This window comes from Eubalaena glacialis, chromosome 9 (genome assembly GCF_028564815.1).
Source record: "Eubalaena glacialis isolate mEubGla1 chromosome 9, mEubGla1.1.hap2.+ XY, whole genome shotgun sequence".
NCBI classification, from domain to species: Eukaryota; Metazoa; Chordata; class Mammalia; order Artiodactyla; family Balaenidae; genus Eubalaena; species Eubalaena glacialis.
Genome location: NC_083724.1, coordinates 15,289,709 through 15,361,797, shown reverse-complemented (window position 1 = coordinate 15,361,797; position 72,089 = coordinate 15,289,709).

The window sequence follows — 72,089 nt, the reverse complement described above, 5'->3', positions numbered from 1 at the left end:
AAGGACTAGTGATCAAATGAACACATTTTATCCAGATGTTATTCTAGTCTCTTGTAATCTTATAGGAAAGGAATATCATTTTTATCTACTGTTTGACTTAGGTGTTGTTTGACAGCAAAGGAACGGACCCCCTCCCTGAGATAGCTCAGGCAAGAATGTTTTCATAGGCTCAGAGTAGCTAAGCAGGAATGTACCAGGAACCAAAGGTACCAGTTGCTACAGGCCACGTGCTTCTGCTTTTCCCTGGGCTGTCTCGCAACCAGGCTCCTCTGCTTCCCTTTGCCCAACGTGGCTGGGAGCCACACATCTTATAAGACTTATCTACTGCCCACTCCTAGTTCTCTTTGTTCAAATTATAGGCCAGCCAATCAGTGGACCAGAAGACCATAATTATAGTCCAAACACCTGTGAGGTCTTGAGTAGGGATGGGGGAATGGAGGGAAAGATGCCTCATGTCTGCCTTTTAGTGGACTGTTATTTAATGTTTATGTTCAAGTGTGTTACTACCTGTTTCTGTCCCTGTAATAGTCATGAGTCTGCAACACTGACCTTGGATTTCATTTGTATATTTTGTCATCAATTATTTCACATTAGTTCAAGTTCTTACTGGCAATAAACACACGAAAAAAGGCACAAAAATAAAAAAGGGGGTACTGATTACCCTCAACCATCAATAAAGATCAACTGAGTCAACAGAAACTACCTCAAGAAATAGAAAACTGGATCTATTACTTAAAGTTTCATAGATAATGAACAGAAGAACCCGTTGCTTAGGGTCGCAAGATATGGGAGACAATTTAAATGTCCATAAAAGGAGAATGGTTAAATAAACTAACATCCATAGGATAAAAGGGCAACCAGCCATAAAAAAGAATATGGTAAATCCAAAGATACTGAGATGGACCACTGTCCGGGGTGTAATACGTGAAAAACTAAAAGTGCACAACAGTATGTTTTAGAGAAAAGAAAGACTTTATGAAAATGTGTTGCCTGAACAGAGAGTGCCTCTGAAGGGTGCAGAAGAAACAGGTAACAGTGGTGCTTCTGGAGACTTTACAAGTGGGGGTCAGGGATAGGAAGAAGGTGACTTATTTTTCACTGCTTCAATTTTTTTTTTTTAATTTTTATTGGAGTATAGTTGATTTACAACTATAATAGTGTTACTTTCAAGTGTACAGCAAAGTGAATCAGTTACGCATATACATATATCCACTCTTGTTTTTAGATTCTTTTCCCATGTAGTTCATTACAGAGTATTGAGTAGAGTGTCCTGTGCTATATATACAGTAGGTTCTTATTAGTTATCTATTTTATATATGGTAGTGTGTATATGTCAGTCCCAATCTCCCAATTTATCCCTCCCCCTTCCCTTATCCCCTGGTAACCATAAGTTTGTTTTCTACATCTGTGACTCTACTTCTGTTTCGTAAATAAGTTCATTTGTACCCTTTTTTTAGATTCCACACATAAGCAATATCATATGATATTTGTCTTTCTGTGACTGACTTACTTCACTCAGTATGACAATCTCTAGGGTTCAATTATTTTTATCATTAACATGCATTATCTCTTAAAAATGGATTTTCCTTGATAGATGATAGATAAGTAGGTAGATGATAGATAGATATTCATGTATGCCTAGATACATACATACATATATGTATGCTTTATACACATGCACAGATGGATATAGATATAGATATACATAGACATAGATATAGATATAGACATAGATATAGATATGTCCCAGGTGTTCCTGGAGTGTCCCTTTCCTTTGTAGATCCCTCAGGAAGGAGGAGCATCTCTAGGACCCCCCTCTCACCTCCAGTCTTCTGTTCAGAGCTTCTAGCTGGTTGTGGGAAACTTCTTGTGGTTTATAAGAAGCTTCCCCATCTATTTGATCCTCATAACAACCCTTTGAGAGGAGAAACTTGGGTATCATTCTCTCCATTTTGCAGGTGGGGAACCATATGGATTTTGATGCAGCCTCAAGCCTGGAGAGTCTAGGTCTTCCAAATCCCAGCCTTGCGCTCCTTCCACTGGACCAGTCTACCTGTTGAGAAGGATCTTCATTTTATTCACCCCTGGAGGCTCAGCCACCACCTACCTCCTCCTTAAAGCCTTTCCAGATCCCTCCCCGGCCCTCTCACAACCCCAAGTCCCGCCCCTGTGCTCTGGAGCCCCTACCCCAGCATTTAACTAGATGTGTGACAATTGTGTTGACTTACTCCTCTGATCTGCCCTCCCCTCCCACACCCCCCTCCAAAGTGAGCCCCTCAGGCAATCACTTCTTACCGCCCTCTCTACCCTGTGCCCAGCACCATGCCTGGCACCTAGAAAATACTCAGTAAATATTCGTCAAATAAATGATTCGGGGAATGACCATTCCAGAGCCTGGTGGCTTCGTGTGATTTGAGTTATGGCATATTTTTCCTTAACTAGAAAGAAAAGCTCCCAGATGACCACTCAGCTGTGTTCAGACATTGTAAATAATTGATCATAAAGATGAAACACACAAGCTGGACAGAGACCTGGGAACCTGTCAATATCAGGGGAATAAATCTCCATTCTCAGCGGCCCTGGTGCCTGAGCTGGCTTCCCAAGGCCATTAAACTATCCCTGTGGCTCAGGCATTAGTTGGAATAAAGTGTTTGTGTTTGTTTGTTATCATTTCTTAGTAAAACTAATTAAGGAACTAATTGATTGTTTTGTTGTTCTACTAATTAACTCCATATGGTGCCCATTTCCATGGAGATAGTCTGTGAGTTATGGGAAGGGCTCTGATTTAGCATGTCGTTTCTGGGTTTGGGGACAATTCTTGAGAATTAAGTATCCTTTCCAATCCCATTTCCCTTCATTGCCGCAGCCATGTTCTTGGCCTCCCTGGCTCCTGGAGGGTGGGCAGATGGGGACTGTCAAGACCAGCCAGGAAAGCCCTGGGAAAAATAAAAAGCTTCAGGGCTGGAGCAGGTAGCAGAAGCAGCCCTGGGCTTAGATAATTATTATTATTATTATTTCAGGAGCTTCCACTTCGAGCACCTACTATGTACCTAGAACCACGCTGAGCACTGTACATACATTACCCCCAAATCCTGTCAATTACCAATGCCTGCTGCAGTGGTCCCATTTCACAGAAAAAGAAACTGAGTTTACAGAGTCATTTGCACAAGGTTATCCAACTAATTCGTGCGTTCATTCATTCAACAAATATTTATTCAGCACCTTCTATGGATATTCTAGCCTCCGAAAACAGCTCTGAATCAGATTTGATCCTTCCCCTCATGGGATTTCTTTTCTAGAAGCAGACAGATAATAAATAAGAAAAATTTTATTTTGGATAAAGGCAAAAGCAATAAAGAAAATAAATCCAGGTGGTAAGAGAGAGCGACGGGGGTGCTATTTTCAATCAGTTGGTTAGGAAAGACTTCTGTGAACAGATGAAAATTGAGCTGGAATCTGGAGGGTAAGAAGGAACCAGCCATGTGAATATCTCAGGTGAGGACCTTCTGAGCAAAGAGAACAGCAAGTAGAAAGCTGAGGCAGGAAGGAGAGCTTGCTGTGTGCCAGAAACCAGAGAAAGTCCAGGCTGAGGGAGACAGGGGAGAAGATAAGGGGAGGTGAGTTCAGCCAGGGAGCAAAGCCAGGCATGAGGCCCTTAGATGAGAATCTAGATTCTCTGTTACGTGGAGGATTCAGTCTCCCTGACACTAGACTCATGTTCTTCTCCTAGCCCTGGGCTGCCCTTAGGTACAAGCCAGGAGATCCCATGGACACAGGCAGGGCACTCACCAAGCATGGTCCTGAGAAGGTCCTTTGAGACTGGCTTGCTAAGTGGCTCCTGACTTGTGATCCTCAGATTCTCAAGAATCACAGGCATTAGTCTCAGGGTGTCTGGCCCAGGAAGAAGAGTGCTCTTTACCTAAAGTCAGGCCCAAAAGCTTAGGTCAACCTTCATGAAGGTCTAGGTCGTAGTGCAGGTTAGCGTTCAGTAAATAGTCACTCTCTTCCCCCTCCCTGCCAGCTGATGTTGGGCTGGGCATGTGACTTGCATTGGCCAATGGAATGTCAGAAGGTGTGATGCAAGCAGAGCCTTACATATCTTGGTGGATTGGCTGGACCCTTGTGGTCTGGTGATCTGTCATGAGACAGTTTCTCAGATAGCTGTTGTCCTTCAGCTTAGCCCCCAAGGCAAACCCACCATCTGGAGCCAAGCCCAGCCGGCCATAGTTTAGAACAGAGTCACCCAGTGAAACCCAGCCTAGATCAGCTAAACCACAGTTGACCTTCATGAGACGAAGAAAAAATGCTTGTTGTTATAAGCTACTGACATTTAGGGATGTTCATTATACAACATTATCGTAGCAGTCACTCATTAGTAAACCTACTCTGTGCAAGCCCTTGTCTAGATGATGAGATGCAGAGATGGGTAGGGTTAAGGCATTGTGTCTGCCCTTAAGGAGCTGACAGTCTATTAAGACTCATTTTTTAAAGTCATAATTATATTAACTCAGTTCAGAAACACTGGTACTTTTACATTGATTGACATTCTGATTGGTAGTTGCGTAATTACAAAATTTAAAGGGACAAAATTAGAATAATTTAATTACTATAAAGGCTTGTGATATGCTAATAAAGGGAGTTACAGTGAGGTAGAAGAATGCAGCCTTGGAAGGCAGATGTACTGAGTTCAAATCCTGCTTTTGCCACTTAGTAGCTGGATGACTTTGGAAAAAAGAAAGAAAGAGAAAGAAGGAAAGAAAGAAAGAAAGAAAGGAAGGAAGGAGGAAGGAAGGAAGGGAGGAAGAAAGAAAAAGAGAGGAGAGAGGGAGGAGGGAGGGAGGTGGGAGGGAGGAGGGGAGGAGAGGGGAGAGAGAGTGGGAGGGAAGGAAGAAAAATTTCAGTTATTGATCCATGTTACAAAGATGATAGTGTCAGTTAATGTAACAAAGAATTCATGTGAGGCTGTTTCAGCCAGGGCGGTGGCAAAGGGCTCTCTAAAAAGTGCCATTTGAGTTGAAATCCGAAAGATGAGGTGGCAGCCAGGCAATGCAAAGGTTTTGAGACAGAAATGGAGTCAATGGACACATTCATGGACTCAAGTAGACACTTGAATATAAAGGTCCAAAGCTCATTATAGAAGCTCAAGCTTAAAATATAAAATCAGATGTAAAACTGGATATAAAATCAAGAGTCTTTCAGCATGTAATTGACAGCACTGATGAGATCATCTAGGGAGCAGGTGCAGGTAGAGAAGGGAAGAAGCTGAGGACAGGGCCTGCAGCACAGAAAAGAGTGAGGCGGTGACCAGGGAGGGCCAGGGAGGGCCAGGGAGGTAGACAGATGGCCGGCGGAAGTGGGTGCAAGAGAAGCACATGTTCCAAGAGTTTAGGGAGTGCCCATGTTGATTTCCACAGAGAACTCAGCACAGTGATGCCTGGAGTAGGCCTTGGCTTTGGCAAGCCATAGGTCATTTTTGACCTTGATATGACCAGGCCCAGGAGAAGGAGGTGGATGATAGCCTGACTGGAGTGGATTGAGGAGGGGACAAGAGCTGAGGGAGTGTCCAGCGCCAACAACTCTTTCCAAGAGCTTTGTTTATAGGGGAGCAGAGAAATGATGCAGAAAGCAGAGGGTGATAAAAAAGGCATGCTTGTATGTCACAGGAACTCCCCAGTACAGAGGAATTGGTGATAACAAGACGGGAAGGACGGAGCGGGCTCCTTTGTGGGCTCAGGAAGGGGTGGGACACCAGGCTTAGGTGATGGGGTTGACCTTCAGTGGGACAGCAGACAAACCTGAGACAGGATCCCGGCCCTGGGAGGACTTGGTCCTCACCTGAGAGCCATTGGTGCCTCCAGGTGAGAGGGGCTACATCTTCTCCTCTATTTGTGTACCTCCTTGGGCAGCCACCCCGTGCTGGACTCACTGCTCGTATGGTCCTGGCTTTGATCCTGTGGTAGGCACCCCCTTCTAAGGCACCTTCTCTGAGCCAAGCCCAGTTCGGTGTTGACCTATGCAATTTATAATCTTCTCAGCAACAGTGAGATATTTGTAAGTCTATTTTAGAGATGACAGGAGATCTGACTTCAATCTGTCTTTGCCATTCACTCTGCCAAGTCAACCCCTTCCCCGCCCCCCAGGCCTCAGTTTTTTTCTTCTATAAAACAATAAGGTGAGGTCAGAATATTCCAGAAGGTCCTAAGGAGACGTACTTGCTGCCTCTTGTGCCACTTCAGTTTCCAATAGTCGCTGAGATTTTCTGAGAATCGGAGGTAGTTCTCCCATCCATCTTCCTCTCCCCAATTCTCAGGTCAGCCTCCGGCTCACCTCAAACGCAGCTGCTCGCCCAGGTTTTCCTGAATCCCCTCCCTGCCTTCTCCCCTCCAGCCGCTGTCTCTAACCTTTCCAATTGTTTATTTCCTCTGATGCTGTCTGAAGCTCCAGGATAATCGTTGCAGGAGAAGCAATCAGCTCAGCCTTCTACAAGGCATTGAGACAGACAGGCAAACTGGGATATGAGGCTGTCAATTTCCAGGCCCTTCCAAATGTTAGAACAATTTTGGTGAATTACAAGCAATAGAGAATCACTTTGGGTGCTCATTAAGTGCAAGGCAGGAACGATGATGCAGGCTTGGAAGCGGAGGCAGAAGCAGGCTTTCCTGGAGCCAACAGCCCACCTTCCAGCATCTTCCAGGGATGGCTTCCTTAACGCTCACACTTCTGGAGAAAGCCCAAGGAGCCCCCAGGGTTTGGAGAATGGAGATGATTTCTCCAGGTCCTGGACAATTCACTGTGCATTTACAGAGCACCCACTGTCTACATCGGGTCCCAAGGGTGAGCAAAACACACTAGGCCATTGAGAGAGATGCCCACAGAAATACTGTAAAAGAGAACAGACGGGGGGGAAGGAGGAGAGAGACTGATTCTGACCAGGGCTCTGGGGTGAGGGCAGCTTTATAAAAGAGGCAGCATTTGAATAGGGTCTTAAAGAATGAGTACCACATTAAAATACACTCTTATTCCACCATTAACAATAAAAATAATAACAATGGCTAACACATATAATGCTTATATAATACTATTATGTTCAAGCCTTGTAGCTAAGTGTGTTGCACATGTATTAAATTACCTAATAATTCACAATAACCCTTAGATAGATACTGTCATTATCCTCATTTCATAGATGGGGAAATAGAAGTACAGAGAGGTTAAGTAATAACCTAAAGAATTACAACTAAGCATCCAAGTAGGAATTTTTAAAAAAAAAGTGTTTAAATGGGATAGTTCTCATAGCTTTTTTAGGGAAAATGAGAGATGACTGATGAACAGAAGAAGCGTCAGCTATAAAGACCAGAGTTCACTTCCAGGCCCACCAGTCTTGACTCAGGTGGCTACTCATGTGACTTGAGAGGGTTCCTTAGACTTTCTGAGCTATGCTTCCTTAGAAGAGTTAGCACGGCCCCAGATTCCTAGGAGCAACATCCGGAAAAAGTGGCAGGTGGAAGTCAGAGCCAGAAAACTAGATCTGCATTCATTCCATCACTCACAGCATTCACTGAGCACCTGTTGTGAGCCCAGCACCAGGTTAAGTGCTGTGGGAAGAAAGATAAATGAGACCAAATCCTTGCTCTTATGGGAAATGCAGTGTGGTAGGGAATGCTTGTACATATTAATCTCTGTGCTTTCTCCCAGACTCTGAGGCTCCCAAATTCTTTCAATTGGACCCCGAGGGTTTCTCCACTGCCCCCATCCCCTGGCTGCACAAGTAGGTATAAATCATCCTTTGTGGAATGTAAAACAAAAATTTCTGTGAACATTACCAAAGGCGAAAAGAGTCAGACGTACACCAGCAGAACTAGATTTTCTGATGGCGGCAACCATGTAAAAGACAGAAGAATGAAGAAAGGGAGAGAAGGGGCCATGAGGACCAGAGAGGGTGGTGTGGAGATTGCTCAGAGGAAGAAAAGGACCTTGTACCTAAGGTGACAGAGGCCACAGGAACACCAACCAACTCAGGAGCACCCGAGGGAACCCCACTGGCCAGGGATCAGCCCCATCAGCCACTGGTCATCTAGCTCACAGTCACATTAGTCTGTGCCCTGCAGACTATGCCTCTAAGTGGTCCATCTCTTGAAAACCTTCCATGGTCCCAAGTATTTGACAGTTACAAGGTCCCCAGAGCAGAGGATGGAGGCCTTGGGCATCTCATGGAATGATCATGAACTGAAAGAAAATTATCAAGCTTGGATGAAGGTGGGACTCGAAGAAGCCAGCTTGAAATTGTCTCATTTCACTGTTTGTAGGGGGAGTCAGAGAAATGAAGGCGTGGAGATGTGAGTGCTATGATGGAAACTGTTCAGTGTTCCAGGTCACAAAGGAGAATGGGGCCAGTTCTACCACTGGGGCCAGGAAAACCTTCATAGATGAGGTGACCTTCCGTCTAAGTCCTGGCCTCAACCACCAAGTCTTGGGATGAAGAGGGACAGTCATGAAGCCTAGCAGTAGCAAGACCTGGGATTCAACTGAAGGGCTTGGGTAAGCAGAAGGTACCAAATAGAATTATGACTTGGGATGTAAAACAGGGCCCCTCAGATCTGGGCCAGAATGGAAGTGGAGGGAGTGGGGCTCAATCCCGGAGCGTGAGGATGGGGCCTCTCTTACCTCATGTCAGGGACAGTCCTAGCCCTTGTGGCAGGACGAAGTCATAGGTGGGGCTCAGGTGGCTCCAGTTTGGGAGTAAGACAGGGTCCAGAAGGTAGGCAGCGCTTGATACATAAAGATGGATGTAAAATTTTTGCACTTTGATCCCAAAGCCAATGGCCTAAGCCCAAGATGGAAGAAATACAGGAGAAGAGAAGTTTATATGAAAAAGATTTAGAAGTAAGAGATAACTGCAAGTTCTGTAGAAGCCAACTCTAAATTAAACCTAGATTTGTTACAGTTGTCTGGAATGCATGACAGTCAGATGTATAGTCAGGATTTCATAGAGGCATCTTTTTAAGCTGGTAGAAGGAATAGGAAACTGAAGGTGCATGGACCAGGGGCTGGATAAAAAGCACCTGGGCTATGAAGTCACCCAAACATGGGTTCAAATCCAGACTGGGACATTTTAGTTGCTATGCAAACTTGGGTGAGCTATTTTGCTTCGCTAAGCCTTAGTTTCCTCAACTGGAAAGGTCATTCGGAAGATTAGAGAAAACATATAAAGCAACCGATAGAATGCCTCATATAAAATAGGTGGCTTGAAATATAGTAGCCTTTAATGATGATGAAGGTGATAAAGGTGGTGATGATGGTGGTGGTGGTGGTGATGGTGGTGGTGGTGGCAGTGATGATATTGACAATGATGGTGGTGGTAGTGATGATGGTGATGATGATGGAGGTGGTAGTGTTTGTGATGATGTTGACAGCAATAATGGTGGTAATGATGATGGTAGTGATGATGACAATGATGGTGGTGGTGGTGATGCTAATGGTGATAATGATGATGGTGACGATGGAGGTGGTGTTGATGTTGACAATGATAATGTTAGCAATGGTGGTGATGATGGTGATGGTGGCATTGATGATAAAGGTGTTGATGATGACGATGGTGATGATGGAGTTGGTGGTGGTGGTGATAATGTTGACAATGATGAGGTTGATGGTAGTGATGATGGTGATGATGGTGATGGTGGTGGTGGTAGTGGTGTTGACAATGGATGATCATGTTGCCCTTTAATTAACAGGATGTGATGACACTTTCTTACCACACCCATAGATCTTGGATACTCTTAAAACCTTGAGAGATGGAGAATAAGCATCCAGGTGGATAGTGAAAGAAATGTTACAACTCTGAACCTCTGAGAAAAAAATACTTTATTTCATAGTCAGCTGAAGCTGGTACTTGGTGAGGACAATAAAAATGCTGTCATTTGCTGGGCCCTCACTGTGGACAGCGAGGTACTAGGTGCTTTCACGTTCATCATCCCGTTTCACCCGACAACACTCTGTGAGGGAGGTAGAGAGGTGCTCCTGTGCTAACGAAAAGTCTGTGCTAAGGCCCTGAAGGGGAGGAGTTAGATGGCTGGAGAGTGAGAGCAAAGAGGAAAGTAGGGCAAGCTGAACAGAGTAAATGAATCAGTTCCTACAAAACTCCTGGAGTGGAGCCTGCACATAGTAAGTGCACAGTAAACTCAGACTCTGTGTCATCAATGTCATCATAAAGAACCCTGTAGAAGTCAGGGTTACACCAAGGTGGGAGAGGGGCTGCTGCAGGAGGGAAAGATCTCCCTGTCATGGGAGGCAATGTAAGCAGTGGTCGTCAGACCTTTTAGGTGACGGCAGAAGAGCCGACTGAAGCATTGGACTGGGGCAAAGCTTGGATCGACAAGGTTGGGAAATCACTGCAACCACTGCTCCCTACAAGCTGGTGAACTGAGAAGAAAGGGGCTCAGTAGTCATGAAGATATTTGGGGTCCTCCTGAAAGCCTTCCATGTAGGTGCATCCCAGATCCACCTGGCATCTAGCCCTTACCATCTACCTGGGCCAGAAGTCAATTCTGCCAGAAGCACCCAGGCCAACCCCGGGCATAAATGCCCCAGAAAGGCAGCATTTTTCTCTGTGCCTTAATCCCTTTTGAGCTCATCCCGCCCCCTTTGTTCTCCCATTTTAATGATTCCATTCTCTCCTCTGGCCCCCCTCGACAGCCACTGTGGATCAGCCCCCATGGCAGGGAACCCTTTAATTGGCAGCCACGTTGCCAACACTCAGCTGTGCGGTTGGAGAGGCACTTAGTGGTGTTTGCTCTGTGTGGGGGGAACAGGGAGCTTCCTTAAAACCAAGTAGCTCCGGTCTCTCGTTCAACACAATTTGAAGGTGATAAACTGGACCTGATTTTTTTGGTCATTTTTCCCCCCTGCTGGTTCTTCGGACAAGTGGTCACTGCTGAGGTGGCTGGAGGAGACAGAATGGTTTTCACCAGCAGCTCCCGCCTTCCGCCTACCTCCCTCCATCCCTCCCTTCCTCCCACCACCTCCCTCCATCCTTCCCTGCCCTCCCCTACAAGGCCAACTCCGGGACGGTGCCTGATGGACCCAGGGCAGCATCTCTGAGGATCCAGGCACCAGGGCTGCTGAGTTTTGCAAAGGAAGATCTAGAAGGAAGGGGGCTGGGTGCATCCATTCCCTGGAGCATGGCTGTGGGGACTGAGGAAGGGACCCAGAAGCTCGGGCTCTGGAAATTCTCTCCCCCATGCCCTCACTCTCTTCTCATGAAATTAATTCATTCCACAAGCATTTATTGAGCACCTACTATGTGCCAGGGCACTGTACCAAAGACACAAAAGTGAACAAAACTGGTAAAAAAAAATTCCTGCCCTGAACACTCTATGACCTAAATCACAGCAAGATCCTTTTTGTCCCAGCTCCTAGAGAAATGGAAATAAAAACAAAAATAAACAAATGGGACCTAATGAAACTTAAAAGCTTTTGCACAGCAAAGGAAATCATAAACAAGATGAAAAGACAACCCTCAGTATGGGAGAAAATATTTGCAAATGAAGCAACTGACAAAGGATTAATCTCCAAAATATACAAGCAGCTTATGCAGCTCAATAACAAAAAAACAAACAACCCAATCCAAAAATGGGCAGAAGACCTAAATTGACATTTCTCCAAAGAAGAGATACAGATTGCCAACAGACACATGAAAGAATGCTCAACATCACTAATCATTAGAGAAATGCAAATCAAAACTATAATGAGGTATCACCTCACACCAGTCAGCATGGCCATCATCAAAAAATCTACAAACAATAAATGCTGGAGAGGGTGTGGAGAAAAGGGAACCCTCTTGCACTGTTGGTGGGAATGTAAATTGATACAGCCACTATGGAGAACAGTATGGAGGTTCCTTAAAAAACTAAAAATAGAACTATCATACGACCCAGCAATCCCACTACTGGGCATATACCCTGAGAAAACCGTAATTCAAAACAAGTCATGTACCACAATATTCATTGCAACACTATTTACAATAGCCAGGACATGGAAGCAACCTAAGTGTCCATTGACAGATGAATGGATAAAGAAGATGTGGCACATATATACAATGGAATATTACTCAGCCATAAAAAGAAATGAAATTGAGTTATTTGTAGTGAGGTGGATGGACCTAGAGTCTGTCATACAGAGTGAAGTACGTCAGAAAGAGAAAAACAAATACTGTATGCTAACACATATATATGGAATCTGAAAAAAAAAAAGGTTTTGACGAACCTAGGGACAGGACAGGAATAAAGACACAGACATAGAGAATGGACCTGAGGACATGGAGAGGGGAAAGGGTAAGCTGGGACGAAGTGAGAGAGTGGCATGGACATATATACACTACCAAATGTAAAATAGATAGCTAGTGGGAAGCAGCCGCATAGCACAGGGAGATCAGCTCAGTGCTTTGTGACCACCTAGAGGGGTGGGATAGGGAGGGTGGGAGGGAGACACAAGAGGGAGGGGATATGGGGATATATGTATACGTATAGCTGATTCACTTTGTTATACAGCAGAAACTAACACAACATTATAAAGCAATTATACTCCAATAAAGATGTTAAAAAAATAAGATAAAATAAAATAATTTGCAAACATTTAAAAGCAAAATATATATCAATAAAAATTTAAATTCAAAATTAAAAAAAAAAATTCCTGCCCTGGTAGATAAGAGGGGAAGCACAGGCAATAAACAATATTTATAATAAATCAGAAAATTATATATATGTACAGAGTGTTATGAAAAAAAAAACCCTAAGCAGTGGAGGGAAAGGATGATGGAGACTGTGGGTGGGAGGGGGGAGATTGCAATTTCCAGTAAGGAAACAGTGACATTAGAGCAAAGCGGTAATGTATTCACTCATTCTCCAAATTGCTCATTCACTCACTCCTACTTCCATTCGGGCCTTCATTCATTCAGTCAAAAATTCAATCACTCATTCCCCCATTCACTGCTTCCCCTATTCACTAAGTCACTCAGTCATGAACTCCCTCATCCAGCAGTGTCTCAGGCACTGAACGCTTGTCATTTCCGTCCACAAACCTGCCTCACTCCCTCTCTTCTGGACCTTTGCATCGATCGTTCTCAGAGCCTGAAATGTTACTTTCGTGCATCTCTAGCCACAGCACCAGGGTTAGTGCCACCCCTTCCAGGAAGCATCCCTGCCGTGCGCTCTCGGTCAAGGGCTCCTGCTCAGGGTTTCTGCACTCCTTCTGTTTCTCTCTCATTGTTCCAGCGGTCACTGTCCCCATGTTCAAGACCACAAGCTCCTTGAATTTGGAGATAGTGTCTTATCCCTTCCCCTGGCAGCATACCTGGCACAGAATAGGTACTCAGTTAAGACTTGAAAAGTCAATCAGTTGTCAGGAACAGTCTGGGCAGAAAATCCTTGACCAACAAGGGACACACTCCCAGGGAGGGGAGGAGCACATCTGTGCTGGCACCAGGGGCCATCAGCCCTGAGTGAGCTCCGCACTCCCCAGGAGACAGGCATTTTTAACTTCACTTCATAGATGAGGACATGAAAGCACAGAGTTTAAACGCCTGGTCCAGCCTCCAAGGGGGGAATAGATGGCATGGCTGGAACTCCCCCCAAGTCTGTCTGACCCCCGAAAAGCTGCTCTTGCCACACCTCTCAGCTGCCTCCCTTGAGACAAGTAAAACCCATCTGGCCAATTTGAGGCTGAGCATGGAGCTCTCGGGCCACACTCAGAGGGTCCTGGACCCTCACCTTAGCTTTGGGCTGCTGGCTGGTATAAGATGGTTTTCCCGATTCTGCATTTAAATGGGGCCAGACCGCCCCCCCCAAGACCATGGAGCCCTGGCCTCGGACCTTTTAACTGGTAATGACTCTGTGGCCACAGCGTGGGCTCATCCATTAACCTGAGGCCAAAGTGCGCCCTGCTAATCAGCCGGCTCTGATTCCATCAAGCAGCTGGGCTGATTGCGGACCTTAATCACAGAGGGACGGACACAGTCAGACTGGCCAGCCCTCCTCCAAGCCTAAGGGGGAGAGAAAGTTTTATGATAGAGGGGCTGACATTTGGCAGCCTCTACAAAGAGAGGTTGCCCTAGGCCATGTCTCAGCCAAGACTCGCAAGACCGAAGGAAGAAGAAGAGTTGGGCCAGGCAGACAGGATGGAGCCAGAGACCCAGATCAAGCAAAGAGAAGGAAGGGAAATTTTTGAGCATCATGGGCGAAGCCCAGTGCTGGGTGCATCACTTTCATTGCCCTTAATCTTCAAGTAGTGTTGCAAGGGCAGTATTCTTGAGCCCCATTTACAATGGGGAAACTGAGAGTCAAGGAAATTAAGAAATTTTCCAAGGTCATACAGCTGATAAGTGGCAGAGATAAGACTCCAAGGTGCATCTTTCTGGTTTCAAAAATCTCTGTGCCCTTTAAACCATCCCCAGTTATCAAACTTTCAGGCTGGCTGATTTCCTTGTAGTAGGGATGACAAAGCCACTGATATGTAGGTTGAGACTAATGTGAGATGCCCATCCCGGCCACATTTGCATTTGAAGAGAACCGTGATTAACCTGAAGAAGAGGCTCAGTAATCGTGGAATTTCAGGCACTGTGGTAGATGACTGGGGAGCTCTATCAGCCAGAGGGACTCTTCAGGTCTCTCTGGGTCCCGACTTATAATAATCCCCATCCTCCCCCATTTAATCACATTGGCTGTGAAAGAATAGCAAGGAAAGCTTGAGACCCCATGGATATTTTTGCCAAATTCTTTGGAGAATGAAAATAAGAGGTATGAATATCCTGGGAACAAGGGTAAGGGATGCCCATCTTGGAGCAAGATGGCCCAGTCTTGGGAAGAAGACTTCAGCCTTGAATAGAAGAAGAAACAGATGGTCTAGAGAGAGGCAGAGCACCTGGCAGCCAACATGAGATACGTCATGCTATTCCATTGCTTGCAGCGAGATGGTGGCCTGGGAACCAAAGGTGGGTGAAAGGACAAATGCCAAGGACTCCAGACAGGTGATCCCAGCAGCTTGTCCATGACCAAGAGGATCCCTTACTTCCCCCCACAATTCCCCACATGTAATCCGTACACCTGCCCGCTGGGTTCTCCACTCCAGGGTCTCCGCGGTTGTCCATGCCACCATCTTCTCTTGCCTAGACTAGCAAGATAGCCTCCCAAATGGTCTCCCTGCTTCTGCTCTTGCCCCCTACCATCTGTTCTTGCTACAGCAGTGAAACTGAACCTAAAATAAAGGCAAAACTCCTTTCTAAGGTCTACACGGTTCATGCACTCAAGCCACGGAAGGCTGCCCTGACTTCACCCCATCAAATGCCACTCGCCTTTCAGTCCTCGAATGCGCGGGCTCTCCCCGCCAGGAATGACCTCCTCCACAGCCCCACTTCATCTCTCTCCAGGACTCCACATCATGATGCCCCGCTGGAGACACCTCCTTCTATCACCCCGTCTGGCCAGCCCAGTCACTCTATGTCACATCATCCTGGTTTATTTACTGCTTTCACAGCACTCATCTCTGAAATTACCTTCTCCTTTCATCTGTTGATGGTTTGTCTTCCTCATTAAAACGTTAGCCCTCAAAAGAGTAGGGACCTTGTCTGATTTGTTCACTGCTGTGGTTCCCAGCAGCTAGAACAGTGCCTGGCATGTAGTAGGTGCTCAATAAATATTTTTTGAATGAATAGTGCTGAAGTTAGGGTCACAGGGTGGGTAAAGGATGGGGGCCCTCAGGGCACAGGGACTAGAGGCAGAGTGAGTAGTGGGATCTGGTTTGTCGTCTGAAACTTGGGATGTAGCTTTGACATTTAGGGGACAAGAGTATGGAAAATGACAAGACAACTAATTCCAAAGGGTCACTCTTAACTAGTCCTTCTCTCCCAGACCCTGTTCAATAACCTCTATCTTCTAAAAATTCCTCATGTCCATCCAGTTGCTCCCCTTGTGTCCATCTAGATCGGCATCATCACCAACCCAAACCTCTCTGCAGTGTCTTCATGGACTCTCTTGCCTCCAATGCCACCTCTTCCAAGCAGCCCTCCATCATGCAGCCATGTCTGGCCTCCAGTTCTCATCAAGGTTGCTCTAAAACCTCTAGTGGCTCCCAGTTGCCTATGGGATGACTAGGTTCTTCAACCTCCTCCTGGGTCACTGACCTTTGTATGTTCTCCTCCCACTGGCTCTTACATCTTGAATTCAGGTCTCAAGTTAAATATCACTTCCTAGGGGCCACTTTTTCTGCTTCCCCTCTCATGACACTCAAAGTACGCGATCATGATAGCTCAAGTAATGTCCCCACCCCCTGCAGACTCTCCACCCCACAAGGACAAGTGCCAAGGCATTTTGCTCACCAGTGCATCTCCAGTTCTGTCAAAAAGGAGGCACTCGATCATAATTGAATGAATAAATGAATGAACAAATGAAAGATTCTAAAACTCTAGAATCCCTTGTTGGATCTGTGGCCCTGGAGCTTTGGCTTCTTAGCAGGAAGAAGGGTCTTTGTAGCTCCCCACAAACCACGTAGGACCTGCCCTGCCATGGCCCAGACACCTGGGTGGGCTCTGTCTTCTCTAGCTCCTACTCTGCCCATGCCCTGGGCCCCTCCTAACCATTCCCCTGTGATGTGACAGGGGAACCAGGCAGAGGCCAGAGCTGTCCAGACCTGGTCAGTCTTTGCCTACCGCTCAAAAATTAAAATTACCCCCAAATTTTACAATTTACTTACTTTTTTCCTTTCTTTCTCTTTGAACCCCAGCCTGTTTTTGAGACTTGGCAAGAACTCTTAAAAGAAAATAAATCCTAGGGAAGTAGATTTAGACACTAGTGGTCACAAAGAGCAAATTAAAGTAGAAGACTGTAGTTATAAAGTCAGATTTGAATCCCAGCTACGTGTCTTCTTAGCTATGTGACCTTGGATGAATCCCTTTACCTCTCTGAGCCTCAGTTTTACCACCTGTGAAAAGAGCTAATGATACCTTCCTTGTGAGATTTTTGTGAAAACCAAGATAAACCAAGCAGAGCATGTGGCCACGGTAAGTGCCCAGTACGTGATGGCTGTCACAGTGATTAGGTCACAAGCTTTGGGCTCACTCTGTGCTTCTAGCTGTGTGACCTTGGGTAGGTAGCTTCCTCTCTCTGAGCTTTTCACACTCCCCTCATCTCCAGAGTCTCCACTAAGATGCTGCTCTTTGCAAACATGTCGCAATGGGTCACCAAACTCCCTATTGGACTTTCCATAAACCCAATAGGACCCTGAGGGTAAGACTGCACAGCTAGATCACAGAATCCATCCACATCTCCTGCCACTTACCAATATGTCCTTCTGATGCCCACAGCATTGGCACACATTGGCAAGCTCAGGGAGGCGGAGCTCACTGCCCTGACTTCTCCTTTCTGTCTTAATTATAAATCCCATTAATTCCAGTCAGTAAACATTCACTGAGCACCTACTCTGTGCTCTGTGCTGTAGTGAGAACTCAGAGATGAACAGAACATGGTCCATCAGAACCCAGAGCCTGGGGGAGGTAAAGCCTGGATTTTGCCCTCTTTTTCTGGGATCCCTGAAGAGAGACTCAGCAGAAATCCAAAGGCATACTCAAACATGGTAACTGAGATGAATTTAATAACGTCTCTTATTGATAAAGGCAAGGCTAGCGAAAGCCAACAAGGCTAGCGAAAGCCAACAAGGGCTCATGCAGTATTCTGGAGTCACCACTCCTAGGTCTGAAAGGGGAAAGGAAGCAGCAGTTACCAAAAGCCAGACAGAATGGCTGAACTTAGCAGGGGCCTCTAGGGAGGGAGGAAAAGGAAGGGAAGTTAGTTTGGCCTCTCTCTCCTCCCACCCTTGCATCTCCTGCTGTTGCTTCCCCATTGGCCAAACCCAACAAGAATCCAAAATGTAAGGGAGCCATTGATGCAGTCCCTAAAGGTTGGCCTCCCAGGGCACAGAGCAGGGGGAGGGGGGCAGAGAGAGGGTCTGGAGAGACAAAGGAATAGTGTTATATATATATTATAACATTGTAAGTCAATTATGCTTCAAGATTTTTGAAAAATCTGTCACCAGCACTAACTCACAGTGCATCCTTGGGCAGATGCCGTTCTCTCTCTGAACCTCAGTTTCCCAATCTATAAATAAAAATAATTCCACCTACCTGCCTGCTAGGGGGAAACTGAACATGACTCTGGGAAAGACAGGACCTTCCCCCTTTCCACCCATAAAATTCCCTCCTACCAGCCCAAGTTGTTATTTCCAGGAATGCGTCCCAGGGGGGAGTTCAAGCCTCAAAGTGCTATTGTTGAAACACCCTAAGAGTCTCTAAGGCACTATTGAAATTCTCTCCCTCTCCCCAACTCTCCTGGTAGCATTGCAGGATTACGGCAGCTCATATTCACCTGTCTCCAAAAGATTAAACCGTCCCCTGGAAAAGGCCACCATCTCCCAAAGGAGAAAAGCCATTTACGCTCATTGTCTCAGGAAACTGACTTTTCAGAAAAGAAAAAAAAAAAAAAGGTCAGGTTGATTTCTTCCCTGGCTTGGGAAGAAGCTGCTGTTTTTTATGCGGGGTGTTGGGGCGGGGCGGGGCGGGGGCAGGTGGCCGTTGTGTGTATCAGAAGAACTTTTCTCTTCAACATCAACCCACCCCCGAAGTGGGTTAGGGTGGGAATGTTGAGAAAACCACCAACAGCAATAATAATAACCGGCGCGTATTTACGGGACACATAATACTCTTGGCACTGTGTTGCCAAGCGCTAGATGCGAATGATCTGATTTGATTGTCATATCCCCACGTAGTAGCTCCTGTTAGTAACCTCATTTTATAGGTGAGGAAACTGAGGCACAGAACCTCCCAAAGTGACCTCCCAAAGATCACACAACCAGCAAGAGGCAGAGCTGGGAGTGGACTCACATCCGGGTCTCTCTCTAAAGCAACGTTTCTCAACCGGGAGTTATTTTGTCCCGCAGGCAACGTCTGGAAGCATTTTTGATTGTCACCACTGGGGAGAAGAGGTGCTAATGGCATCTGATGGTAGAGCCCAGGGATATTTCTCAACATTCTTCAATGCACAGGACGACCGCTCGCAACAAAGAATTATCTGGCTCCAAATGCCGGTAGTGCTGAGGTTGAGAAACCCTGTTCTAAAATCTCCCAGTAACTACTACTGCACCCATCCAAACACCATGGCCCCTCAGCTGGGGAAAAACTCGGCGGGAGAATGGGGCCCAAGATCATGCAATGCCTTGTGGAAAATGTTGGCCTTTCGCCTAAGAACATTGGGAAGCCCCTGAAAAATTCTAAACAGGGAAGAGACATAGTGAATTTGAATTTTAGGAAGATAACTCCAGCTGCTATATGGAGAATGGATTGGAAGGCGTGGAGGGGAGGTTGTTGAATAATCCAGACGATGGTGAACTAGATGCAGTGGCAACAGGGGAGACAGAGACGTGTAGGAGGATATGGATGTATTTAGAAGGAGGCAAACTCGATAAGACTTGACGAGGAGAAGGAGGCATTAGAGGTGACCACCAGTCTCCTAGCCTAAGAGACGCGTTGGACATAGGATCATTCCTTTTGATTTTCTAGGCCTTTTCTCTATCTTTCCATAACTATCTCTCTATCAAACAAGCAACTGTGTGTTTCTGCAAAGTTGCTGAGAGGAGGTCGAAGCCCATCCTCAAGGCAGCCAGGTATGGTGGTGCAGGATGTCTGCAATAGGAATGGTGCCCCCTAGGGTTGAGCAGCCCACGTGGCAGCCTACACATTCCAGGTTGTCAGACTCTCTGGCCTTGAGCTCTTGACTCTGGTTGACCGTTACCTGGGATGGACTGAGTCCCCAGCTTTGGGAACAAGATGACCAAAAGCAAGTTCAGTCCAAACAAGAGAAGACTCAAGTGAGCCTGGCAAGCCACTACCTTTAGCTCTTTACAAGGCTTCTTACAGGGAGAAGAGGAGGTCAGTGGGGCATTTGTGTGGGAGAAACATTAGAGCCCATGAGTGGAAATGATGGAGAGGCATAGTTCAGCTTCAAAAAAGAACTATATAACAATGGAAGCTTGTTAAAACATGCAGATGGTCTTCCTTGCAAAGAAATCAGCTCCTCATCGCCCAGGGAATCTAAGCTCAACAACAACCTCCAGGTAGAAATTCAACAGAAGGATCCCAGCATTTGTCAAGTAGGATGGTAGACCAGACCTCTTCAAAGATACGTTCTACTTTGAGAGTATCGGATGCAAAGAAAGCATGGTGATATGTCCATGCTGGCCTTAGGAAGCCCGAATGATTTCTCCAACGGACTCTCAGAGTGTCTACAGCACCAGCTGAGAAAAATTATACTGACACCCCTGACCACATGACTTATTAAAAAAAAACACTCCCTGCAGGACAAGGAAAACCTTCCACACTTTTTTTGAAATGTATCAGCGATTTGCTTGCATCCGCTGACAAAAGTTCAATAAATGCTCCCTCAATATAAATGTGCTTCCTCTCTCTTCTCTCTAATGAACACTTTCTCGGCTCCCACCCACATAAACACCTCCACATTCTCTCCTTCTGTCTGGGTAGGAGCTGGGGAGAAAAGATCAGACATGATTCAGGAGATGGTAAAGACACAGGCACGCCCACACCTTGAGGTGAGTCATGAATGACTCTGATGATTCTAACACAGGTTCTCTTCCACCCAGAACTTTCTCCTGAGCACCAGACCCACAGAGCCAACTGCCTGTGGGGCATCCCTTCCAAAATGTTTCACAGGCATCTCAGATTCACCAGGTCATAAGCATAACTCATTGTCTCCTCCCATTCCCACCCAAATGCACTCCTGTCCCAGAGTTCCAGGTTTCAGAGGATGTCACCCAAACCAGACACCTAATCCTTTGGGAGTATCTTTGACTCTTACATCTCCTTTACTCTGCATAATCATCTGCCTCTGTCTTCTTTTTGGGTTCTTCCAAAAGCAAACCCCAAGACAAGGATTTAAATGCAAGTAGTTTCTTTGGAAGGTGCAGGAAACCCAGGGTAAAGGAATGAGAAAGTGAGACAGGGAAGAAAAGGAAATCAACCATGGATGTGTTTATCAAGTCATCTGTATTGTGGGCAATTGGAGTTTAATTCCACATGGAAACTTGAGGAAATGATGTAGAAACAAGCCTCAGAGTCACAACACCCTTTGTTGGTGGAGGGCAATCCTGGGGGGTGTTAATTCCCTGGCACTTACATTCTGTCTTACCCACAGGAAGTTTCCCAGCTTCAGAGATAGACTTCCGCCAAAAAGATACGGATACTGCCATTGGAAGTAAGCCAGGAAGCGGTGGGGCTCAAGGGAGGAAGGCAGGGCTCTACAACATCAAATCCTATGGAGTCGACCATTTAAATTACCATCCAATACTCTAGATTCTCTCCATTCCAGATTCCCTAATCTCTGTCCCTGTCACCATGTGGCTTTTTGTAATCATTACTGACTGGCCTCCCTGACTCCAGTCTGGCAGCCTACAATCCTCCTCCACACTGCAGTCTAAATGAGGTTGAATGCATAATGTTTACAGTGCGGGCTCTGGTTTTAGACTTCTTATCCCACTTCTAGGTACACGACCTCAGGCAAAACACTTAACATCTCTTACCTGGTTATGGGTTTGGTTTGTTTTTTCAAGTGAAAATTGGGCATAAAAATTGTACCTTCATCATAGGATTATTGCAAATTAAATGAGTTGATATATGTAAAGTGCTTTAGAACGGCATCTGGCACACAGTGCGTGCCCAATATTAGTGATTAAGAATTCTATAACAAAAATTTGATCATGTCACTTCTTCAAAGTCTTCCCTCTGAGAACTAGACTCTGGAGAGATAAGCAGTGATAATTGCTGAAAGATTCATAACTTAGGGAACCCTAGTACTACTCTTGGAGAACCACTCCACCCAAGGACCCAAGTCCACAAAAGTATGACTGCTACAAGAGTTTGCTCATCATGAGTGTTGAAACCAAGAACCAAGGATATAGAAGATGCCTAGAGCTAAGTTCTCTCCAGTCAAAGGAGGATTTGTGGTAGGAAAGATATAATTAAAGAAGGAGAGGGTTCCATGTCCTGGACAGCAATCCTAGTGTTGCCAGTGGAACAGAGTCTTCAGAATCCAGCTGATATAGGATTAAAATCTGTCTCCACCCACCTACTCAACAGGGCAGGAACTGCCATCCCTTCAGAGACAAGCTGGGCTTGCTCAGGGCTGCAGCTCCAGCCCCTTAGTCCCCAGCCCCACTCTCCAGCAGGGTGGAAACCACGATTGCACGAGGGGAGAAGCTCCAGCCCACACAGGGCTCTGGCTCTAGCCCCTCCAGCTCCAGCCCTACCCCCACCAAGGCAGCAGCCACCAGCATACCCCAGGAGAAGACACAGCCCATGCTCACTTTAGATCCAGCTCTGCCACCAAAGTCCCTAGGCACACACAGACTGCACAGGGATGTGCACACAAGATATACCTTCAAGACAGGGATAGGTATCTGTTTCACCTAAATTCCCTGAGACAAACAGAAAAAGTCAAAGAAAATGAGATGACAGAGGAGTATGTTGGAAATGAAAGAACAAAAATATAAAGTAAAATCCAGATTAAAAAAAATCCCAGATAAAAAATCCCTAGTAAAATAGAGATAAGTAACATCAATTTATGATAAAAACTTTTCAGAAAGTGCACATAGAGTGGGCATACCTCGACATAATAAAGGCCATATATAACAAAGCCACAGCTAAAATTATATTCAGCAGGGAAAAGCTGAAAACATTTCCTCTAGGATCAGGAACAAAACAAGGATGCCCACCCTTACCACTTTTATTCAACTTAGTTTTTGAAGTCCTAGCCACAGCAATCAGAGAGGATAAAAGAAAAAAAAGGAATCCAAATTGGGAAAGAAGAAGTAAAACTGTCACTGTTTGCAGATGACATGATGTTATATATAGAAAATCCTAAAGACACTACCAGAAAACTACTAGAGCTCATCAATGAATTTGGTAAAGTTGCTGGATGCAAGATTAATATACAGAAATCTGTTGCATTTATACACACTACTAATGAACTATCAGAAAGAGAAATCAAGGTAATCTCATTTACAATCAAATCAAAAATAATAAAATTCCTAGGAATAAATTTAACCAAGGAAGTGGAAGACCTGTACTTTAAAAACAATAAAACATTGATGAGGAAAATTGAAGATGATACAAATAAATGGAGAGATATCCCATGCTCATGGACTAGAAAACTTAATATTGTTACCATGTCCATACTATCCAAAGTAATCTACAAATTTAATGCAATCCCTATCAAAATACCTATGATATTTTTCACAGAATTAGAACAAATAATTCTAAAATTTGTAGGGAAACAAAAAAACCCACAAATAGACAAAGCAATCTGACAAAAAAGAGCAAAGCTGGAGGTATCACCCTCTCTGACTTCAGAATATAGTACTAACTACAGTAATCAAAACACTATGGTATTGGCAAAAAAATAGACACATAGATTAATGGAACAAAATAGAGAGCCCAGAAATAAACCCACGCACCTATGGTCAATCAATCTATGACAAAGGAGGCAAGATTATACAATAAGGAAAAGACAGTCTCTTCAGTAAGTATTGTCAGGAAAACTGGACAGTTACATGTAAAAGAAGGAAATTAGAACATTCTCTAACACAATATACAAAAATAAACTCAAAATGGATTAAAGACCTAAATGTAAGATCTGAAACCATAAAACTCCTCATAGAAAACATAGGCAGTATGCTCTTTGACATTGGTCTTAGGAATATTTTTGGATCTGTCTCCACAGGCAAAGGAGACAAAAACAAAAATAAACAAATGGGAACTAATCAAACTTAAAAGCTTTTGCACAGTGAAGGAAACAGTCAACAAAATAAAAAGGCAATCTACTGAATGGGAGAAAATATTTGCAAATAATATGTCCAATAAGGGGTTAATATCCAAATTATAGAAAGAACTCATACAACTCAATATCAAAAAAAAAAAAAAAAAAACTATAAAAAATGAGCAGAAGACCTGAATAGGTATTTTTCCAAAGAAGACATACAGGCAGTCAACAGGCACATGAAAAGATGTTCAACATCACTAATCACCAGAGAAATGCAAATCAAAACCACAGTAAGATATCACCTCACACCTATCAGAATAGCTATCCTCAAAAAGACAAGAAATGAGTGCTGGCGAGGACGTAGAGAAAAGGGAACCCTTGTGTACTGTTGGTGGGAATGTAAATTGGTACAATCAATTTGTGGAGGTTCCTCAAAATATTAAAAATAGAGCTATAATATGATCCAGGAATTACACTTCTGGATATTTATTCAAAAAAATGATAACACTAATTCAAAAAGATACATGCACCCCAATGTTCATAACAGCATTATTCACAATATCCAAGGCATGGAAGCAACCTAAGTGTTTATTAACAGATAAATGGACAAAGAAGATGTGACACACACACACACACACACACACACACACACACACACACACGCAATGGAATATTACCCAGCCATAAAAAAGGATGAAATTTTGCCATTTGCAACAACATGGGTGGACCTGGACAGTATGATGCTTAGTGAAATAAGTCAGACAGAGAAAGACAAATACTGTATGTTTTCACTTATGTGTGGAGTCTAAAAAGTAAAACAAATGAACAAATATAATAGCAGAAACAGACTCACAGATACAGAGAACAAACTAGTGGTTAGCAAAAGGGAGGGATTGGGTGGAGAGGCAAAATAGGTGAAGGGGATTAAGAGGTACAAACTTCTAGGTATAAAATAAATAAATTACAAGGATGTAATGTATAGCACAAGAAATATACACAATATTTTATAACTTTGTATGAAGTGTAATCTATAAAAATATCAAATTACTATGCTGTGTACCTAAAACTAATACAATATTGTAAGTAAGTCAACTATACTTCAATTTAAAAATAATCTGTCTCCAGCACTAACTCACAGTGTGTGCTGGGGCAGATGCCTTTCCCTCTATGAACCTCAGTTTCCCAATTTATAAACAAAAATAATTCCAAGTACCTTATAGAAATCTTGGGAGGATAAAATATTATAATGTATATAAAAAGTCCAGGCATACTGTAGGCTCTCAATAAAAGATAGATTCTGTCTTTGTCTCCATCCAAAACTACTAGCTCTCCTAGTCCTGATCTCCCCATGAGTAAAATGGAAATACAATACTATCTTGGATATTTTTAATGCCCTATCTCACATCCTCTCAACCCATCTTTTCACTTCAGTCATTGCATCTACTTGTGTGTGGTCAAAGCCTGACAACACCTCACATCTCTTGCACCATACCTCCCTCAACCTACACCCATGGCCTACTGAGAACTTCCTTATGACCAACTAAACTCAGGCTTGGTTCACAGATACATTGATACTATTTAAAATAAGTGCTGTTGCACTACAGACCTACTCAGAGTGACCCTGAAGGACAGGAGTAAAGGGATTCCTCCCAGCAGGTGGGATTTTTAGCAGTATTCTTGGTTGTTCATGTTGTATGGAGGCATAAATGTGCTGAGATATAAATATATACAGATTCCTGGGCAATGACAAAGGGTTGATCAGGGGCCTGGAAAGAACACAATCAGAGATTAGGGACAAGAAAGCTTGAGGAGGGGGGAAAAAGCATGTGAGTGAATCTATGGGTATGGAAACAAAATATACAAATCTTTGTGTTTCACATTATTGCACACAAAAGATCATCCAAGCAGAAGAAACTTTCAGCAGCTAGATAGACAGGCTGACTCAACCAGTGAATGTCAGCTGGCTTCCTTTCTTAGCCACCTGAGTGATGTGCAATGGGTCAATGTACAGAGCAGCCACATAGGCAAGATGGAGATTATACATAGGCTCAGTGACATGAGCTTCTTCCCACCAAGGCTTATCTAGCTACTGCCACTGATGAATGCCTATACTAACAGCAGCAGAGACTGAAAGTGAACCCTCAAAAGGGCACCATGAGGACACCAGCTAGCCACTTGTGGCAGATTAATTACATAGGACTCTTTTTATTGAAGACAGGCAATAATCATCCAAATGGGAATTGATATCCACACTAGCTATGGGTTTATCACCTCTGTCTGCATTGCCTCTGCCAGCACCACCAATCATAGATTTAAAGATCCTATATAGCATCGCGTTGGACCCATAAAAGGGCTGTGACAATGGGTGCATGACCTCGGACTTTTGAACACTTAAATGTTCTATTTAAGGCTCATTTGAGGAGCGCAAATCTGGGACAATGACCTGCAAAGTTGTGACACTGTCCTGAGGTATATGGTGCTGGGTCACTGATAGCTGGAATATATAGATCCTGGAATCAAGATTGAAAGTAGGGTTGGTCATGGCACTTGTGCTTCCCATTCCTGCCTCCTGATTCCCATGGGCTGGAGAAGGAAGCTTACTCTGAGAAAGAAAGAAACAACAATATTGGAATGTGTAATTTACCCTGATACTTCTGATGTGGCAGAAAGAAGCAAGTCTGGAACCCAGGGGACTCCCTGGGACATCTGATGTTTTCATGACACATGGTAACTGTAAATGGTATTGCAACAACCTTTCGCAGTGGATGAAAATAAAGCAACTAAGAGTTCTGACATTTCAGGAATAAGGTTTTGGTTGCCTCACGAAGCAAACAACCTAGGTCTGCTGAAACATCTTCCAAGGGTAAAGGAAATCTAGAACAGCTGCTAGAGGTAAGAGATGATAAAGAGAATTATGGCCTTAGGATCTGTTGCAGCAGTAGGGACTGTAATTTGATCGATTCATCTATACTGAGTGTTTCACAGAGATTTCAGCCAACTACTACCATGTAGACAGTAGGGTAGGCTGGATTTAATGTTGGGCACAGCAGTGCAAGAGGTGGACTGTGTCAGACATCTTTTAATGACCTGTCTTACCTCCTCTTGGTGCCCTTTTTTGCCCCAGCTGTTGCTGTGGCAACCAACCGCAGCCAGGTATGGCCTGATAGAATTTCATCTTAGCTACACTGTCTCTTGCTTTCTGCCCTGGGTTTTCTCTGCCCCCATATGATGCCTTTGTAAGCCCACTTAGTCATTCTGGTGCATGCATATATTAGTCAGGGTTCTCCAGAGGAACAGAACAAATAGGATATGATAGATGATAGAATAGATAGATAGATAGATAGATAGATAGATAGATAGATAGATAGATAGATAGATAGATAGACAGATAAAGAGATTTGTTACAAGGAATTGGTTCATGCAATTATGAAAGCCGAGGAGCCACATGATCTGTCATCTGCAAGCTTCAGACTCAGGAAAGCCAGTAGTGTAATTCCTCTCTGAGTCTGAAGGCCTGAGAACAAGAAGAACTGATACCAACCAGGGTTCTTGGCCTTCCCCAATCAATAGAAATTGACTAGAGGCCAGACAAGAAATCAGGCAAGGCTTTACTGGGGCCCCTGCTGCAGCAGCGGGAAGCAAGAACAAGTAACAGTTTCCCTTGCTCACTGGCTCTCTCCCAGGGGTGGAGCGAGCTGGTTCCTTATATAGGGGTGAGGGTAGAGTTGTGTCCAGGGGTCAGGCTGGAGGGGCGGCTTAGATGGTCTGCCCACCTCTTTGTGGTGTTGCTTGCAGGGGGCACGCACAGTACCCTACTTTTGCTCCCAACCCCCTGCTTTTGCTTCTGGGTCTTCAGAAGTGGCAGTTGGGCTTTTTTAGTCTTTTTGTATCTTTTGTCCAGAATTTGTCCCAACTGCGCATGCACGCAGTTATTTTTAGTCCCATATAGTTTCTTTGTATTTTGTTGCTCGAGGAGGCTGTGTCCAGGTGCAAGCACTGCAGCAGCAAAGGGTCCCAGGTCCTAGCCTGTCTCAGAACCAATAGTGTAAGTCCCAATCCAGGAGCAGGAGAAGACTAATGTCACAGCTCAAGCAGTCAGGCGCAGAGAGAGAATTCTCCTTTCCTCCACCTTTTGTTTCTCTTCTGGTCCTCAACGCATTGGGTGATGCCCACCAGCATTGGAGAGTGCCGTCCGCTTTATTTACTCCACTGATTCAAATACTAATCTCTTTTGGAAACACCCTCACAGACACACCCAAATATCATGTTTAGCCAGATATCTGGTCATCTGTGACTCAGTTAGGTTGACACATAAAATGAACCACCGCAATGCACAAATGCATTAGTGTGAGGAAGTTAACAACCACCAAGGCATCCTTTGACCAAAAGGGGACAGAAACTGGAAGATAAATATCTCCCCTTCTGTATCTTGAGCAGGCAATTTTGAGGTTTCTTCTACATGGCTCCTCAGAGGGTCCTCAGTAGAATTGAGCCCTCGTTGCCCAAAGAGCTAACCAGATCCATCACACATGCTTGGGTGGGCTTCCCTTATTTCACTTTTCCCTGGGATCATTTTCCAGAATAAACTACCTTGCTGTAATAACCTGACCTCTATGAGCCTCAATTTCCTCTTCTGTAAAATGGGGATAATGCCCGAGCTTGCCTTGAGCATTAAGTGTGAAGTGCTGAGCCTGGTGCCAAGAGACAGGGAGGGCTCAGGCAGGAACTGAGAGAGCTGAGGCAATAGACAAAGCAATGTTGGATGACTTCTTTAATAAACTATTCAAATGGCTCATTTTGATCTTCTTCCATTTCTTCTTCTGATTCAGATCCAGTAGGCACCCTTCCCACAAATATACCAGTCGGTGCATTTTTCTCCTTGGTGAGAACCAGGTGTGGGTGGGGCTGCAGGTCTCTACTGACGGTCTGGGGGATGAAGTTTCAATTATTCATCAGCTTTTTTTCCAAGGGAAGAACCCCTGAACAAAGATTCACTTGCAGATGCTGCCCAGGGAAATCTGGAGTGGAGTGGAGTTCCCCAAAAACAGGGTCCAGCTGTGGCACCTTTGTTTGAGAGTCATCAGGCTGAGCCTCTGAATTCTTTAGGAACAGGATTTTGTTTTTCATTGGTTCTGGTGTCTCTTTATCCAGAGCCTCAGATGCTACGTTCACAAGGGGCTCATGAATAATGCATGGTGACCTGAAAAACTCCAGGCAGGTAAATTAAAGATGAGCATGAAAAACCTGGATTGCTCAGGCTGAATTCAGCTGTGACCACAGCAGGCAGTTCTGCTACCCATGATCCCACTCGTGGGTATCCATGCTCCTCTGACTGGAAGGCATGTCCCGCCTTCCCCGGGTTCCACAATGCGGGGTCCTGCTAACCCCTGCAGGGTCCCAGTTCTGACCCTGGCCATCAGCTAGCTTCAAAACTTACCCCTCCGATGTGCCATTTCCTCTACAGCTTCTTAGGAAGATAAAATTAAGCCTGAAAACTAATTCACACAATACCCAGAATGATGAATGAGGCCACACTTCCAAACCACAAATTTGTGTCTTTTCCCAAAGGCTGGGCTTGGACAAAGGTGTCTGCAGACACCCTTGCGGTAAAAAGAAGAGGAGGAGCTATTGATACTAACAGCCCTCAAGAGCTTTAATCCCCAGAACCCCGACAGGATGGGGACACAGGAGAGACCTGGTCTTGATCTGATCTCCCTGCTATCATTGCCAAGGCCAAGGGCTTCCTCTCTCTGGTTTCAGTTACTCATTCCACAGATGGCAGAACTGAGGCCCAGAGTAGCAAAGCAACTCTCTCAGGATCACACAGCAAGTCATTCATAGAGTCAGCAAGAGAACCAAACCTCTTGTTTGCCAGTGCAGCCTCTTCCCCCGACTCTAGAATCCCCACCACCCCATTCCCAGATGATCCATCCCAGGAAAAGGAGGGGGAAATATATTTGCAGGTGATTTAAAGCAGGGATGCTTTCAGGATGCCCTGCTCCCTCTGGGTAATTTATGGATGTGTGAACAGGATGATAGGCTCATTTCTTACACCATGTAGTTCAAAAAATGCAGCCGCCCCAGAAAGATGGGTGAGAGGTATAAAAATATGTACGTTTGATGGAGCATATATATGTGTTTGTAAATACAGTCTGCTATTGCTCAGTGTTATTATATATCCATCATCTTTCTTTGGGTTATTGGAAACATAAAAATCTTAAAGCACTAAAAACACAAAGAACGATAAGTCACCCAGGAAAGTATATCTTCTTGGGGATGATCTTATGTCGGGAACAGTTTGTGCCTTCAGAAAATAAAGTCCTTGCACCACCAGGGAGAGAAGAGGAAACAGAGGGTGGGGCTGGGAGATGGTCCCTGCAAGCCTCTGGGCAGAATAGGTCCTCGAAGTGCCTGGTGGTCCGTGGATCAAGGAGAAAAGACAGTGGGCTTTCTTCAGCATTTGCAGCTCTGTGGTTTTGGGCAAGTCATGACTCTGAAGCCTGGTTCCTCACCTATAAACTAGGGACCGGAGTGCCCACGGGGACAGTAGGGCTCCACAAACATCAGTTCCCTCAGCCTCAAACCACTCCCTCCGAGCAAGCTTCAATTGTAGCTGCACAGATGACTTGGATGTATCAGCCCCTCTCTCTCTCTCCCTGAATTCCTTCCTCACAGCCCAAACATCCAAACCACGAAGTGGAACCATAAACTAAATTCCAAGCGGCCGGTATAGTCAATAGCACGGATGTGATTTTTAAGTGAAATTAATGATTTTTTGAATATGGATTTCCTCTCCAGGTCCTTCCCTCCACATCCTCGGGGATTCATGTTTCTGCGAGCATTTGGTAATGCTGCCGGAGCCTGGGGTCTGTTATAAGTCAACGCTAAGGAGGCCTGGAAGGGGCATCAGGGTGGGAGGTGAGCATCATGGGCCACATGTTCTGGAGTCCTTTCACAGTAAGGATGGAAGTGTCAGAACCGGGGAGGTGGGAGCCTTGAGCCCCCGCCTCTCTCCCGCTGTGCCCGCGCTCAGACCCACAAAGCCACTCTGGCTGCCACTTTGCGCATCTAGAGATCAGGGGCTGGAATGGAAGCTGTTGAAGGCCCCTTTAGGACTTCACTTTCAACGTGAAGGTGGAATGATACACATCTTTTTTTGTTCACCTCTGAATCCCCAGCATGTGAAATATGAGAAAAGCATCGGATACGTAGTAGGGGCTCAATAAACATTTGTTTTATTAATTAATTTTGCTTGTGTTCTTCAGAAATTCCCTTAAGTAACCCCAAATGTAATACACTGATTGTACTCATGGCCTCAAGTAATGGCTTCCTTGTGTCTAGCCTCTAGTGTTTGTTCCCACTTGGACCCTGGCATGGGCTATGTGACTTGTTTCTACCCATGGGAGAGTAACAGACTTGTCCGGAGCGGAAGCTTTGAAAAAAGCACTTGCACTTTTCCACCTCTCTCTCCCTCACTTGGACCCCGCCACCACCGTGACCTAGCTTCTGGAGGCTGTGAGCTGCACGTGGAGGAAAGATGAGGCATCCCAGCCACCGCCGTGCCAGACCCGACGGTCCCCAGCTGACCCGCCAGCTGACCAGAGACACACCAGCAGGCTCAGTGCCGTCAGCCAAGCGTGGCCTGGAGCACCGGGACCTCCCAGCCAAGTTGAGACTCATGAGAAATAATAAATGGTTATATGTTATGCAACAAAAGCTAACTGATACAGTAGGTATTCAGTGATTTCCTCTAAAAATTAGCATCCCTGGGGAAAGCTGAACAGCCTGGCCTCAGGGAGAGCAAAGGAGCCGCGATGGTGCTGGGTCCACGATGGGCTTTGCACGTCAGCTACGTGAACTCCTGGAGCTTTGCTCTCCTGCTCTGAGTTTGCAGTTCTTTGGCTGTTCTACATTGGCATGTGCCCCTATTCCCCTGCCACCCGCCAGCTCCCATACCCTCCATCTAGATACAGATTTCCTCTTCCTTCATTCCTTTAGCTTACACTGTGGCCATAGGAACAATCACCACCACCCCGGCCTCTCTCTCTAAACATGGGCCTTTCAGCCTTGGTCCCTGCTGTTAACTGTCTGGGGCTAGGTCACTGCCGCGGCCATCCTGCACTCCTGCGCTCACAGCTCAGGAGGGACGACCAGCAATATTACACGTATATATGTGTGGATGCATATATACACAGATATGTATATACATATCTACATAAGTATTTACACACACATACACATATGTACATTTATATATATATAGAGAGAGAAGATACTCAAGCCTCAGAACAGTGATTGGACTAAATAGCTTATACATGAAGGTTCCTCAAAAACTAATCAAAATAGAGTTGCCATAGGATCCAGCAATCCCACTCCTGGGCAGACATCTGGATAAAACTCTAATTTGAAAATATACTTGCACCCCGATATTCAAAGCAGCATTATTTACAATAGCCAAGACGTGGAAACAACCTTAATGTCCATGGACAAATGAATGGATAAAGAAGATGTGGTATATATATACACACACACACACACACACACACACACACACACACTGGAATATTACTCAGCCGTAAAAAAAAAAAGAGTGAAATAATGCATTTGCAGCTACATGGATGGACCTAGAGATTATCATACTAAGAGAAGTAAGTCACAAAGAGAAAGACAAATACCATATGATATCACTTACATGTGGAATCTAAAATATGACACAGAATGAACTTATCTACAAAAGAGAAACAGGCTCACAGACATAGAGAACAGACTTGTGGCCGCCAGAGGGTAGGGAAGGGTTTGGATTGGGAGTTTGGGATTAGCAGATGCAAACTATTATATATAGCATGGATAAACCACAGGGTCCTACTGTATAGTACAGGGAACTATATTCAATATCCTGTAATAAACCATAATGGAAAAGAATGTGAAGAAGAATATATATATGTATAACTGAGTCACTTTGCTGTATAGCAGAGCCTAATACAACACTGTAAATCAACTATACTTCGATTAAAAATAAATAAATAAATAGCTTATACCAGCTTAAGATTCTTAAATTCTCTCCTCTGAGGGAAGCTCAAAGAGGAAGAGTAATTTTGTTAAGGTCATACTGAAAGACTCAAACTCAGCTGTTCTGACTCTTCATCCAAAGCTTTTTCTGATACATTATAGTACGTTTCCTGATGGTCTGATCCCTGGGAAGTGTGGGCGAGGCTCCGGATGCAGCCACTGCATTTATGCAAGAGACCCTCCATGACTCCTGTGTATTCCCTCTTGGACATGCCTGGTCCTCACAAGCAGTAATGAGCGCCAGCCAGTGTCCTATTATTCACTAGATCTTTCACACAGCTCCCAACATCAGGTCTGCTAGCGATAATAAACTCCATCCTGACATATCAACAGCTCGGAAACTTTCTGCCACAATTTTCAGGACAAAATGAAAGATCTTGTGAGAGTGAGAGCTCGGAGGCTGTTTGGAACAGACTGATTTCACGGAGTTTGTCAACAGGAGATGAAAAATGCAAATTACCCAGAGAGATCTTTACACTCTTTGGAAGACCAAGTGGGCTCATCCACACCCTGATGGTCTCAGTAAATGGAGAGACTGGTTGAACCTGAGTCAGAGCACCGACTTTCCCTGGGTTCCTACTTGGTAGCCCGCTCTGGCCTGCCACTGGGGTTGCAAAAATGACTCAGACATCTCGGAAGGAGACTCTCACGTTCACTGACCATGTGACCATGGGAAAGGTATTATACTTTCTCTCTCTCTCTCTGCCTACATTTCCTCATCTATAAAATTGAATTGGTGATGGTATCTGTCTCTAGGGAGACTATAATTGTTGTGAGGCTTAAATATGAAAATTCATGTTAAGTGCCTCACCCAGGGCCTGGAACATATAGCAGATGCCCAATAAATGCCAACTATTATTATGATTATTTTATAGAAGAACACTCAGGGCATAGAGGAGAACGTTATGAAAAAGACAGGGAGGCAGGGAAGCTTTTCTGAACTAGATTTGGGGAAAACAGTAAATTAGGCACAGTAAGAGATTAATAAAATCAAACATTTTAACAATATACTGTAATAAACGTTATGCAAACGTTCTCTTTCTCTCTCTCAAAATATCTTATCACATGGTACTCACTCTTCTTCTTGTGATGATGTGAGATGATAAAATGTCTACCTGATAAGATAAAGTGAGGTGAATGACGTATGCATTGTGATGTAGGCTACTATTGACCCTCTGGTGATAAGTCAGGAGGAGGATGACCTGCTTCAGGTGATCCTGGATCATTGAATCATGTCAATGTCCATCGTTGGATGTCAGGAGCAGACGATGTCGATGGCTGGGGATCCCATGCAGGATGGAGCAAGATGGCACAAGATTTCATCACACTACTCAGAAAGACATGCAGTGCAAAATTTATGAATTGTTTATTTCTGGAATTTTTCATTTAACATTTTCAGGCCACGGTTGACCTTGGGTAACTGAAACCATGGAAAGAGAAACCATGAATAAGAAGGGTCTACTCTATCTTCACCCCAATCCTAGCCTTGCTGTGCAACAAACAGCTTGGTTTTAGACAATAACAAAGAAAGATCTCTTAGAGGTTATGTTGCAAGTCAATGATGTTCACATTTATTTTTAGCTATTTTTAAACTCTTGCATGGAATGCAATATACAAAGCTGATTTTTTTAAAGCAACGTTTTAGTTGTGTGACTTTATTTTATAAATATAGATGATAACTTTAACTTATTATAAAGTCAATCAATAAGAACAAGGCTGTTTTGATTAAATAAATTGGATGCTCAGGTTGATACGAAACTGCAATTGTTATCCATAACCCCCTGACTTCACTTTTTTGTGTTTATCAAAACAGCCTGATAATTTTCATTAGTTTTGGTTGTACAGTATCTTCAAAACACTATTTACACAGATGAGTAGCTGTAAATACTGACAGGTTAAAAAAAAAAACAAAAGGAGAAGTAAAGATGGCTTTGCAATCTTTGGATATTCTTCAAAGTGATCCAAAGGCTTAAAGGGAAGCCAAAGATATTATACAAACTATCCTAATCTAGATCATATTCATGGTGTAGAATTCATTCATTCATCCATTTATCCAATAAATACTCCATGAGTGGCTACCATGTGTTATGCATTGCTCTAAACACTGAAGATGCAGCAGGGAGCAGAACAAAAGCACCCCGTCCTCCTGAAGATGAGCACTTTAGCATGTGAGAGATGGACAATCAATACGATAAATGCTCTGTAAAATCTATAGCATAATTACAATACTATAGTATAATACAGTGACGAGCCCTATGGGAAAAAAATAAAGCAGAAAGGGGCTATGGACTCTGGGGAGGAGGGTGGTTCAATTTGAAACGGGTCAAGTTGGCCTCACTTGGAAGGTCTGAGCAGAGGTATGAAGGAGTGAGGGAGCTGACCTTGAACCCAGGGAAGGGCATCTGGCCACTGCCACAGCCCCGGCGAGCAGGCTGCTGGACCAGTTCAAGGAAGAGTAAGAAGGCTGCAGCTGAGCATCTGGAGGCACTGAACAATGGGGAGAAGAGGAGATGAGGTCAGAGAAGAGGAGAGGGAGGGATGGGGTTGGGACAGATCACATTGGGCCTGGGAGGTCATTACAATGACTTTGGCTTCCTTGTGGAGTACAAGGAAAGCTGTTGGAGATTTCTAAGTGTCTGCCCTATGTTTTTACAGCTTCACTTGGGATGCTGGGTTGAGACCAGAGCGTAGGGAGTCAGGGTAGAAGCAGGGAGAAAAGGAGGTAATTGTAATAATCCAGGAGGGGTGGCTGGTGGCTTAGACCAGGTGGTGGTGGAAATGGTGAGAAGTGATTAGATTCTGGGTCTGCCTTGAAAATAAAACCGAAAGGAGTTCCTGACCAACCGGATGAGCATGTGAAAGAAAGAGAGGAGTCAAAGGGGACTCCAAAGCATTTGGCCCAAGCAACTGGTAGGGTGAAAGGGGGGTTCACCCCACCTGAGTTGGGAAGACTAAGGAAGGAGCAGGCTTGGAGTGGCTGTGAACCAGGACTTCCATCTGAGATGTGTTACCTTCAAGATGCCCATTAGAAATCAAAGTGGAGATGGACAAAGGAGTCTGGCTATCAGGGCAGTGACGTGATTCAACCTGGAACTGTCATCTGGGGAGTCATCGGCTGCAGATGGTGCTTAAAGCATTTGGAAGACGGCATGGGATCGCCAAAGCAGAAGGTGTGGAAAGAGAAGAGGCACGAGGGCTGAGCCTGGCGCTCCCCCACGTTAGGGGGTCAGGAATGGAGAAGGATGCAGTCAGGAAACTGAGAAGGAGCAGGTGAAGGAGAAGGGAGTGGAGCCCAGAAGGGGGAGGTGCTCTGGAAATCAAGAGAGGAAAGCGCTTTAAGGACAAGGAAGTGTTCAGCTGTGTCAAATGCTAACAGGACAAACTAGAGGTGGCCTGAGACTAGACTGCTGGCTTTAGCCAAGCAGAGTTCATGGGTACTGGGTGACCTTGGTAAATCCTGTTTGGATGGAGTGGTGGGAACAGATGCCTGACCACGTTATTGCAAGAGGGAAATGGAGGAGAGGGATTGAGACAGACGTGAAGACCGATCTTGCCAGAATTTTTGTTATAAAGGAGAACAGAAATGAAAAGGCAGCTGAAGCGACAGGTAGAATTGGGTTGGTTGGTTGCTGCTTGTTTTAATGCAAGAGGGATCTTGGCATGTTTGCACACCGATGCCGACGATCCGGGAGAGAAGGAACGTGCTGTGATGTAGGTGAGAGAAGAGACTGAAGCCATGTCCTTGGAGCGTAGAAGAGGTCAAGTTTACGGCAACACTGGAAGTATTATTTTTGCAGCACGGCCCCCAGGCGATGACAAGAAAAGTGAACCCAGAGACAGCAGGGCCGTGTCTGGCCACAGAGTTAAATGGAAAAAGGTTACAAAGCAGAAGGAGTCTCCTTAAAGATACAGTGAGAACCTGTATAGTTTGTACACAGAAACGTCTGGAAGGAAATGAGTGTTCATCTGGGCCAATGCAGAGCATTCGGGGCTAGTTTAGAACGGAATAAGCCACCAGGCAGACAGGGGAGAGGGTGGTTCCGCCTCCCACTCAGCATCAGCATCTGGCAATGGCAATGAATCAACTAGGCAGATGTCTGCACGTGGACTTCCTCTTTGCTTCTAGCCCATTGCTTAAGAAATTCCCTGTTTCTTTCCATGTCTTTCTTCCCTGTGATTTTTATGACCTCTGACAGGATCGTAAACTCTATCCCTATCCAGCCTGAACCCCTAACTTCAGAGTTAGATCATTTGCAGCTGCAGAAACAAGATTCAGTTGGTCCAAAAAGGCAGAGGTGGTCTGCATTGGAAAACAGCTTTGCCATGCTGCTTTGGTCAGCCAAAAGAAGATATGACCCTGGGGGCATGAACCTAAACTAAAAAGGCTTCCCTTCTGCTCTAAATTTTTGAAGAAGGAGTTTTGATCCATATAAAACCGAGGTGTACATCTCCTAATAATTCCTGTTTAAAACTTCCTATTTGAGACATTATGTTACTTTCTCTCCCAGAGTCCTTTAATTTCACCAAGATTGAAAAAAAGTGTCCCTGCTCCTAAGATCACTTTTTTTCCTTTCTGGGTTAGCTTGGCCCCATGAGACACCATCCCGGATAGGGAAAACTGTCCCAGTGCCAAGACGGTAACAGTAAGAACAACAATAATTTCTAGAGTGTTTCATACATGCCCAGCACTGTGTGAAGGACTTAGCGTAAGTTATCTTAGTAAGTCCTCACGCCCAAACTATTATCAGCCCCACTTTGCCGATGGGTAAACTGAGGCTCAGAAAAGATGAGCCACTTGCCAACACAGCTAGTCGGTGAAAGAACCAAAAGTCGGTGCAGATCTGATGACCCCAGGCCTGGACCTCTGCTCTGTGCCACTCCCTTCCCAGATATCATCACTAAAATATTAAAGTGGTCTCTCCAGATTAAGGGGTGATGGGCAAATTGTATTTTCTTCTCTTGGCTTGCATATACTTCTAAGGTAGTCTGCAATAAACGTGTTACCTTTGAGATAAGGCTAAGAAAATTAACATAAAAGATTTTTAAAGGGACAGGGAAAGGAACGCTGGACCCAGGCTCCCCCCAGAGAGGAGGGCTGTGGATAGGGAACCTTCTGTTGTGTTCCTGCCTGGAGCTACCTTGTGCTGAGTGGCCACAGGGAGAGGCATTCATGGCCCACAGGGGCCTCCCACTCAGCCCCAAGGGACAAAGTCCCTTAATGAAGGTGACCCAAATAGTTTTCTATCTAAAGCACACAAGTTATTTGTGTCAAACCCACTCCATGAGGCAGGAGTTGGCAAGTTATTTTTGATTCACTGAAAGTGTTCTCCGGAGCCATCAAAGTGTCTTGAAGGGGACTGTTCCTCTGGTTGGCTCTGAGGGGGCCCTTTCTCTGCTCTCAGGAAGCCCTGCTCTGGCAGGTGACTTTGCTGTGTTCGCCTCACTCTCCCGCTGCCGTGTCTTACTAGCTTGGAGGGACCGGCATGGGGAGGGGAGGGGGGATGTGAGCTCCCCTAGTGCTGCTTGGTTGACCTTGCAGGAGACAGGGACGGAGTCAGTCAGAGCGTGCCCTAGGTAACCAGTTCACAGGGTCCCCGTGATGGTTCATCACGTCACCAGGAAGGAGCATGGGTGGCCGGCAGACCCTCAGCCTTGCTAACTATGGAAACACCTACCTACAGTTCTCCAGCTGTGGCTGCGACATCAAAGATCCAGAAATAACATATCCATAGACCTTGGAAAGCTGCCCTTGCCGCCAGTGCCCCAACACCAGAGGAGGTGCCTCCCCATCTATGTTCTAGGCGGGAAGCTCAAAGCAGAACCCGGGTGACCAAGCGTTGGTGTCTGCTGAAGACCCAATTCTAGGAAGAGAGGTGCACTCTGGGCAGCATCCTGGAGTCAACAGCCCTAGCAGCGTTCTTTTTTTTTAAAATTAATTTATTTTTTATTTATTTATTTTTGGCTGCGTTGGGTCTTAGTTGCTCCGCACGGGCTTTCTCCAGTTGCGGCGAGCGGGGGCTACTCTTCGTTGCGGTGCACGGGCTTCTCAATGTGGTGGCTTCTGTTGTTGCAGAGCATGGGCTCTAGGCACGCGGGCTTCAGTAGTTGTGGCACGCGGGCTCAGTAGTTGTGGCTGTGGCTCGCGGGCGCTAGAGCACAGGCTCAGTAGTTGTGGCACACAGGCTTAGTTGCTCCGCGGCATGTGGGATCTTCCCGGACCAGGGATCGAACCCGTTTCCCCCTCCTTGGCAGGCAGATTCTTAACCACTGCACTACCAGGGAAGTCCCCCTAGCAGGGTTCTTTACGGCCCTTTAGTTGATGGTTTTCGGGGTTAAGCATGGCCCTCGGTGCTCTCATGGGTCACCCCACTTCAAATGGGGCTTTACTGGAGGCGGTGAAACAATGCCACCAGAGCAGCAACATATGGGTGTTTGTGCGGCCTTGTCCCTCTGCAGATCCGTGGGCCATCCGGCCAGCCTGTGATTTGCATACATCAGTTTAAGACTCAGCAGAGGCAGATGGGACCTCTCTTGATTGGCGTTACATGATTAAAGCCCATAAAGAAAAAAGAGGAATGTAGAAAAAGAGAGTCACAAGCTCAAAGACCTTGAAAAGAACTTGGAGATCATCTACTCCCATAGTCTACACCCGCTGCAGACCTCACTGACCCACACGGGATTCCTTTCCACTGAGCCCAAATCCAGCTTCACAGACCCCGTCAATATCACCCATCAGCTGCGACCATCATCCAGTTGGAGTTGGCATGCAAAACAAAACTTATCTGACATCCCCAATAAAATCCAAACCTATCCTTTTACAGGTGGGAAAACCAGGCTTACACAAGGGGAGTGACATTGGCCAGAATCATTCAGGGAGTCATGCCAGAGGCAGTTAGAATCTTGGACTCTCTGACTCCATGGCTCTTTCTACTGCACCAGAATCAGTGTTCTCGAATTAAAGAATCAGGGTGAATGGAAGATAAGGGGAAGATGGAGTAAAATGTCACCTTATGGATAGAACACGGGCTTGGCTTGAGTTGACCTGGGTTCAAATCTGACCTTGGGCAAGTGACTTCACTCTTCCTGGTCCTCAGTTTTTCCACCTGCAAAATGGGAATAATAAGTCTACCTCATGGAGCCATTGTGATGCTCAAAAGAGATGCTGTCCAGCTCAGTCCCAACACAAAGTAGGTAAACAGTATATGTCACATTTCCCCCTGGCAATATCAGGCTCCTAATGTCTGTCACTTCCCTCCATGCCTTCTTCCCGGCCAAAACACCTCCTGTTCTCTTGATCGCCATCAGTGATGGATGAGGCTTTGGTTTCCATGGTTGCCCAGACCTGCTTATTGGACAGATGACTTTCATTGCCCGCAGGTCTCTGCTCAGAGTCGACAAGGGCTGGGGCCACTGAAGCTGCATTTCCAAGGCACCTGGGCTCTCCCCACTACAGAGAGTGCCTCGAGGATGGTCTCAGACTCCCTTTGTCAATTCCTGGGGAAGGGTGGTGACTTTTTCAGGAAGCTCCACATGGAATTGGGGTCAAGTGCCCATTGAGCAAATTATTACTCAAACTCCAAAAGCCAAATTATTACTCAAACTCCAAAAGCTCTCCCAGGAGCTCATGGGCTCCAAGGGCAAGGCCAAGGTCTTGTTCAGCTCTGCATCTCCTGTGTCCACACCTCCAGGCATGTCGCAGGTGCTCATGGTGAACTGTGTGATCGACCCCAGTTCTCCACCCCTCTCGGGACCCAAACCCTTTCTCTTGTGACTTTGCAATACTCTCTCACTAGGAGCACAATTCCCCACTCCAGGCCTGACCGTGTGATCTTTTTGACCATAGGGATGTGTATTATTTACCTGTTTTGCTGCTATAACAAACTACCCCCAGACTTAGGAGCCTTAAACAGCACATGTTTATTATCTTACAGTGTCTGAGGGGCAGAAATCTCAGCATGGCTTAGTGGGTCCTCTGCTTCAGGACCTCTCACAGGGCCGCAATATGTTGTCAGCTGGCCTGTGGTCATCGCCAGGCCTAACTGAGGAAGGTTCTCCTTCCAAGCTCACGTGCTTTGTTAGCAAATTCAGTTCCATGCAGACTGTTGGCTGGAGGCTGCCCTCAGTTCCCGGCCACATGGGCCACTTCAAAGCATATAAGCCAGGGAGATAATAAGAGAGAATCTGCTAGCAAGACAGAAGCCACAAACTCCCATAACCTAACCACAAAAGCCCATCACCTTTGCTGTGTTCTATTAGTTAGAAGCAAGTCACAGGTCCTGCCCATACTCAGGGGAGGGGATTACCCGGGATACAAGTGCCCAGAGGTGAGGATCCCTGGGGACCATCTTAGAAGTCTGCCTACTGCAGGATGTTTGCAGATGCCACAAACAGGGTCTTTTTTTTTTTTTTTAAACATCTTTATTGAAGTATAATTGCTTTACAATGGTGTGTTACTTTCTGCTTTATAACAAATTGAATCAGTTATACATATACATATGTTCCCATATCTACAAACAGAGTCTTGAGAAGCGTGTGTGCAACTGAGCTTGCTTCCTCTCGTGCTTCTGCCTCTACCAGGAGAAACATATCCCCTCGGGAACCCACTACTCCCAGAAGGAGGATGAGAGACCCATGATGCAGAGCTAAGATCCCCCAGCCAGCCCCACCCTACAGCAGAGTCCCCAGTGAAAGTGTAGACTGCTGAGTGAGCCCAGCTGAGAGCAGCAGAATCACCCAGTGAAGCCCCACCCAGATCAGTCAAACCTAGCAGATGCCACTGAGGTTCTGTGGTTGTCTGTGATACACCAAAAGCTAATTGATACCATGAACAATAAATATTAGTACACTACATGAGAATTTATTTTGCATCTCAGTTTTCTCATCTGTAGAAAGGGCATGATAATGTTTATACCTCACAGGGTCATTATGAAAACTAAACGAGTTAGTATTTCCAAAATATTTAGAACAGTAGCTGGTATATAGTAACCACCGTAAGTGCTCATTGAATTAAAATAAATAAATCAATAACAGCTAGCTAACTTATTTGAGTGTTCATCAGTTGTTGAACACTTTATATGCATTGTCTCATTTACTCATTACAAGAATTCTATGAGGTCGGTTCAATTATTATCTTCATTTCCCAAATGGAGCTTAAAAAGTGTAGGAAATTTGCACAGAGAATACAGCTAGTGTGTAAGGAAGCCAGGATTCAAACTAATGATTAACTCAATAAAACCCAAGATTGGAAAGCTAAGAGAAGAGAGTCATCAATGAAGAGACTGGTAGAGTAATAAGAGGTACAAGCAAGTGAACTGGGGTGATTCAGGACAAAGGCTGCGGAAGCAGGGCAGGCGTCAGGGCATTCCTTTCGTCTGTGCCCTTATGCGTCTCTCGCAAGAGACCTTTTCAAACAAGAAAGTCAATTGGAGATGGGAATGAGATGGTTCAGTTATGACTCCAGGGGACAAGATGGAGGTCAATCAGGTGAAAGTTCAGAAAGGGGTCAATGTCAGGAAGAACTAGATAAGAATCACAGCTACTAAACCATGAACAGATGTCTGAGGAGGCAGTGGGCTCCACCAGAGTGTGCAAGCAGATTCTGGAGGCTGACGTGCCTAGAATGTCGCACAGAGATTGCTGCCCTGGAAGGGAAGCCAAATGATTGACCTTGTAAGACCTCTTCCAGCTCTGAGTCTGAGCCTCTAAGGAAGCAACTGAGTATGTGGGAGCGTAACCAAGACCGGCCGATGGGGACGGTCACCTGGTTCATTTCTGATTCCATGGCAGGAAACAAAGACAATTTACAATAAAATAAAAAAATATTTTTTTTCCAAAAAAATAGGTGTGGATAATCGATTATAATTCCAAGCACTGAAGGTGGTCAATGAAATTAATCATCATTATGGTCCCCAACAGACAGCTTGAATGTTGTTAACCCTCACCGGGACCATGGGCAGAGACACTGCCCAAGCCCCTACTTAGACCTGACCAAACGTTGCTCCCTGACTTAACCTCCTTCCCTTTCCTTTCCTTCTCTACCTGGCTTCCCCAAAGCTCATTCATCTTACAATGGAAAGAGGCAGCTCTTTCCTCTCTGGCTTTCTGCTGGTGTCCCCCCTCTCTTCCTTCCGGAGTCTCCTCAACAGCCATCGTCTCTGCTCTCCCTTTCCTCTGCCCACCTTCCTGTCTTACCAATCCTCAATCCTCCATAAGGTGATGTTAGCCACCCCGTGGGGTGTGGGCCACCCATATGCCAGCAACTCCCTGATCTCATGCTCTAGCCCAGATCTCTCCCCTGAGCTGAAACTTGTATGTTCAACTGTGGCTAGACGTCTCCACTGAATGACCCCAGGCATCTCTGATTCAACCTTTGCAAAATTTCCTCTTTACCTTTCACCCAAAGCAGTCCTTCTTTTTAACGGCACCTCCTACTGTGTTACCAAGCTGTGTGTTCTTGGGTAACTTCCTTCCCTCTCTGAACCTCAGTTTTTCCATCTGCGGAATAAGGAGGTTAGATTGGGTCAGTTCCAAAGTCCCTTTCTTTCAATTCTGACATCTTGTTACTCTAAGGTTTTAGGACAATAAATGGTGCTATGTTCTATTGGGTTAGAAGACAATATAATTTAAAATAATAATAGTAATAATAATAATAGCTGAACTTTATTGACCAATTACATGTGCTAGAAATTTCTGTAAGGACTATCTATGGATCACCTCCATAGGGTTGTCCCATCACCATTATCTCTATTTTATAGATAAAGAAACAGAGGCTCAGCTAGGTTAGGAAATTTGCCAAAGACACACAGCTGTGGTTGCACTAAAATTCAAACCTCCATGATCTGGCTCACATTCTTGGACTCTAGACATGGGTCAGAGTCTTGAGTTTGAGTCTTAGCTCCAGATTTTGTTAACTTTGTTAATTTTGTTAACTCTGTCCTTGGGCAAGTCTTTTGCCCTTTTAGGGCTCAGTTTCCCTATCTTCCAAATGGGAGTAGTAATCATAGTATTAACTCACTTGCAGACCTGCAGGATTAAATGAGATAATACTTTGAATATAATCTAAGGACTTTTCTTGTTCCCCACGATGCTGAGCCCTCCCACCCAGGATGAAGTGTGGCTAGTCCCCCAGGCTCTCACTGCGGCAGGGAAAGGATACCAGGTAGGAATGCAGAGAAAGGCTGAAAAGCCTAGACCCTAAGAAAGCTAGGACGTAAGTATCGACTTGGGGAAAACACTGTTGACTCAGAGCAAATCTTCCCATTCTCCAAGCAGAAGAGAAGACTTCTGAGAAACACTGAGTGAGTACACTTGGGGCTTTCCTGAGAAAGAGATTCCATCCTGCCCAACAGCCCAGGTCTCCGTGTGGGGTGGGGGAGAAGGGAGGGTCATAAGTTCCAGATAGGTTCCGGGATCTGAGAGCAAAGGGGACTTGTGGCCCTCCTCACCGCCTCAGAAAATCATTCCGTAGAAGTAACTGTCTCAGGTCTGGGCAGAAGGGCCAGAGACCACCTCCCAGCATTCTTTGCTCCCAGGTGGCTTAGGAACTACAGAAAGTTTCTGGGGCCAGAGCAGTGAGGATGTAACTGACAAGACCATCACAGGAGGCTTTGCCATCAAGAGGAAGGAGGACCCAGCGCAACCCCACAGGGACCATGGGGTGGGAACCAAGATATCCTGGCAACCAGCAGGTGGATACATGACAGCATACCTGGTACCAGATACCCATACCGTCTTCAGGTCCCGCAATGCCTCCAGGCCCTGAAAGGCCCCCGGAACTTAAGAAATAACCCCGGGGCAAGGTGGTACCCAAAGGGCCTGAGGTTTGGTTTCTGCCATTCACCAAACTGGGGGCTCAAAATAAAAGCTTAGTTCAGGTAGGAAAAAAGAAAGGAAATGACAGTTCAGTTTTTGTCCCTCTGGGTCTTTGGACTCTTACCATGGCCACTGTATATGTAGAGCCCCCAGCCAGGTGCCTGGCACGAGTGAACACAGGATGCATGACTGCTGACACTGTCACCACCTCCTGGGGGAAGCTCTCTCCTGTCCCAGCCCTTCATGGCCAGTCGGCATCTGGGCTCCCTGGAACAGAAACAAAACGGGGCAATGAAGTACATTTGCTCCCTAGTCTTTGCACCCCCAGGCATCTTCTATCCAACTCCAGAAAAAGAAACCACTTTCCTCTCCCACTAATAACAGGAGCTGAGTGACGCTACTGTGAAAATTAAGTGGCTTCTGAAGATTATTCTTTGACCCTGGAATTCAACTTGAATTGTGTCTATTTGTTCATTAGTTAATTAGTTCATGAGTTTGTTTACTTAGTAACAGCCAAATTCTGTGAGACACAGCTACCGGAAGGAAAATCCTTTAGATTCATGCAGCTCAAACATTAAGGTACCACATACCACATGGGGATCTTGTTAAAAGGCAGATTATGATTCAAGGTCTGGAAAGGGGCCTGGGTCCTACACTCCTCACAAGCCCCCGGGTGATCCACAGACCACATTTAGACCTCAAAAGTCAGACACACTAGGTTCAAGTACCAACTCTGGCTCTTGGCAGCTGTGTGAACTTGAGTAAGTTAATTAACCTCTCTGAGCCTCAATGGCATCTTTTATTAAATGAGATTATATAACTTCTTAATGAACATTTGTGTAAGTTATTAAAGACTCTTCCTCAGAACATGGCATGTCGTCAGCATTCAACAGGTGGCAATGTGAGTTATTAGGACAGCATGGCCCCATTTCTGCAGAATCTGGGGACACACCTTTCTGCCCAATCCCAAGGATCCGTCTTGTCCTGATATTCTAGTAGTCTGTGAAAACAGAATAGCTCTGGAATGGAGAAGACGGGGGCTGTCCACAGGGAGGGGCAGCATTTGTCTCCACTGTCAGTCTGTGGTTATCATTCCGGACCAGCTGGGAGCATCTTGCTCTCAGAGCTGATCCTGCCCACTGCCTGGGCTGCAGCCCTTGTCTCCCCTCTTCAGGGGTATCGATCCCCAGCCAGCTCAAGATGTGCCTTTATTATTCGTTTGCTGCAATCAGCACGAATATTAGGGCAATTCCCTGGCTTGAGATCGATTTGCCAGACTGAGTCTCTCTCTAAGGTCCCCAGAGCCAGTGGCAATTTTGCAGGACCCAACCCTGGAAGTAAAATTTCAGTTAAATATACTGGAAATTAGATTAAATTTTATTACTGGGAGGAAAAAGGAAAGATGACATCAACCAAAGGCTCAGAGGGGAAAGGCATATGTACATCAACAGACAAACCCAAAATGAAAAAACCATTTTGCAGCCTGACTCACCAACCCTGAGGGGCCAAGGAACAACTGTCCAGCTTGGGCCCAAGAGGAGGGGGGGGCTCAGCTCCAGTGATACTCACTGGGATGGAGATGGCTCTCACCACAGAGAGGCAGGGCAAAGCTCTGAAAATGCACTGAGCCTCAGTGCAGACCACCTAGGTGAAAGAGTCAATGAGATCCTGAACATTGCCCACTGCGAGGCGTGGCCTGGGTGATCAGAATAAGAAACACAAAACTCACAGTAAGAAATAACATTTTACATCATGGTCCTGTGCAGGCATATGTATATTTAAATAGATATAACAACACATAGAGTGTAAACAAAATAATATCCTTCCTGCACGTGTTAATAACTGCAAACACCTAGAGCAATTCCTATGCCCTATAATCGAAACATTTTATAAATAATAACTTATCCCTACGAAGTGACTGCTATAATTATACCTATTTTATACATTCTATAGATGAAGAAAGTGGGGCTCTGATTCTCTTGCATAATTTGCCCACAGTCCCAGAGCCAGAAAATGGCAGAGCCAAGAATCAAATCCAGCCAGATCCATTACACTACTACATGTCGTAATTTCTGTTTGATTCTATCCTGGTTGGAGACCTGCTACACTGATTTCATGATCACAAAAGGATCTCAATCTACAATTTGAAAAATGCAATTCTAATATGTCCATGTGGATATGTCCTTCCCACAATACTGGGTGTGACTCTAACTGGGGTAGAATTTTTCATTTCTTCTACCACTACCAACCTGATTACTTAGCACCCTACTGGACCCACTTTATCGGTAGTCCCCAGTAAAGACCTTTAGAGTTGACTGAGAAGCAGGCGCATTTCAGAAAGCTGTCTTTAGTGATGGTAAAAATAAAAGCAGTTGTTAGTCATCCGTATGTGCCAGGTTGGGACTGGGGATTTCCATTCATTGAATTACGGCATCTCATGGGGATCTCTGAGTGATGTATTAACATCCCCTTATCACCACTAGTACAATCAAGGTTCAGAGAGATGTACCACCTTCTCCAGTATCACCAGGCTAGCAGGTGACTGCCTCAGGATTCAAGCCCAGGACTGCCTGTCAACTCCATTGTGGGCTGAAAGGTGGCCCCCCAAAAGATGTATCCACCTGGAAACTGTGAACGTGAGCTTATTTGGACAATGGGTCTTTGCAGATGTAATTAAAGAGCTCAAGGTGAGATCTTCCTGCATTAAGCATGGGGACTCTAAGTCCAATGACACCTATCCTTATAAGAGACAGAAGAGGAAGAGACAGACAGAAGTCCATGTGAAAACAGACAGAGATTGGAGTGATGCTGCCACAAGCCAAGGAATGCCTGGGGCTTCCAGAAACTGGAAAAGGCAAGGAAAGATTTTACCCCAAAGTCTTCAAAGGGAAAGTGGTCCTGCCAACATCTTGATTTCAGATGTCTGAACTGCAGAACTGGGAGAGAATAAATTCAGTTGTTTTAAGCACAAGTTTGTGGTAACTTGTTACGGCAGCCTTGGGAAACTAATATAAACTCCTGCTTCCTTGAACTCTCAAATTTCCCCAGCTTAATAGATGCACCTCATCCTTGTTTCAGGAGGGTCTTCTCACCCCTGGGGCCAGTAGGTAAGGATTCTATCTTTGTCATTAGAAAGACCTGGCCTTGAGTCTCCACTCCACCACTTCTTGATGGGGTAATGTTGGACAAGTCCATTTACATGAATTTCAAAAAGGCAAAACTAAGATAAGGTGATTAAAGTCAGAAGAATAATTCCTTTGGAAGGGCCAAATGAACCTTTGGAGTTCTAGGAATATTCTATGTCTCAATCTGGGTGGTGGTCATATGGAGTACACTTATATAAACACTCACTAAAGTGTACACTTGACATTGATCCAATAAGTACACTTTACCATATATATTGTATATGTTGCACCTCAATTCCCAAAAATATTTTAAATAGATAAATCCAGCAGCAAAGATGAAATGGAGGCCTGGATGGTTAGGTGAGCACAGTTCTTAGCACAGAGTAAGAATTCAATACATGTTCAGTATATTTAATTATTATCCAGTGGCTTTCAGGAAACTAAGGGTGTGCTTCAGGGCGAAGAAGCCCCTCCCTTGCCTCTTTGGGTGTCTCTAGTTTCCTCAGCTTATCTAGGGAACCTGATACTTCTCTGGGGATCAGTTTGGAAAGACTATTCTCTAAGTGCCTTAATATTGGTCCTGAAACCCGACTCATGAATGGGCCTGGAAAGTTCCCAGCAGGACACCGTTGGTTTGCTCTACAATGTAAGTCCTAATCTCTTGCCCCTGAGATTGCCGTGACAAAGATATGTAACATTTTCCTATGCAATGGGCTTGAATTATCCCAGGGATAATGGAAAGGTATTTTTCATCTTTAGGGTGTTAATGAATATAAATGGGATTCACAGCCCATTTCTCTGCTTTTTCTTCCCTCTGGGAAGTGAAATCATAGGAGGAAAACTTCCAGGGCAGGAAGGGAGAAGATCCCTTGTGTTCAACCCTCCCACTTAAGACATCTCCAAGTATGGGAACGACTTCAGCAACCCCAATGGCTTCCCTTTCTGCCCAATTGGTAATAAACTCCTCCAAGTAGAAAGCAATTGATTTATCACATTACAAGATTTTTTAGCTACAAGGAGTTGCCAACCAGCAAACTTTTCTAAGTGAACCAGGGACCCAGTGAATGCAATGCTTACACATTTTTTCTAAGATAGAATACTTCTCTTTCTGCTTGTGGCTTTCTTCTGGGCAGTAAGGAAAGTGTTATCTTGATCCAAATTAGTCCATCTCTCAGGGAAATAATTCTGCCATCTTCCCCCCTCTCATGCTTCGTTTATGGTGGATTAATTTCAGGACCCAGCAAGTTCTCTTCCTCCTCTGGTAATTTACATGTCATTCGCTGTACCTGGAATATGTCTCTCCTCTCTTTTTCACCAAGGAGAGTTGAGAGTCGCTAGAAAGGGGTGGGGGTACCAGAAGGAATCCTTGTGGCAATAAAGTGTTCTGATCTGAGTAGGTCAATGTCAGTATGTTAGTTGTGATCTTTGACTAACATAGTAGAGATGGTGCCATTGGGGGAAAGTTGGTAAAGGGTATACAGGATCTCTCTGTATTATTTCTTGTAACTTTATGTGAATCTCCATCTCAAAATAAAGCATTTGATTTTCTTAAATCTCCTTGGATAGCCTAATATGCAGTCAGGGTTCAGAATGATCACTCTGGCCCAACATCACCCAAGAGAAATTTCTATGATGCTGGAACTCTTCTATCTGCATTTTTAATACAGTAACCACTAGCCTTAATAGCTGCATGTAGCCGTTAAGCTGTTGAAAGGTGACTAGTGTGACTGAGGAACTAAATGTTTAATGTTGATTAATTTAAATTTAAACAGCCACATGTGGTTTCATTCATTTGCTAGGGTTGCCTTAACAAAGTACCACAAGCTGGGTTGCTTAAACAACAGAAATTTAGTCTCACAGCTCAGGAGGCTAGAAGTCCAAGATCAAGGTCTCAGCAGGGTTGCTTCCTACTGAGGGCTGTCAGAGAGTATCTGGACTTGGCAATATGTGTTTTAAGAGAGCAAGCCAACTCCTCTAAAGCAGAGGGTTGGGAAAGATGAGTAGAGATAAAGCTGGAAAGATAAGTTGAGGCTAGACCATTGATCATTTAAGGAGCTACCTGAAAGATGCCTCTTGTCCACAGTGCCCTGGGCTAGCCCTGGACCTAGATTCAAATGAGATTCACCATCACTATCATCAACACCATCTTACTCACCTTCATCATTATTTGCAACATTACAATCATCATCATCACTGTCATCATCACTGATGTTGTTCCCACCATCACCATCATCAGCATCACCACCATCATCATCATCATCACCATCATCTTCTTCATCATCATCATCACACAAACCTCTCCTGAGGAACTCTGACTCTGTGAACTGTGGCTAAGAGCACTGGGCTTGAGGGTCAGACACATGAATTTGAATTCCAACTTTATCACTAACTGTCTGTGTATATTTATATAGATTCCAGAAGTCAGTCTCTATAAGCCTCAGTTTCCTCATCTGGATAATGTGTGAAGCTCAAATTAGAAAAATGAATGAGAAAAAGGTCTATCAATACTAAGCAGTGAACATATTCTGTTCTCATTAATATTATTCTGGGTCTTCCCTATTCTACTTTGCACCTGATTTCCCAGGAATATTACCCTAAAGTCGTACCTCAACTCCTGTGACACAGTTACAATCTCAACATCTCATTGCCCCAGTGTTGTGGGAAAAATATGGTATTGAATCCTCCCAAGCTCTGTGACTTCAAGTGAGTTAACTTCCCTTTCTGAACCTCGTTCCTTGTATAGAAAAAGAGATCATAATGTTGTTGTGAGTATTCAATGAGATCATGAATGTTAAGTGCTGGGCGTATTGAAGGTACCTCATGGATGTCCATGCCATGTCCCTCATTACTCCTTTAAGGGCGGCATTAACATAGGACACCCAATATATTGGGAAAACAACAACCTGAAGAAAAAAACTGACTTGTGCTTGTTCACTCAAGGAGGCCCTGGATGAACTTAGACCAGGATGTAGGTCTCCTGACTTCAGACCAGGGACCTCTGGATTAGAGCACAGCAGTCGAAGAAGAGAGTTACCCCCTCTTTCCTCATTTTCAGTGTATGAATGAATAAGAATTCCTGAAAGAAAACTACTGGTGCAGATAGCTCTTAGGAGAGAGAAGGGCTGCCAACAGCTGGAGACACAGGGAGGGGGAGAAATAGTGTTATCTACCCCAATACACATATGAAAGCATCAATTCATCTGTGCTTGCCTCAGTTACAGATAGAACTTTCCTTTCCAACCAGAGTCGCTTCAATAGCCAGCCTAATGTCCTATGGAAGGAATATGTGCCTTGCATGCATGAGCTGTTATCGATTTCCCCACAAAGGCCAATTTGGGGACGCCAGACAGCACGCACAGAAAAGTTAAAACGAAATGCTAGCTGAAGTGTTAGACACCAAGGGAGCATGTTTCCATCCATTGGTGGGTAAATGGGAGGCTGGGGCATGGATTGCTGGTTAATCCTCTCAGGCAGGGAGGCAGGCTTCCAAGCCTGCCATGTAGATTGTGCTCTGGAATGGCACAGTGGGAAGGGATGGTGTAGGGAGCAGAGAAGAACACCAGTCTAGAAATAGGGAGACCTGAATTCTAGTCCCAGATCTGCCAAAGCTTACCTGAACCCTTTAAATCAATCCAGTTCCCCAATGAATCATGCACAGAGCAAAGGAAGTTGTGTAGGATAAAAATGATCACAACAGGTGGATGGACCTAGAGTGTGTCATACAGAGTGAAGTAAGTCAGAAAGAGAAAAACAAATACCGTGTGCTAACACATACATATGTAATCTAAAAAAAAAAAAAAAAAAAAAGCTTCTGAAGAACCTAGGGGCAGGACAGGAATAAAGACGCAGACGTAGAGAATGGACTTGAGGACACAGGGAGGGGGAAGGGTAAGCTGGGATGAAGTGAGAGAGTGGCATGGACATACATACACTACCAAATGTAAAATAGATGGCTAGTGGGAAGCAGCCACATAGCACAGGGAGATCATCTCGGTGCTTTGTGACCACCTAGAGGGGTGGGATAGGGAGGGTGGGAGGGAGACACAAGAGGGAGGAGATATGGGGATATATGTATATGTACAGATGATTCACTTTGTTATAAAGCAGAAACTAACACGCCATTGTAAAGCAATTATACTCCAATAAAGATGTTAAAAACAAAATGATCACAATCACTGCTACTTATTAGTAATTGCTTTTATTCATCTTTTGAGCTCCTACTATGTGCCAGGCACTGTGCTTGGGACAGATATGGTCCCAGGCCTCTCAGTATGTAGAACCTGACAGAAGAGACCAGGAGTAAACTTTTAATTACATCTCCTATGAAATCTATATTTATGTCATTTCAGATTGAATGGTGGTTACCAGAGGCTGGAAGGTAGTGGAAATAGGAAGAGGTTGGTAAAAAGGTACAAACTTTCAGTTACAAGAAAACTGAGGTCTGAGGATCTAAGGTACATCCTGGTGCCTCTAGTTGATACTGTATTGTATAATTGAAATTTCGTGAGAGTAGAACTTAAGTATTCTCACACACACACACACACACCAAAGAAAGGTAAATGTGTGAGATGATGGATGTTTTAATTAACTCAACTGTGAGAATCCTTTCACTATGTATACATATATCAAATCATCACGTGGTACACTTTAAAGATATTACAATTTTATTTGTCAATTATACCTCCATAAAGCCGAAAAAAAAGAGTTAACTAGGCAGAAAAGATTGGTGGGAGTGCACAGAGAGGAAAATAAGATGAGAATTTTCAAGTAAAGGGAATATCAGACCCTATGTTGAGCTCTTTACTTACATAATCATATTTTATTCTTACAACAATTCTTTGAAGTTGGTTTCATGATTATCCCCAATTTACGAATGAAAAGCAGGGTCAAAGATGGATAGGTCGATCTATCCATGTGATTTTCATAAGTGGTGGGCATGGGAAAATGGGATTTGAACCCAGGAATGCTGGACTTCAAAGCTTTATTGTCTTGACTGCTACATGCTCCTCTCTCCTAGAGCACTTAGATCATCCTCCTGTTCTTCCTGGTCCTCACACTCAAACTCTCTCCCTCCCTGAAATTAGCTATTGTGATATTAAATTAATACTGTGTAATAAACAACCTCAAAATGCTAGTGGCAGACGGACCTAGAGATGATCATACTAAGCGAAGTCAGAAAGAGAAAGACAAATTCTATATGATATCACGTACGTGGAGTCTAAAGTATGATACAAATCAATGTATCTATGAAACAAAAACAGACTCACAGATATAGAGAACAGACTTGTGGTTACCAAGGGGGAGAGGGGGTAGGGGAGGGAAGGAATGGGAGTTTGGGATTAGCAGAGGCAAACTATTATATATAGGATGGATAAACAACAAGGTCATACTGCATACCACAGGGAACTATCGATATATTCAATATTCTGTGACAAAACATAATGGAAAAGAATACACATATAACTGAGTCACTTTGCTGTACAGAAGAAATTAATGCAACATTGTAAATCAACTATACTTCAATAAAAATTTTTAAAAAGCAGCTGCTTCTAGGAAAAAAAAAAAATTTTTTTTTAATGCTAGTGGCTTACAACCCTTGTAGGTAACCAAGTGTTCAGCTGGGATGTCTGGCCTCAGTTGGGTTTGACGCTGAATTGTGGGTTGAGTTCATGTATGTCACATGTGTCTTCATCCTGGAATCAGAGGCTACCCATCCTTTGCAATAGTGGATTACAGGAGAGTAAGAGGCCAACCTAAATCATGCAAGAACATTTAAAGCCTCTATTCATATCATGTCCACCAGCATTCCATTGGACAATGCAAATCACATGGCCAAGTCCAAAAATATTGGATGGAGAAGTATATTCTGCAAATTACAGTAGGAGATACTACAAAGTCACACGGTAAAAAATATGCATGTATAATTGGTTTCAGTTATCCAGTCTACCATACACTCTGACACCTTGGCTCCTGAATCCTGCTTCAGACCCTCTGAAGCAGAGATTGGCAAAACGCTCCCCCAGTTTCTCCCTTTCCTTCTGAGAATGCTACTAAACTACAATTTCCAAGCTTCTTTTCTTCTAGGTGGGACTGTGTGACTTCTTCTGGCCAGTAGGATATGGGCAGAAATGATGTTTACATCTTCCAGGTCTGACCCTAAAATTTGCCAAGCCATCCTCCCCTCTATCCCTCTCCCATGTCTGCTGGCAGGTGACCTGGTGGAGAACTTCAAGGCCTGAAGTAACCACTGGGTGGAAAAAACTTAAGTCTCTGCACCTTTGCTTGAAGGAGAGGGCTCAGCAGAGCCCACCTGACCAATAAGAGCCAGAGTGGGCTTTATGGAAGCAAGAACTAAACTTCTGTGTTAAGCCTCTGAGATCTGAGGATTGTTTGTCACAGCAGACAACTCTAACTAATACATCCTCCTTCTCCTTCCTTGGTAGCCTGGGCCAGACCCTGGTTCAAACTTTCCCAGCCTCTGTGGTAAACTGTGCTTGATGATGCTCTCCCAGCCTTCACATCAGGGAAGAGATGAGAAGGAGCCCCTGTTCAGAGCTGTGCTGGGTTTCCCCATCTGCAAAGGTACCGGATGACTCCTTGGGACCCCTCTGACTCTGATATTTGCCCTTTCTGAGACCACGCAGGGGGTTATACTTGACTGAGTGAGTTTGGGGACTGAAGAGAGGTCTACTGAAGGGGAAGGCTGGGGTTGGGGACACTCCTGGGAGAGAACTCGTCTTGGAGAAAGAAGGACCCAGGATTATCAACTAAACAAAGCCCTGGTTCTCAGAGAGAAGTGATTCTGCATATACGTTGATGGCTGTCATTGGTTAAGACCAGCCTCTTGGGCGCATGTTTAAACCCTAAGGAGTGAAGAGGATATGGGTTAAGAAAACGAAAGAGCTGTTCACTAAACCCTGTGGTGCATCGGGACCCCAACAACCTTCCTTTGCCCTCCTCCCCCTCCGCAGAGGGTAACCCAAATGAGGAGCAGCCCCCGCCTCTCCCACCTCACCAGAGTCCACTCCCATGGGGGATACTCCTCCTCCAAAGTTGCTTGTTCCAAGTTCCTTTAAGGAACCCTCTCAACAGGCATGAAGAACCACTGACCAAGTTCTCTGACTGGAACAATTCAGTGAAATCCCATTTGCCACTTCCTGATGGATATCACTTTTGTTCCTCTCCACTGACAAACAGTGAGAGAACATCAGAGAGTTGGGGGTTGAGAGGATGGCCAAGCTCTGGGGGAAAGAAAGTAGAAAAGAAAGAGAAGCTCAAGGAGAAAAGGAGGCAGAGCCTCCAGGGCAGCCATGGAGAAACAAAAGGTGGTACAGGGAGCCCTACTGGACCTGAGAGGTGAGCAGAGCATAGTGCTATAGAACCGGAAGGGGTTGTCAGAAGATCTCTCCACATGGACCCCAATCAAGCCTGTCTCAGGGATGGCTCATGTCATTGAGTGTCCTGGGTAAGTCATGGCACTTCCTTTAACCCAAGTGTCCTCATTTACAAAATGATGCCCATAAACCTACCTCGCTGGATTATCCTACAGAATGAGATTCACTGGATGTGAGGTGCCTGGTGCAGAGTAAATGCTCAATAAGCAGCATCAATGATGATTACGATGATCGTGGTGATGAATCAGGGGTTCAACTTGAGAATGGTTGACTCCATAGCCCCCATCCTGAGGATACTCCCATGTTAGGCCTCAGCTGTATTTATGGAATGAAAGCTTATTGCCCCTGATGAAGTGAGCCAAAGTACTGGGAGCTAAGTGGAGGAAATGTGTATTTTGGCAGTGACCCTTTCCTATTTCGGAATCATGGTATGCAAACTGCCATTTGAGAGTGGATATATTAATACAGGTAAATAAACCTTGTAATTAGCATGTAGAACATAGTGATTAAGATTCATCTCACACATTGTAGAGACAACATTAAGAGCTCCAATTTTTCACCATTCCCTTTATCTACACACCGTGACATATGACTTTGTAGGCCCTCTCACTGTAGAGGTGGAGTCTATTTTCCGTCCCTTGAATCTGAGTCCAGCCATGCGAATTTCTTAGAACGAGGTCCATGTAACAGTGTGCCCATTCAGAGCTTAGGCCTCAAGAAGACTTGTGTATTTCCACTCACTCTTGGACCTCTGTCATTCTTATGAGGATATGCTCAGGCAATCCTGCTGGCTCCACAAGAAGGATGAGAGGTCCTGCAAGCAGAGCTGCCCCAGTGAAGCAGACTCAGCCCAGCCCAGATAAAGCAGAGACCCCAACCAACCACAGATGCATGAGACAGCCCAGCAAGCACCAGCCAAGCCCAACCAAGGTCAGCCAAACTTCAACCATCCCAGCACATAAGCAATAAAGTCTTATATGCCACCAAAGTTTTATAGCTGCCTGTTATATGGCATTATTATTGTAGCCATAACAAGACACATACTAATATAGCTCCGTCAGCCATGGCCATCTGGAGTTTTATGCTAAGAAAGATTCACATCCAGGCTAAGTAGAGAAGAGTATCATAATGGATTGGTGATATCTACCATGGGCAGAGAAATAGGGTGAGACGACATAAGGAAATATATTTTCCATCTCTGAACGGAATTTAGCAAAACAGATATTTTGGTTGGAGATGATTTTGCCATTCTACGACCCAACCTCTCAATAAGAATTACAATAAAAATAAAATTTAAAGGATCTGTTGATTTCTTTGTAAACACTCTTGCCTGGAGTCAATTTTGAGATGGATCAATCACACTTTGGACATCACTGGTAACTAACTCTAGCATCTTTTGATCACTTTGTCCATATTTTTATGCATTTTCTGCTCTCTCTCTCTCTCTCCAACTACAAATCATGACCAAGATGGTTCAAGATTCCATAATCATATTCTCTTAAAACTGACAAGAAAAAAAGGCACAATAAGCCTGATCATTGACTTATTGACTTCCAATCTCTGAAGCTCTTTCAGGGAGCAGAAAGGACAGACCAGGTTTGTGTGGCTCCAGAGCGTTAAACCACGAAGTCAAGCTTATAGGACAAGTTCTGCTTGATGTAGGGAAAGAACTTCTTAACCACCAGAGTGATTTGAAATTGGATTGGGAAACCTTGCGGATAGGAAGCTTTTGGTTACTTAGAGGCATTCAAGAGAAACCTAGGTAATAATCTCTCTGGGCTATTGTAATGGATTTCTTTATTGGGCAATAGGTAATTTTAGATCTATTGATTACTTCATTGAAAACATTCCTTCAAACAAAACACTCAACATTTTTGTGTGCCAGCTATGGGTTAAGCACAGCACTTCATGCCACATGGTAACTAAGGATCATTTGATCAGTAGCTTCTGAATCTCTTTGGGAAATTAAGGACCATGGTTATAAATCCTTCCCGTTCCACTCATATAGTACAGTCAAAACTGAACATGCAATATCAGACACTGAAAAAAGTAAAAGAGAAGTATCTGTTTGAAAAGATATCTATCTGTAGACAGGAAAAAAAAAAGAAAAAGGAGAAAAGACAAGACAGAAACGGTACCCGTCTCCCTTCCTCAAGGCAGAATGCAATTGCTATGTGGCATATTCCATATGACTGTTGTGGCTGGTGTTGGATATGATGCTAATTTGCCCTCTCAAACCATTACTTGACTCTACTGGACCCATGTTGGGTTGTCTGGCTTATTCTTCTGGGGGAAGATGCAGAGTTGAGTTGGGTCTCTACTCTACCATGAAATCAGGCATCATAGAAACTCTATGCTCTGAGGCCAACCCCCTTAGGGTGACCCCGCCACCACCTTTACCATAGCTATGTCCCTCAGGAGAAGACAAGCTTCTTCTGAACAAGGGCCTGAGGCTCTTATATCAAAAGTTAAGGATAATCTCTCATTGGATGTTTCCTCTTACTTTGGGAAAGAGAGTATGATTATTAGTAGAAATCCAAACATCGCTCTGCCCATAATTTGCTGACCAGCACAAAGTTGCCTCATTCAACAGACATTCTAAGCCAAAAAAAAAAAAAAAAAAAAAACCATGCAAAAGCCTGAACCCTAAACACGATTAGTATAACTGCTCCTTCTTATTCTCCGTGGGAAGAAAATATGACTGCCAAGTTTAAATCTCCAGCCCAGCCTGCTCTTGTGAGAAACAGAGCCATATCTCCAGCCGCCTACTCCAGATTTCCACTAGGATATCTGAGCGCTACAACAAGTTCAAAGTCCAGCATATGATCTTTATCAAAAAATATTTGTCCTTTTCGGTGTTTCTTATTCAATGAGGGGTATCACCATAAAAATAATAATGATTAAGTGCTAAGTGCCAGGCAGTTTTCCAAGTGTCAATCTGGGCCAATTCATTTAATCCACACATCCATGGGGTAGGTACCAATCGTGGTTCCATTTTTCACATAAAAGAAACAAATGCCTTGCCCAAGATCACCCAATGGTAGAGCTGTCTCTGGAATCTAACCCCATAGCTACTGTGTCCCACTGCCATCTTCTGCCACCTTCCTTGCAAACTGGAAACCTAAGTGGCTTCTCTTTTTTTTTTTTAAATAAATTTATTTATTATTTATTTTTGGCTGCATTAATTCTTCGTTGCTGCGCGCACGGGCTTTCTCTAGTTGCGGTGAGCGGGGACTACTCTTAGTTGCGGTGCGCGGGCTTCTCATTGCGGTGGCTTCTCTTGTTGCGGAGCACGGGCTCTAGGCGCATGGGCTTCAGTAGTTGTGGCACACGGGCTCAGTAGTTGTGGCTCGCGGGCTCTAGAGCGCAGGCTCAGTAGTTGTGGCGCACGGGCTTAGTTGTTCCGTGGCATGTGGGATCTTCCCGGACCAGGGCTCGAACCCGCGTCCCCTGCATTGGCAGGCGGATTCTTAACCGCTGCACCACCAGGGAAGTCCCTAGGTGGCTTCTTGACATCTCTCCCTCATCCCCCACTTCGAGCCCCACACAAGACTTGGTGATTTGACTTCACCTCCTTAGATCCATCCATTTCTCAATGTCTTCACCACCACCACCTGATAGTCTAAGCTATCATCATCTTTCACAGGGCAAAAGCCTCCAAATTGACCTCCCAATATCCATGTCTGCTCCCCCACCTGTGGTCCAGGCTGCAATCAGAGTGGCCTCTTCAGAATGCCCATATGATCATCTGTTCCCTCCCCTCCTTAAACCCCTTCAATGGTTTTCCATTGGACACAAAAGGTAGACCAGCCTCTTTGGACTCCTTGCCACTCACCTCCCCAGTCTGGTTCTCACCACTCCAAGCTCCAGACATACTGAAACTCTTTCAGGTTTGCAAACATGCTAAGCTCTTCTTCTGTTCAGAGCCTTTGCATATGCTGTTCCTGTTCACTGAAATGCCCTTTCCCCTGCTGCGTCCCTCTTCAAACACTTCACTACCCACTCTTCAGAGTTCAACACCAGGGAGACTTCTTCCTTCAAGAAGTTGTTGACCCTCCCAGGGTCAGATCTGAACCTACTTTTTATAAGGTCTTAGACCCCCTTATACTTTGCCTTTCCATAGTTTTTTATTGCATATTTGTACCTTTATTTGATTTATATCTATCTACCCATTAGACTGAAGCTCCAGGGAAGAGACCGTGTCCATTTTGTCAACCAATTGGTCCCAGCCCCTAGCACAGTACCTAACAAGTAGTAAGCACTCCAAGAGCGTTTGGATACAGGTCAAACCAGCAAATGCATGTCTATATGCCTGCATGAAGGGAAGACCATACTCCACGGGGAAATTCCCAGTACACAGTCTAACAGCTGCTTTACCTTTCTATGTTCTTGAAGAGTTAGATGATCATGAAGAAAACTTGACATGGGCCCTGCTCTCCAAGGTGTTGACAACGTCCCAGGAGAGGCAGACAGCTCAATGGTCATGAGTCAGAGTGTTTACCTTCCACTGGAGTCCCACACCACGTGCCAGAAGAGCACAGGGCACAAGCACATGAATTGTGCCAGGTCCGTCAGGGCAGGCTTTGAGGAGCTGGTGATATGGCAGCTCAGTCTTAAAGATGGAGAAGCTGAGGTCCACACGCTCAGTGGGAAAAGAAGGTGAGGAGGGCAGCCCTGACCAAGAGGATAGGACAAGGGGAGGCACTGGGGAGTCAAAAGCTCCGAATAACTGGAGTGGGAAGTGCCCAGAGATAGTAGATATGGACCAGAAAGGCTTCTAATGTCCCTTTGGCTGGATAGTCTACAATTTTGTCACCTTTAACAGCATCTTTGGGAGAGCCCAATCACTAATAGAGTTGCTGCCCTAAGAAAGCCTGTCGCCCAGGGTCTGAAGAGATAGTTAGCAAGAATCTCTACAACCCTGGCCAAGTTGCAAGCAGAATACTGCATTTTGTTTGGGGGCACCTCATTATCGGGCCAAAGCAGACAAATTGAAGGGAGTTCAAAAGCGAACAAGAAAAAATGATTAGGGGAATGGAGAAATTGATCTCAGCCGAAAGATTAAAGGAAATAAATGTGTGTGTGTGTGTGTGTGTGTAAGTGGAAGCCAGGAGGGGCCAGGGCAGCAGCCTTCAGCGTGTGTGCAGGGGAGGAGGACCAGGGTAGAGGAGGGAGTCTGGGACAGAGCCTAGAGGCTGGCCTGGGGCCAGGGCAGAGGTGAAGATAGGAAAGCGGGCCCCCAGCTTGGGGCTGGTGCTGGAGGCAGGGCACGCGCACTTGTAACAGAGGAGCCCTCCATCGCCGCTGCCAGGACCTGCCTGGAGATTTGCCCCCAAACTGAAGGGCTTGGCGAGGCTCCTTTAAGGACTCCTCAGTCATGGGAAATCTGCCTGGAGAGCAGAGAGCTCAGAACAGGCTGAGGCAACAGACAGCCCTGGATTTGAATCCACTTTCCGCCACGTTCTACCTGTGTGCTGCTAAGCAAGACCCTTAGTGGGCCTCAGTGTCCCCCGAGGAGGCTCAGCCCTCATGGACGCAGGCCGCTGGCTCTTACCACCCTCAGAGCCCTGCTCAGCCTCACCACAGCGGTAGCTGGGGGCCCATTTTCTGGTCTTGCCTGGGCCAGAGCGAGGCTCTGCTGGGTTCTGACAGGAGGCCTACATTCCGTTCACTCGCCTCATCTCTCTTGGCCTCAGTCCTCAAGTCCTTTTAGAGACCTGGCCCTGCAGAACACTGCGTGTCACCCACACAACCTTCCAGGCCCTGGGTGGCCCACCTCCCCACCTGGGGTTAGACTCCCACCCAGGACCCACCACCCAATATCTGCACGAACCCAGGCACATCGCTTAACTTCTCTGGGTCCCTGTTATCCCTCTGCAAACCAAGCACAGTAAGACCTGCCGCTCTGGACCACTGCGAAGGCGGAGTCGGCCAGTGCGTGTGAGACGCCGAGCACAGAGGATGCCACTCAGCTCACACTCTGTAATGGCCACTGCTCTTATTGGGGGGGTGGGGGTGGGGAGGGTCTCTGCTTCTTCCCTGCACGCATGGCTCTCTTGGGCCACCAGGCTCAGGCTAGACACCCCCAAGGCACCTGAATCCTTCGTGGTTAGTGTTGACATCAGTCAACTTATTATTCGCAGCTTCTGAGGACTGCATCTCCACTCCCATTCCCCTTCCACTTATCTCCTAGGCCTGGATCACGGCTCTAAGGCACATTTCCACCTCATTTGGCCTCTGTGTCCACGCATGTCCACATGTCGGTCTTCCGAAGCGCAAGGTCCAACCACGTCACTCTCTCGATTGTTCCTCATTGACAGCAATAAACGTGACTCCTACAGCCTGGCATTCAAGGGCCCTGAGCTGGCCTGGCGCCCCTTCCTCCCTGTGTCTCTTGCCATCTGCTCCTCCACCCCCACCCATCCTGTGCACACATACACGTAGCCAACCCTCCGGCCTCAGCTAATTTCCCTGAATGTGCCACGTGCCACTGCACTTCCTGGCTTAGCTCATACTGTCCCCATCACCTGGAATGGCCCAACTCGCCCACATGGAATTCATAGCAGGTTACTCCATCCTCCAGGCTCCCCCAGCTCCTAGTTTACATCCTAATCATTTATTCTCTCATTCGGCAAATAGGATGGAGTTTCTACCTTGTGCCACTGGGAGTTTGGAGACGATGCATCTTTCTCAACTAAGCTGTGAGCTCCTTGAGGTCAGGAATTGATTGAGCCTCTTCATTTTTGGATCCTGGAATGGATCTTCCACAAAATGGAATGGGACACACTTCATAGAAGCAAGAGAGAGGATGACACAAAGCAGAGACTTCATGGAATCCATGACTGTGGTATGATGGGTGTCAGGGAGGAGCCAGAAAGGAGTCTGGAACCTGAACTTGGAGAGCCTTGAATGCCACACTCAGAAATTCTATTTTTATCTTGTTGGCATCAGGAGCATTACAGAGCTGCTTCCATGGCCCAAAGGTGCCACTTGCTCTCTGTGTCTCTGTACATGCTGTTCCCTTTGGGTAGAATACTCTTCCCCTCTCTCCTCAATTGGATAACTCCTCACCATCATCCCACAAGACTCAAAGGCAACATTGCTTCCCCAGGAGGCCCTTCCTACCCCTTCCCCTGGATCAACTCCAACGCTCCTGTCTGATCATGAACTGCTCTTATTGCTTGCTTCATGCTGGTGTGGCTGAGACTGTGAGACCCAGAAAGACCTATCCACTTTGTTTCCTGTTGGACCCCAGACCAGCCAATATCTGGCCCCTGATAAAGGAAGAAAGGAAGGAAGGATGGAAAGAAAGGGGGGTTGTCAAATCTGTGCTTTGAAAAAAACTGGGAGCTGTGGGGAGGGATTCCAAAGACACCGAGAGACGAGATAATCCTATGGCCTGGTGCCTGGATGTGAATGCGGGGAAGGCATGGAGGCTGTGTCACAGGTTCCCAGCCTGGGTGTCCAAGGAAATCATCCCCAAAGGGTGAGTGTTCAATGCTGCCAGCAGTTCCTATTTAGTTGCTGACATAAAGCATCCTGGAGAAACAAAGGCAGAGCCAGCCGTCAGAGAGGTGCCATTGCATGGGGTCTAGCAGATACTGCCTTGAATTGAGTTGACTGAAAGTTGGGGGCAGTTGATCAGACAGTTGTAAGCTCTCAAACCCAGATGGACTGTAAAAACGAGCAAGGCCAGGTGTCTTCCCTCACTAATGAGGGCACTGAGGCCCAGAGAGGGAAAAGTCTTTCCCAGGGCCACACAGCAAGGTGGGCTCCACTTAGGTACTTTAGTCAACATAGCAGCCCAAGCCAGGTCCTATCCACCTTCCCCCAGAGCCCAAGAAAAAGTAGGACCCGAGTCCAACCATCAGCTGAGTTTCACCCAGTTTTCCCTCTGGCATCACAAGATGAAGGCCCCTGCAGTGAGGAGGATGCCCTGCCCAAGGGGGGCAGATGACGCAGAGTCTATCTGCCTAACTCTCAGACTCACCATCAAACACATTACCGGAGTCCCACTGGCCTCCATTATCTGCTATTATAGGGATGGACCAACCACAGCCTGGAGACCACACTCAACCCACCACCTGGTTTTGTAAATAAAGTTTTATTGGCACAAGGCCACACCCATCTGTTTATGTATTTTGCATGGCCACTTTCACTCCAAAAGGCAGAGTTGTGTGCTTGCAATAGATACCGTGTGGCCCATGAAGGCAAAAATATTTACTCTCTGGCCTTTTAAAGAAAACATTTGCTGACTCCTGGCCCACGTAAAAGAAGGTAGCTTGGGCCTCTGGGTCAGACAGAGCTTTGAACACAACCTCTGCCACTTGCCAGCGTAGACAAGCCCTTAGTCAAGTTAAAACAGAGTCAGACTACGGAGAAAACTCTAATTCGAAAAGATACATGCACCCCAGTGTTCATAGCAGCACTATTTACAGTAGCCAAGACATGGAAGCAACTTAAGTGTCCATCAACAGATGAATGATTATATATACAGTGGAATATTACTCAGCCATAAAAAAGAATGAAGTAATGCCATTTGCAGCAACATGGATGGACCTAGAGATTATCATACTGAGTGAAGTAAGTCAGACAGAGAAAGACAAATATCATATGATATTGCTTATATGTGGAATCTAAAATAAGACACAAATGAACTTATTTACAAAACAGAAACAGACTTGCAGACATAGAAAACAAACTTATGGTTACCAAAGGGGAATGGGGGTTGGGGAGGGATAAATTAAGAATTTGGGATTAGCAGATACAAACTACTATGTATAAAATAGATAAACAAAGTCCTACTGTATAGCACAGAGAACTATATTCAATCTCCTGTAGTAAACAATAATGGAAAAGAATATGTGTATATATTTTTATGTATATATGTATAACATATCTATACATGTATATATATAAAATATATATACATATATATGTATAAAATATATAATGTATCACGTTGCTGTACACCATAATCTAACACAACATTGTAAATCAACTATACTTCAATAAAATAAAATTTTTTTAAACAGAGCCATACTGGAATAGAGCGGGCCTCTATCCCAATTAGATGTCCTTGCAAAGGGGGCATATTTACACCTGCAGCATGGGGAGAGTAACAACACCCACCTCACAGGGCTGTCATGGAGATGACAAAGTGCTCCGCTCAGGGCCCTGCAGAGAAAGAGAGAGATAGAGAGACAGAAACGAAGAGAGGCAAAGAGAGGCAGAGAAATCAACAAGTGCCAGGCGCCATTGACTCGACGCTCGGCCACATCCAGCTCTGTGTTTTACACCCCCGGAGGCTGCTTCTTTCTTTTGTCTGTCTTTCCTTCCCCTGAGCTGCAATCAGCCTCCATTCCATATATTCCCACGCTCTCCAGTGTGGGCTCACACCTCTGCACCCATTGCTAACACGGCCGCCTCTCCACCCACCAAAAGGTTAAAAGCAGCAGTCGCCACATGGCAGCCAAGGCTGCCAGCACTGGGAGTGAGATCTTCTGTCAGCATTTCCTGAAATTCTTTTGGAATTTTGACAGGATTAAGGGGATTATACATTAAAGCATTATTACAGCATTCACAAGGGATTTTCAAAAGACTTTACACCATAATCTATTTGTCCTGTTACATAAAACTCGCGTTAATAGGCTGATGGCAAGGGGGAAAAAAAAATTATCTGTGGAATCAACAACCTTATTTTTTGGTAAATACATTTAGCAGGCCGAGCTGGTCATTACAGCCTGCAGACCCTTCCATGGTGCATGTCAACAGAATTACCCCTCGAGAATGCATTTGCCAATTAAACTGAGGGTTTGTCTGCATCACCAGCCCACTGATGTCAGGGGGGGCAAGAGAGAGAATGGCGGGCTCCCATTCTCCCCAGCTCACCCGCAAGTCCTGCTGACCCAGCACTTGCATCATCCCTGAGTCCCTGGTACTGGGTGGAGGGGAGGCTGGTGGGAGCTGGATAGACTCTGTGCAGCAATGCATTCTGGCTTCCCTGGACCACAGGAGGGGCGGCCCTGGAGAGTGCATAGGCAGAGCATAGCCTGGATCACTCCATGGGGATAGACACAAGGGGCGCCTTTCTTTGTGTTGCTGCCCTCTAAGAGTTGATAAAGAGCCCTCCGTTCTGCTGCCTCGAGAACATAGCTCATTTCTCCTGTTGGCACGTACGCACTCCTTGCAAACTGTAAAGAATAAGGTAGCATCATAAAAAATAATAGCTTACACTTAGGTAACATTTGCTGATTGCCAGGCACTACTAAGCGCTTCACGTACATTCACTCAGGATTTGTCATTCACTCGTTTGACAATTACAGCAGCCTTTTGAAGTAGCTTCTCATATTATTCCCATTTTGCAGATGAGGAGGCTGAGAGGCAAAGAGAAATAAATGTTCGCCCAAGTTCATACAGCTGTTAAGTAACAGAACTGGGATTGGAACCCAGCAATCAGGCTCCAGAGTCCCAGCATGTAGCCAGGATCCTATACGCATCAAGTTATACAGCTAACAAATATTCACAAAGTTCGCCTACCGAGCAGTCACGGAGTGTCTAAGAACTTGTGTTATCGCACTTAATCCTCGCAGAAACCCTTTGACATAGATGTTATTACATAGCCCCATTTTTATACAGGCATACCTCATTTTATTGCACTTTGCTTTACTGAGTTTCACAGATAGTGCGTTTTTTTACAAATTGGAGGTTTGTGGCAACCCTGCGTTGAGCAGGTCTATCGGCGCCATTTTTCTAACAGCATTTGCTCATTTCATGTCTCTGTGTCACATTTTGGTAATTCTCACAATATTTCAAACTTGTTCATTATTATCATATTTGTTATGATGATCTGTGATCAGTGATCTTTGGTGTGACCACTACTACTCTCTGAAGGCACAGATGATGGGTAGCATTATTCAGCAATCAGGTATTTTTTAATAAAGGTATGTACATCGGGGTTTTTAGACATAATGCTTTGCCCACTTAACAGACTACAGGATAGTGTACACATAATTTGTATATGCGCTGGGAAAACAAACATTTCATGTAACTTGCTTTACTGCGGTATTTGCTTTATTGCCGTGATCTGAAACTGAACGCAAAATATCTGCGAGGTCAGCCTGTATAAAGAAACTGAGGCTGAGAGAGATGAAGAGGCAACTGGCTCTAAGTCACACATCTGGCAAATAAAGGCTAGTGAAATTTCAACCCAGGCAGTTGACCCCAGAGCCGAGATTTATAACCAGACTCAGAGCACAGGGCCCTTTTGAACTCACAGCACGGCCATTACGCAATGCTCAGGTATATTAATGACACCCCCAAGGCCTGTCCTAGGCCCTGGAGGTGAAAGAGGGAGAAGACACAGCGCCAGGAGGATGTTGGCCAAAGGGCTGAGTGCTGACTGAGGCCCAGCACAGAGCAAGGACACTACACACATTTGGTCTACACTTGGCTCTAAGCTCCTGGAGAGCACAGTTTGCTTCTCTGGTTATCATCATCATCGTCCCAGGCTTAGCCTGGAGCCTGGCCTAGAGTTAGATCCTTGTTAAATGAATTATTGAATGAATTCCCATTTTAGAAACCAAGAGACCAAAGTTCAGACAGGTGAGGTGACCTGTCCAAACTCACACACCTAGGACATGCTAAGCTAAGATTTGAGCTGGTTTTTCTCTTCTTCCTTAAGTTTGTTTACCTTTGGTCACAATCCTCCCTGCCCATCCTTCTCCCTTGCACACACACGTGTAAGCACACACACATACACACACCCCTAAGCTTTGACCACACCAGACCGATTTGCACTGCTGAAAGGCAACCTACTCTCTCACCACCAGGCCTCTGCATAAGCACTTCCTCTGCCTGGTACACACTTCCCCAAGCTCCTTTTCACCTGGCTGATTCCTACTCATCCTTGGAGTCTCACAATAGCTGTCACCATCACTAGGAAACCTTCCTTGGCCTCAAATTTGGGTCAGGTCATAGGCCCCTTCTCTTGGCTGCCACAGCTTCCTGGGCTCTCCTGTCTGTTAACACCCTGCATTGTAATTGCCTGCTCCCTCCAGACTGGACCTCCTAGACATTGGGTCTGTGGTCTGCCCACCTTCAACCACCCACGCCTGGTTTTGGGCTTTAATAAATAGATGCTGAATAAGTGAACACAATCTAGCATTTTCTCAGCATACACACACACACACAAACACACACATACACACAAACACACACACACACACAATGTTACTTATTCATATATCAATCTGTGTCTTTTCTTCACTGTTAATCATATTCATTATCTATTGTGTAACAACTTATCCTGAAAACTTAGTGGCTTAAAACATCAATATACATTTTTCTTATCTCATACAGTTTCTATAGATCAGGAATCCAGGGGCAGCTGAGCTGGGTGGGTCTAGCTCAAGGTCTCTCGTGAGGTTACAGTTAAGATGTTGGAAGGGGGATGCAGTCACTCCAAAAGCTCAACTGGGGCTGGAGGATCTGCTTCCAAGATGGCGCCTCATATGGTTATTGGCAGGAGGTCTCAGTTCCTCCCACATGGACCTCTTGGGTTGCTTGAGTGTCCTCATGACATGACAGCTGACTTCCCCCATTCAGAGCAAGAAGGAAACCAAACAGTTTTTATGACCTACACCATCACACACCATCATTTCTGCCACATTCCCTTCATTAGAATAAAGTCAGTAAGTCCAGCCCACACTCAGAGGATGGAGGGTGAGGTATTAGGTTCCATTTGTTGGAAGGAGGAGTGTCAGCAGACTTGTGGACATACTTCTAAACTCTCACATTGCCCTAGGATACCAGAAAGAATTAAAGGCCTTTTCCCTCGTCCCCTTCCCTATAAGCAGCCAAATCTTAGGATTCGGAATCTGAATGCCCCTGCCAGAGAAGATTTTTAACAGTCTGTATTTCAGAGTACAAAACCAAAATCACTCGGAAGATAATAACCCTCACTCCTCCCCTTCACCAACCCTACCCCTTGCTGTGGATGGAGGAAACAGAAATATCAGACCCTGGAAGAGAGAGGAGCCTCTCCAGAGCTGAATAGGGACAGAAATGGGAGTGTGGATTCTTCTCCCCCAAAATCCGACTCCGAAGTGTGGCAGAGCCCTGCCACGGCTGACACCAGGCCCCATCATAGGGTGCTGTGGGATGCCCATGCAGTGGGCTAAGGACTGAGTGAGGCCCACGGTTGCAGTGGGGGTCTCTGTGGCATAGCCCACCATCCACTGAAAGGTCACCAAAGGGCCCTGGAGTAGACCCCTGGGAGCCCAAGGGCCTGCCAGACAGCAAGACCAGGCCCGACCCTGGCATCCTGACATCAAAGCTGCTCCAACACCTTAGAGGCCATCAGAGACTAAAGCCCCTTCCCCATTTCTAGGCATCCAGAGCCCATGTAAGCCCCCCACCCCGCCCATTCTAATATGCCCAGGGAAGGAAGGATAGGGGTCCCCTCTGCAGGTTGACCTGCAACAGAAATTCACTCCACCCTCGAGAGAGGGGCTCAGTGAAAAGATGTAATTTGCTTCAGAACAAATAAATGTCTGAACAGCTTATTCAGCCCCATGGTCCTTGTTCCTAAGCTGTCCTGAAATTCAAGCAGCACTTTAATTAAACAATAAACTCCAAAAAAGAAAATACTGAGGACGGAAAAGAACTAATATTTACTTAAGCCCTACTGTGTGCCAGGAAACTGATGTGTGTGATCTCATTTAATCTTCATGAAGGGAATTCTTATTCCCATTTTACAGATGGAAAAGGGACTGGAGATTTATCAAATGCCTTCTCTGTGTCAGGCATTTGCCTGCAGCTGTGGAATCTTCCTAACAACTCTGCTATGCGGAATTATTATCCACATATTACAGATGAGGAAACAGAGGCTCAGAGAAGTTAAACAATAGCCCAAGACCACACAGCGATTGACAGAGTCAGCAGCCCAGGGCATGGCTGACTCTGCTGGGCATCCTCTCCTTGCTGAGAAATATTCAAGAAAGAATCTCTTGTTAGCATGTCATCATCTGTCTTTAAAGTCCCCTGTCAAAAGTCATCTATGGCCACCCCATGCCTGCGTTCCCGAGGAGTGTTCCAGGAAGAAGGGAGATGGGAGAGAAGCTCCCAGCACCTCATGGGGACAGCGGAGATCCACTGTCAGCTCCAAGGAGTAAGTCTGTGCTAATATGACAGGATTAAGGGGACTAATACGTTAATGCATTATTAGCACTTTTATAGGCAATTTTCAAAGAGTTGAGCGCTGTGATCCCTATGTCCTGTTATATAAAGCAGCAGTCATTGCCTTAATTGCCCCATTGTTTCTGATGGGGGGAGCAGACAAGGAACAGGCTTGATTGTCTCAGGGCCTGTGGTTCCCAGTCTGGCCACAACTCCAGGCCACGTCAGCAAGACTTGGGGAAACTGAGCCTAGCCATGGACTTCCAAACGTCTTTCTCTGTGCAGTGTGTAAGCCAGCATCTCTGAACCCCAGGGCGGGGAGCAGAAAGTCCCAGGGTGTGGAGCTCCGAGACCTGATTCCAGCCCCGGCTGCGTCACTTTCTGGCCAGCGACCTCACCTCCCCCCAGAACCTCAGTTTCCACATCTGCCAATGTGGGTGATAATTTTATCACCTCACAGTGTTGCTAAGATAATGCAACAAACTGATGTTGATGAACGTGCATTGTCAATCAGACAGGCCTGTGCTGGTGGAAGGGAGGGTTATAATTTTTTGGTTGGACAAAATTCGTGATTTTGTCTCTTGGTGTTTAGCTGTTGGGAGAGAATAACAGCTCTCCCAGAGGGAGAGTAGGTGGGATGTGCAGGAGGGCCTGGGAGATGTCCCTGGGGACAGAACAGCCAGGCAAGCTGAGGGTGGTGGGTGGTGAGTCGTGAAGGGCGTCCGCGTGCTCCAGCACTGAGACCCAGACACCTCCGTGCCTTCCACTGCCTGGGTAGCGGGTCACACGGGAAGTCACCCAGCAACTGTGGATCCTGGTTCCTTGGAGTTTAATAGCCTTTGCTAATTAAGCGCCTGGGTTGGATGCCTACAGGAGGTGTGTATCTGCAGCTTCATGGATGAGAATAATAATAGAATCCTAGAATCACAGCTTCAGAAGGATCCTGAAAGTCCTTTTCCTAGAAACAAACACAGTATCCTTTATCTTCCTCTCTACAAATCTTGGCTGGGTTGCAGGAAAGGTGGTACTAATGACCCCAAGTTTTGTATCTGGGAGGGAGTGACCGGGATGGATTGGGACTTCAGGGCAATCGCTCTGACTGAGATGCCAAGGATGAATTATAAGGAGCAAGACTGGCAAAGAGTCAAGGATGGAGGCGGATGCAAAAATGAGGGGAGGAATTTTGAAGCCTGAGCTGAAGAGGGAATCAGACCCAGGGAGCCAAAGGAATGGGATTTGTTTGGTCAGTGAAGAGATCTGAATCACCTGGACTTGGTGACCCATCCAGGAAGTGTGAGTAACAGAAATAAGGTGCTGTGGACAAATATTTTTGGTTTCTCTTTTCTGGGCACAGAGTTGGATTGTATGCTCTGTCCCCCTTGCAGTTGATGGAGCCACGTGACTGGCTCTGGCTGGTGAGTTAGGACAGGAAGTGCCATGTATCACTTTTGAGCTGAGCAGTTAAGGATGAGTGTGACACCCTCCTGAGATCTCTTTTCTCTTGGCCCAGCAACTGGCCAAGTTCTCAATGGCAGCTCTTCCACTTGCCTCAGACTCTGAGTGATCACAGTGACCACAACCCCCCGACAGCCTGCAAAGAACATGCAGCATGAACAAGAAATAAATGCTTGTTGTTCAAGCCTCTGAGAATTTGGGGTTATTTGTTATCAGTGCACAACCTAGTCTCTCCTGACTAATAAGAAAAACGTGAACATTATAGTCAGGGATTTATGAACACCATCAGTACAGTAATATCCATAAAAATAGAATAATCCTTAGTCCCGATCAAGGGTTCCTTTGCTTTAAGCCAGACTCACTGCCTCCAAACTTGAAAATCAATGAAGACTTTGGAGAGTTTGCCTAGACTTTCTCTGTGGCTAACTTTTGCTTTTGGGTCCAGATGCTGGAGAGAGGAGCCCTGTGTGTGTTTTACATACATTAGTCACGGCGCACACAGTCCTGGATGTTGGCCGTTGGAACTGGCCTCCCGTTTTAGCGCATGCATCTGGACCAGGCAGATAGAAACCCAGCTGTAATGAGTTTGCCCCTTGTCCATGACATTTGTGCTTCATAGGGGGGGAAATGAGAAAAAATTTAAAATCCCGAAGTCTGTTTGCTTTCAGCACAGTAACTGTGATGTCTGAGAGCTCTGACTTGGATTTAAATGTAGCTTTGCAACAAAGCCCGGGAGAGAAGTTAGGGATGAATCAGGTGCTTTTCAGAATCTTTCGTGTTTTCATCCCAATTTGCATTTTTTTCTCTTTCCACTGATAAACTGCCTGGTCTGAAATGAAGGTAGAACTCTCAGGATAAATGTTGATACTTTATTAGAAAAGAAACTAAGGGTGCCTTAGACTCCACTGTGTGCAAGCATTGTGTTACCTGCTTTATACATTACCTACCCTATCTTCATGTTAACTCTTTGCGGTAAGGATATTAATTCTATTTTGTGGGAAAGGCATTCAGAGATGCTAAATAATGGAAAACATCAATGCCAGGATCGGAGCCCAGGCTTGCTAACCCAAGAATTTATGCTTTTCCCCCTACACCACCCTGCCTTGGGATCCACGATTAAAGTTATATCCTGGTAAAAATAAGTGTAACCCATCAATTTTACTTTGTCAGGAGAACAATGTGGTATTATGGAA